Raw genomic sequence first — 72,089 nt, forward strand, 5'->3', positions numbered from 1 at the left:
GATAAGAAATAACAAGTGTTGGTGAGAATATGGAGAAAAAGGAACCCTTATGCACTCTTGGTGGAATTGTAAATTGGTGCACCCACTTTAGAAAACAGTATGGCAGTTCCTCAAACATTTAAAAATAGAATTACTATATGATCCAGGGTGCCTGGGTGTCAGACTCTTGATTTCAGCTCAGGTCATGATCTCAGGGTCTTGAGTTTGAGCCCCATATCAGGCTCCATGCTCAGTGGGGAGTCTGCTTGAGGATTCTCTTTCTCCCTCTCCCTAGGCCCCTCCCCCAACTTGTGCTCTCTCTTTCTCTCAAATAAATAAATATTAAAAAAAAAAGAATTACTATATGATCCAGTAACTCCACTAATAGATATTCACCCAAAGAAAATAATAATGTTTATAGCAACATTATTCACAACCCAAGTGTCCATTCATAGATGAATGGATAAAGAAGATGTGGTGCATATATGTGCACACACACAATGGAATGTTACTCAGCCATAACAAAGAATAAGATCTTTCCATTTGCAATGACACGGATGGACCTAGAGAGTATAATGCTAAGTGAAAATAGTCAAACAGAGAGAGACATATACCATATGATTTCAATCATATGTGGAATTTAAGAAACAAAAACAAATAAGCAAAAAAGAGAAAAACAAAAATACAGACTCAAATATAGAGAACAAACTGGTGGTTGCCAAAAGGAAGATTGGTGGGAGGATAGGTGAAATAAATAAAGTAAATCAAGAGTACATTTATAGTGTTGAGACTGAGTAATGTATAGAATTGTTGAATCATTATATTGTCCACCTGAAACTAATATAACACTGTATGTTAACTATACTTTTATATAAAAATTAAAAAATTAAAAAAATAATAAAGTAGATTTCTTTAGGTAACATATAGTTTATTGTTTATTGTCTCTGTCTTTTAATTGAAATATTTTGACCATTCACATTTAAAGTAATTATTGATATCATTGTATTAATATCTATTAACATAAGTATTTTTATTGTATTTGTATTTTTTCTTTGTAATTTACTCTTTTTCTACCTTCTTTGGTTTTAATTGATTGTTTTATATTATTCCATTTTCCCTCCCTCTTAGAACATCAAATACATATCTTTTATAAATATTTTTGGTGGTTGCCTTAGAGTTTGCAATATAATTCAAAATAATCCAACTTCACTTTCATATAGTATTAAGTCACTTCACAGATAGGGCAGGTATCTTATAAAACTTTTCCCAATTTCTCACTCCATCTCTTATAACAATACTATCATTCATTTCACTAATCTATAAGCTATAATCACCAAATACTTTGTTTCTACTATTTCTTTGAATGAACAGTTACTTAATAGATTGGTTATGATTAAGAAAAATAAAAGATTTTATTTTACCTTCATTTATTCCTTCTCTGATGCTCTTTCTTTTTTATGTATGCCTAATCTTCTGACCTATAATATTTTCTTTCTCTTAAAATGATTTAACATTTCTTGCAAAGAAGGTCTTCTGGAGAAAAATTCTCTCAGTTTTCATTTGTCTGAAAAAGTCATTAATTCTTCACTTTCAAAAGATAACTTCATTAAAAAATAATTCTAGGTTGTTTTTTTGTTTCCTTCAACATTTTACAAACTTCGCTTCCTTCTTGCTTGCATGATTTCCGAAGAAAAGTCCAATGTAATTCTTATCCTTGTTCTATAATGTAGGCTCTGTTTGTTCCCTACCTTCTATCACCAGGTTCTTTCAAAATTTTCTCTTTGGCTCTGGGTTTCTGTAGTTTGAATATAATATGCATAGATGGAAACATCTTGTTATTCATCTTACTTGATGTTCTCTGAGCGTCCTGGATCTGTGTCCTTCATTTTGGAAAATTCTCTGTCATTATTACTTTGAATTTTTCTTCTGTCCCTTTTTCTTTTTATTCTATTACTCCTATTATGCATAACTTGCACCTTTCATTACTTTCCCACAGTTCTTGTATATTATCTTCCATTTCTTCATGTTTTTGTTTTTTCCTTTGCTTTTCAGTTTGGGAAGTTACAACTGGCATAGTTTCAGGATCGCTGATTCTTCCCTCAATCATGTCTAATTAACTGATGATCTCAATATATATATATTATTTTTGTTATGGTGTTTTTCATTTTTAGCATTCCTTTTTATTTATTATTTATGTTTTAGATTTTTCCATCTGTCTGCTTACTATATCCATCTCTTCTCACCTGTTGTTTACTTTTCCCATTAGAGTGCTTAACATATTAGTCATTTTTATTTTATATTCCCTACCTGATAATATAAAGATCTATGTCATATCTGCATTGGTCTGATGCATGTTTTGTTTTTCCACAGTATGTTTATTCTTGTGTTTTAGCATGCCTAGCAATTTTTGTTGTTGTTGAGCATTGGACATAATGTATCTGGTAATAAGAATTGAAGTAGTCAGGGTTTTGGCATGAGGTTTATGTCACTCTGGCTAGGGTTGGACTGAGTTTGCTGAAGCTATTACTGCCAAAGACTTCGATTTCCTATTGTTCCTTTGTTTATTTATTCTCTTTTTTGGGTTTCCCAAAAAGCTCCTTAAATAGAGTCTGAGTATTACAGCTCTCTTGATTATGATCAACCTTTTGAAGTCCTGTTGATGTGGTGTTAAGGTATTGGGAAGAGGCATTCTATGATGTTATGATAAAATTTCAGGGGGTTTTTTTGGTGAGTTTGAGTCCCTGGACTGTGATATTCAGCAATGATTCTTAGTTCCCCACCCGTCTCCCCAAGTATGACTAGCAGGCTAGAAGAGCTGAAATTATCTACATGCCCTTTTCCCAGGCCAGGTAAAGCTCTAGTAGATTCTCCTGAGGATAGGCGTTTGTTATGGAGAATATTCTGAGCATAATTTTAAATGATTACTTTTCTGTTCATACTTGAAAAACAAAGTGTTTTACATCTAATCTCAACCAGGAGAAACTTGTGAGTTTCCTGGAAGTAAAACCCATGAAACTGTTGGGACGTCCAAAGACTGGGCCTTCAGACATAATTAATTCACAAAATAGTCCACACTCATCCTTCATCAGTTTGTCAATACAGATTTAAGTATTTTTATCAATTACTGGCTCCATTGGTCCCTGCTCCAGATAGGTTGATCTCATTTGTGATTCTCTGCATTTGTCTGTCTCTCTATTATCCAGGGTGGTGGTTTGCCCTGTGACCTCAATTCTCTGATAAATCTATGAAAAGTCCATAATTTTTAGTTTGTTTAGCCTGTTTTTCCTTTTTTAATTTTGAGGACAGAAGTGATGACTTTTAAGCTCTCTACAGAAACTGTAAGCCCCAACAATTTTTTAAAACTTGTTTTCTCTTTACTATAGAAGTTAAGCAGGTGATAAAATCTTTGATAGTCACTTACCTCTTTCACTTTCTTCATTCTAAAGTTCACCTGCAAAAGTCCGTGCTCACTTACTTATATATCTTAAATTTATACATTTGCTATCAAGTAAAGTTGACATGTATTTGTGATATTTACTAAATAATGTTAAATCATTGTGTTACTATTTTTCACGGTGTTCTCTTTTATTATTTTCATTTATATCAATATGAAGTTCCTCAGTGTTAATTTTATGTAAATGTGTTGCTAGTTAGCAAATAGAAATTCACAATATGAATTATATGTCTCAGTTCTATTATGTCAAACCATTTTGAAAGGATATATATTAGTTTTCCCTGGAAATATATTTTAAGAAGACCTTAATATATGCTTAGTTTTATATTCATCTTTGGCAAATCATAAATCAAATAATTTTATACACTTCAATATAATCAATAATCAGCATGAATTTTATTTTTTTTTAAAGATTTTATTTATTTGACAGAGAGAGACACAGCGAGAGCAGGGACACAAGCAGGGGGAGTGCGAGAGGGAGAAGCAGGCTTCCCCCGGAGCAGGGAGCCTGATGCGGGGCTCGATTCCAGGACCCTTGGATCATGACCTGAGCCGAAGGCAGACGCTTAACAACTGAGCCACCCAGGTGGCCCAACATGAATTTTTTAAAAAATAATACTTTTGACTAAGTTGACTTTACTTTGTTTTGTAAGTACTACAATCCATAAGGGAGAATCAAATATCTGTCATTTTGAGTACACTCCAAATCAAGCTAAAGTTGTATTTTTACAATGTCTAGGTTTATGCATACTAATAAAGGCACTTAATACATTATACTTTAGGGGATATTGTTCTCATGCATAGCTTCCTACATCTGTTATTTTTCTGTGGTTACTAATCAATTTCACACCTTGAGCTGAGGGACTTCTACCTATTGTAGGGGAGAGTTTTGACAAATAGGCGCATTAAAGTGAAATAATTCAAAACTGCCAGTTTATTTATAAACAACTCTATAACTTCTAGGATAGTGAGAATGCTATAATTCTAAAAGCTAATGCCATTAATTTAATAGAAAATGTCATAGTATTTCAATGACAACAGATCAGTCATATTCTTCAACCTTGAAGATTATCAAAAATTTTTCATATCTTCAGCAAGGTGAAAAAAAGAAAAAGTACATTAAAAGTGTCATTAAAAGTGTGTGTACTCTCACTTCACCGCTATTACCTTTTTTTAAACTGCAATTATGCTCTGCTGGTATTACTACAATATTGCCCTTTACTCTTTGTTCTGATTTTGACATCTCTATTGCAAGTGAATCTCCACACAGCTGTCAGGTTTTACCACATCCCAATTTAAGACTTTTCAAAGTCTTCTCATTCAACTTTGTATGAAGCTTAACTTTTTACAAAGGGCCTATTAGGAATGATGTCACCTGGATTTTGCTTAAGTCTCAAACTTTATCGTTCTTTGTTATTAATGTGCATGGAAAATTTTTCATATAGTTTTAAAAAGTTTCCAGTTTCATTTAGATATAATTGACAAATAAAAGTTGTATATATTTAAGATGTACATCACAACATTTTGTTACATGTATACATTGTGAAATGAGTCTCACAATCAAGCTGATTAACATATCCAACACCTTTTGTTGTTGTTGTGAGAACACTTAGGGTGTATTCTTTTATAAAATGTCAAGTATGCAGCGCATTATCATTAACTATAATCACCATGCTGATCCCCAGAACTATAATTTATCTAATCACCATTAGATCCCCAGAACTATAATTTACTATAGCTTACTATCACTATAACTTACTATAACTAACTATAATCTTATAACTGAGTTTGTATCCTTGACCAACCACTCCCTATTTCCCCCACTTCTCAGCCCCTGACTACTGTTTTATTCTCTTCTTCTATGAGTTGAATTTTTAGATTTCACATGTAAGTGACGTCATACAGTATTTGTCATTCTGCGTTTGGCTTAGTATAGAGTACTCCAGGTTCAATCATATTGTAATGTCAGGATTTCCTTCTATTTTAAGGGTGAATGTATAATGGAAAATAACATATAATTTGGATTATGCATATATAATGTATACACATACGTAAAATACATATATAATGTCATATGTATGTAATTTTCCATATATGTGTGTGTGTTATGAACACACTATGAAGGCGCACACACGAGTTGTGTCTTTCCACAATGTCAGCTTTATTCATTCGTAAAGCAAAGTTAAATCACAATTCTAAAGCAGGTTCAGGATTCCAAACTCAATGACATTTCACCATGTGATTAAACTTGGCTTCTTACACAGCACGCAGAGCAGGACATAAGACAAACCCACAACAAACCAGATAACAGAAGGGTGTAGGAAGTTACGGAACTATACATGCAGTTGAGATAAGGCCTCAGTCTGGTCCAGGTCAGCTCTCTGCAGGGCACTTATTGCTTCTTCTGTTCAAGCTGTGAAGGGTCTCAGTTCTGTTCGGAGATCAACTGGGCAGAGCCTTTGCAGTCAGCTGCCTTTTTTCAGTGGTCAGACATAGAGAAGTCAGGTCTGAAGAGTCTGACTGTGTGCTGCCCAAATCCTCCCCTTTTTAAGGGATTTAATCAGTCTTGGGCCCCTGCAGACCTCCTCTGGTTCTGCTTATTATCAGTTCTGGGGTGTCAGCTGGTGTTGGTCCTGGAGATATCTCCTGCCTGCAGTACCTTAACTGCTTGCATCATTGCTTGACACAGGCTCTGGCTTGACATGAGAGACTCCATTTTGCTCTCTACAGTATCTCTCTCTCTCTCTCTCTCTCTCTCTCTATGTACACATTTTCTTTATCCATTTATCTGTCGATCGATACTTAGCTTGTTTCCATATCCTGGGTTCTCATGAATAATGCTGCAATGAACACGGGAGTAAAGATGTCTTTGAGATACTGATTTTATTTTCTTTGAATATATATCCAGAAGTGGAATTGCTGGATCCATATGGTAGTTCTGTTTTTTATTTTTTGAGGAATCTCCATACTGTTTTCCATAGTGGCTGAGAACATACTCAATTCTAGACTTGCCATGTTTTGGTAAGCCCAAAACACTCCAGCACTAGCTTGTTTTGCTTACCTCCATACAACTATATCGTTAGCTGTTACTATTTAAATTGCCCAAACGTAATTGTGTAAATGCAAGAACAGTTTCTGTCTGCTACAGTTTTATGGGACTCATGAACACAGCCGTGCTGGCCAGTGGAACCAGGTGAGAAAGAGGCATTTCCAAGCTGGCAGCCACAAAACCCAGTACACTAGACATGCACACAAACCCCCTTTTAGGAGGTAAGTGCAACCTGGAGGGAGTCACAGGGAGGATGGCTCTCACTGGTCACCCTCTGGAAAATGTTGCACTAGGTTTCTATATCTTTTGTTAAATTATAAGCCTGCCCCCTCAAGCCTCAGCTGTTAAGATAAACAAATAAGTCTCTTTCAGGAAAAGACAGGGTACATCTTAACCCACTACTTCTGTGCTAGACCCTGGGGGTTTGCCACAGGTTAGCCATGGGTTAGCCACGGTGAGTCTGCATGAGCTCTTTAAGAACTGTCTCTTAAGTGCTCGCTTTGGCAGCACATATACTAAAATTAGGACTGTCTCTTAGTTTCCTGATAGCTTTGTGTATCTCACAGACACAAGCCCTGTTGGCTTGGGAGGCTAGATGTTTTGGAGGCCCATCTCCTAAGTGGAAATCTTAAAAAGCATGCCATATGTGGCATCCAAACCTTTTACTCTTCAGGGAGAATCTCAGGATTCTGAGTGCCCTCCTGATTGTGAGTCCCCTCCGAGCTGTGAATGCCTACATCTGGGGACTGGGCTTACAGTGCAATTGTGTCTTAGCCTCTACCCATTTGGATGTGGGTCTTTCTCATTTGCCTAGTGTAGGAGTAGCTCATATAGTTTCTAGATTTCTTTCAGGGGAAATTGTCCTTATGTAAATTTGCTGTGTCAATGAGAGAAGGTGAGTTCAGGAGCCTCCTATATGGCCATCTTGGACTGGAACCCCCAGAAAATTCCGTGTTGTAAGTTTAGGCACTACTCACACCCATTTCCTCTGAGCTCTGAGCTCAGGTTAAAGCCACATATATTTATTATTTCTCATAATGTTGTGGGTTGGCTGAGAGGTCCTTTGGCCTGTCTTCGCTGGGGCTGAATGAGCCTCATAGACTCATTCACATATCTGGGTTCTCAGGTAAGATGAGCACCTCACCTGTGACCTCTATCCTCATGATCTCTGATCCTTCTTGAGCGAGCCTAGATTTGTCCACATAATGAATAAAAGTTCCCAGCATCAAGAGAAGACAAGCCCTTAAGCATAAACCCTTCCAAACCTCTGTTTGTGATCATTCTTGTTATTGTCCAACTGGCAAAATTAAGTCCATAAGGCCAAACCCAGACTCAGGAGATACAGAAGTAAATTTTATTCTTCATAGAGGTAGTTGCAAAGTCACATCACAAAGAGATGCACATGACGATTTAGCATTATTACACCCAGTTTTGCAAGCAACCTACCACGTCAACCTTAAAACCTGACTCCAATTTTACCTTGCTAGAAGAGATCCATTCTGATCCAAATTCCTCCATCTACACTTTTTGTGTAATTTTCCACCCTCAGAGAATCCTTGTTATAATTTGTAGTAACGTATTTTAACACACAATTTTCTACTTGTATTAATTACTCAATGGCTGTATTTCTCAGTATATTTTATCAGAACCTGTGCTTGCTTTGCTGTTCATCCCAGTATACTCAACGGCTGCTTTAATGCCAACTGAACTGATAATTTTCAATATTGTTTAAAAAGGGATAGATGATTGAATGCTGCCATAATGAGATATAAACTTTCAGTGAAAGAAGAACGGTCTTAAAATCATAATGAATTGTAATAATTAATCGCAGATTTGTGTTTGTGTATGTGTGGGTGATAGACACATTTTTTTGTTTTGTTTTTAAAGATTTTATTTATTTATTTGACAGAGAGATAAAGAGAGAGAGAGAGAGAGCACAAACGGGGGTGGAGAGAGGCAGAGGGAGAAGCAGGCAGGGAGCCTAACAGGGGGGCTCGATCCCAGGACCCTGAGATCAGGACCTGAGCTGAAGGCAGATGCTTAACCCACCCAGGTGCCCTTTTTGTTTTGTTTTGTTTTGTTTGTTTTTAAAGATTTTGATAGACACATTTTTACTTTATACAAGGCTTTGATTATAAGATTTTATTCTAGTGAGGTAAAATTAATGCTTTAACTTTGGAAAAGACAATATTTAGAGATGAGGATTAAATAAAATTAAACAATTTGAGGCAGGTCATAGAGTGTCTTTGAGTTCTCACTTTATATATTGTGTATGCCAATGCTTACTCTTTTAACACAAAGGACAGGCCTGTTAGAATATATTTTGTTTTGTTTTCTCTTTTTATGCTGTACTCTAACCTGTGTACAGAAATAGCTCTTATGTGAGCCCTTTCAAATAATATCATAAAACAAAATGCTTAGTGAGGAATTTAGATTCAATATTTTCATCAGAATAACACATAACAAAGACAAGGAGGGTTTTTTTGTTGTTGGTTTTGTTTTTGTTTTTTAACAAATCCCACTTCACAGCAGAGAAACACCAAAATTAGTATCAGATATTATCTTCTAACATCCCTTCATGGTCATCCATTCCATAGAACAGGTTTCCTTCTGTTACGCCTGAAAAATCATATTAGTTCTGCTTCCATTTATACTAAAACTGCATATACCCAGACCCATATTGTTGGTCAGCAAAAGCAAATTACCTTGTAAATAACAGTGTCTCCTTGTTTTAAAAGGCACACTCCCAATCAGATTTGATTATGCATGATTTGTGTATTCCCCTTTCCAAGCTACTCAGCTGGAGTATCTGTTCTAACACAAAATTAAGTTTACCATAGTGGTGTTGTGATGGATAATTGATACCCCTTTTTTTGGATAGAACTAATGTAGTAAAATGTGTGGTAGAGGAAACAGAGCAGTGTGACAGGGACAACACATGGGGTTCAGTGGGAGGAAAGACTACCCACTTCTGGAAAAAAAGATTAGAGAGAGTTGAAAACAGGGTGAAACCATGATTTCAAGTATAAGTGGCGGAGTCTTATTGAAACCGTAAAAAGCCAATACTATGAAAGAAATGAACTTTGAGTAATTCAATCCTGAACATAAGGAGGAAACAAAGATTAACTATATGATTTCAGCAAAACTGTGAAATGGATAGGTAAGATATCAAATGAAAACTTGCAAAATATGGTGAGGCAAAGTTATGAAAAACTAGAAATACATTCCAGTGTTTGTTTACATATTTAAATATATATATATATAACTTATTGAAGAGAATGTATATATAACATATATAATGAAATAATATACAGCTCATTTTGTACCACCAAAATAGAAATTTCATTACCAAGATTTGTGTAGACTATCTATCTTTTGAGATGTAATTACATAAGACTTTATAATCAATGGTATTTATGTGTATTTTTATTTTATGTAAAAGGAACATTATTCAGGAATGCAAAGCACAACTTTATGTATCTAACAAGAGACTCAATCTAGTTATTTCATAGTTTTTATTACACTTTTTGAATCACACAATTAGCTCTCATGTTTGTAAACTTCCTCACGGGGAAATTAAACATTTAAATATATTTATAGTACGCTGAAGTTTAGATCAGAAGGACACTGACATTATAACACTGAATAGATTTCTACTCTCCATGCTACATTGTTTATTTACTTATCTTCCAGCAGATGGTGTGTTTGCAATAGATACTATTTTTCCTCTTTGTCTAGTTGGGCTAAAATATGCACCACTACTTTTTTTGGGGGGATAGCATAATCAGCATAGATATATTTTATGAAAACATTCAGTTCTTTCTTCCATGTTTTCTAAGTGTTAGTTTTTCAGAAACAATTCGAAAGTCATTGCCTTAGAATATAAATCATGATTGCAATCAGAATTTACATGCATTCTACCCCCTCTCCCTCCCAACCTTCAGTCAATTGTTCTTTTCACTCTCAAAAAAGTAAACTGTTTGTATTCTATAATCAATTATTGCCTTTTACTGGAATTCCAGAGATAGTCCATGGCCTTAAGTAACATTTAAACAAACAACCCTGTATCAAAGTCCTGTTCTATAGAAGATACATCCATTGCCTTAGATCCCCATTTGACCCTGATAAATTACCTGTTGTATTCCACCATGCAATGTTGCAGAGATTGTGTTTTTCAGCTGGCTATGTGTTATTTTTGAAATCCTTAACTAATTTGGATATGTTGTCTTAAAATATTTTAGGCAAATTCATGGAATATATATTACCTTTTGCGCCCAGTAAGGTTTAATAAATTAAACATATTTGTAACGGTTTAAAATCTTCTGCCACTGGTGTCCAGATGCTAACTTTCACTTTTACCTGAATTTGTGGGTTTATTCTCCTTCACAATGCACTTTCTATAGTTAAGACCATATCTTTATGGCTTTTAGAATATGCCTGCTCCTTCCTATCAGTATTCTAAACTGACTTTATTCTTGATGCATTCCCTTCCTAATCTCATTCATTTAGAGAACAATCAATCAATTAATTCAATTAATTAATGCTTTCAACCAGCATATACCCCATGATACCATATTGGTTTGGGGGAACTTCACAATCTAGTGAGGGTCTACAAATGTTGGATAACAAAAATGAATAACTTGTTTTCTGATGTTTAAAAAGTCTAGCTAGGAAGTCAGACATGAAAACAAATAGTGATCAGTGGCATTATACAAATGCCACCAATAAATCACTGGGGAAGGAAGTTAAATGTCTTGAGGTCTTGGCTACCTGGACTCCTAAATTTTAGCCAAGTAAATTGGTTTAATACCGGTACTATATGTTGATAATACAGATTAAAACCAAAAATTTGGAGTAAGGGGATTTGACAGACCTTAATTGATCCAAAAGATTATCAAAGGCAAGAGAAAAGAGAAGAAGAATTGAAAGGGCCTACAGCACTCCAGTTATTTGTATATATTTTAAACTAACAAGAATGATGAAATATGTGTTTTTCTTAAAAAAATGTGTCTAATTTGTATCTTAACCTCACTATACAAATAATTTTAAAATGTCTCAAAGACTATATTTAAGAAAGAATAGCTTTAAATTTCTTCTGTAAAACTGTTCTTTTAACTAGAAATGATTTCTCATTTGGAAAGTGGATCTGACTTTTATATGAATTTAAAATCAAATCTCTTGTAAATGGAATTTATTTAAAAAAGAAAGAAAAGGGATGCTTGGGTGCCTCAGTCGGTTAAGTGTCTGCCTTCAGCTCAGGTCATCATCTCAGGGTCCCCTGCTCAGTGAGGAGTCTGCTTCTCCCTCCCCCTTTGCCCCTCCCCCTTGCTTGTACTCTCTCTCTCTCTCTCTCTCTCAAATAAATAAATAAAATCTTAAAAAAAATAAAAAGAAAGGAAAAAGCTTCTTTAGAGTTTACTTTAAAAAATATGAGCACTAGTGTTTCTTAATTGGTAAAGCTGTTGATTTTATTTTATTTTATTATTTTTTTTAAAGATTTTATTTATTTATTTGAGACAGAATGAGAGAGAGAGCACATGAGAGGGGGGAGGGTCAGAGGGAAAAGCAGGCTTCCTGCCGAGCAGGGAGCCCGATGCGGGACTCGATCCCGGGACTCCAGGATCATGACCTGAGCCGAAGGCAGTCGCTTAACCAACTGAGCCACCCAGGCGCCCCAAGCTGTTGATTTTATAGATACAACATGTACATCATGGAATGGACAATACCTAGATGGAGATAATCTTTCAAAATTAAGTTTGCCAGAGGCCAACAAATTTCCAGGGGCAGCTCCCATTGCTTCATTTAGGGGCAGGGGTATGTGACTTGAACACTAAAAATCTGATTTACTGATAGGAGTGATATGCTAACACTATAAAGACTAATTGCCTGAGAGCCATAAGTCTTTCAACCCTGCCTCTGGACAAAAATTCATCAAGCAAGAGTTAAAGAAAATTTCCCAGTATATTGGATTCCAGATCAAATATGACTCAATTTATGTAAGGTCTTTCAATATATGAAACAGCATTGCTTATTTTAAAAATACAGTATCATCTCCAACTTTGTTTCTAGAGCATGGTTCATTTATACAATGCAATATACTCTAATATCAGATCATTATGTTCATGAATTGACCAAATACTTCAAAAGAGGTAGCAGCGACATAGTAACAGCTATGGTTACTTTAATTGACCACAGCTATACATTTACAATGTATGACATTTGATATTGCTTTCCATAATATAGAGTAAATTTTAATCTTGCTAATTTCTTATTTCACAACTCATAGAATCTTATGAGTCATTGATTCCTTTAAAAAATCAAGGGCATTTTTAACATATAACGTATTATTTGTTTCAGAGGTACAGGTCTGTGATTCAACAGTCTTACACAATTCACAGTGCTCACCATAGCACATACCCTCCCCAATGTCTGTCACCCAGCCACCCCATCCGACTACCCCCCACCACCCCAGCAACCCTCAGTTTGTTTCCTGAGATTAAGAATTCCTCATATCAGTGAGGTCATATGATACATGTCTTTCTCTGATTGACTTATTTCGCTCAGCATGATACCCTCCAGTTCCACCCACGTCATTGCAAATGGCAAGATTTCAGTCCTTTTGATGGCTGCATAATATTCCATTGTATAGCAGGAAGGGAGAAATGAAAGGGGGCAATCAGTGGGGGAGACGAACCATGAGAGACTATGGACACTGAGAAACAAACTGAAGGTTCTAGAGGGGAGAGGAGTGGGGAGATGGGTTTGCCTGGTGATGGGTATTAAAGAGGGCACATACTGAATGGAGCACTGGGTATTATATGCAAACAATGAATCATGGAACACTACATCAAAAACTAACAATGTAATGTATCGTGATTAACATAATAAAATAAAAATCAAGGGCATTATTTTATTTATTTGTTTTTTGTTTATTTGTTTTGTTTTTTAGATTCTACATATGAGTGAAATCATATGGCATTTGTCATTCTCAGTCTGATTTATTTCCCTTAGCATAATAGACTCTACGTCCATCCATGTTGTTGTAAATGACAAGACCTCAACCTTTCTTATGGCTATGTAATATTTCATTGTGTATGTGTGTGTATGTGTGTGTGTGTATATATATATACACACATATATATGTGTATATATATATATACACACCACATCTTCCTTAACCATTTGTCTATTAATGGACACTTAGGTTACTTCCATATCTTGGCTATTGAAAACAATGCTGTGATAAACATAATGGTGTACATATTTTTTCAAATTAGTTTTTTTTCTTTTTTAACTGGGTAAATACCCAATTATTGGATCATATGTTATTTCTATTTTTAATTTTTTGAGGAAACTTCACAGTGGCTATAGCAGATTTCCTGGTATAGTCATATGAATAATATACATAAATTTAATATTAGAAGTGTTTTCTTCATTACCCACATCTTCCTAACAGCCTTAATGCTTTGTGTGTTTAACCAGTGGGTGGAACCAATTTATTATCTTTTCCTTCACAACTGGAATGGTACCTCTTTCTTCTTACCACTTGATGCCTAAAAGTTACTACCATTTTGGATGTTTTGGGGCAGTTTTGTTTGCTTTTTTAGCAGCCTCTATCTTTTTGGTTTCAAGGGTGCAGTAGCTTTGTGAATTGCTTATTTTCCTTTTTCTATATTTTTCTCTGATATTAGGCTTATTAAAAATAAATTTTGTGTAAATAATTAATTTCCAGTTTTTCTGAAAAATGGAGATCTATAAAATGTGTAAGGAGAAAAAAGAAGAACTGAAAGGGTGTGACCCAAGACAGATAAGAAAAAGATATAGACAATTGTAAAGTCTAATTGTATTTTCTTTTTCAGGAAGGAAATGGCTTTTGATTTTTTTTTTTTTTATTTCACAAAAAGAGATATTTAGTTAGAATGCGTGAACATGTCACAGGAGATTCACCCTAGAAATCAACAAAATGTATTCCTCAGTTTACAATTTCATGAGGTGCATCTCTTAGACAATGCAGTTTAATTGGTTCCAGCATGTGTGTTTACCTAGGTCCGTGAGAATTTCTTAGCTCTCAGTCACACCTAAATTACTTTAAAAATTATTTTTATTTTTCTAAGAGGGGGGAGGAGTAGTAGAGGGAGAGAGAGAGAGTCTTAAGCATACTCTGGCACTAAGTGCAGAGCCTGACATGGGACTTCATCTCAAGACCCTCTGATCATGACCAGTACCAAAACCAAGAGTCAGGCACTCAACCAACTGCATCACCCAGGCTGCCCACACCAAAATCATTTTTATTTTATCCCAAAGAATTTGTTAGAACCCATAAGGAATTTTTCTTATTAAAATATTTTTCTTGCTAAAATTTTTATACTAATTAAAAGTCAACATTTTTCTTTGTGAATTTCCTCAAACATCTTCAGGTGTTCAAGAACTTGAGGTAGGGGGCGCCTGGGTGGCTCAGCTGGTTAAACATCTGCCTTCAGCTCAGGTCATGATCTCCGGGTCCTGGAGTCGAGTCCCACATCGGGCTCCCAGTGCTTCTCCCTCTCCCTCAGGCCCTCCCCACCATTTGCGCTCTCTCTAATGCTCTCTCTCTCTCAAATAAATAAATAAAATCTTTAAGAAAAAAACCAAGAACTTGAGATAGGTCAAGATCTCTAGTACACATTCCATTAAAGATATTTTTAAATGCTAAAGGAGGAAATCTAGAGAATTTTTAAAAATTTGCTCTATTATTGCATAACTCTTTTCTAAGTTTTGGTTAAGCATATTTATTAATGTATAGAAATTCTGATCTAGTATAGCTCTTAGTTTCTGAAATTCAAATGTGATAATTACTGTTGTTGTTTTAGGATTATAAACAAGCATCAGCCGATCATAATGTTCACCTTTTTATCCTTTGAGCAGTGATTATGGAAGGATGAACAAATGGAAATGTGGATTCTTTTCCTCAGAGCTGGGCTATTTTATCTTGAATTTCTATTTTATTCTTTGATAAGACATCATTATGTTATACCCAAGTTATCTATTTTGGTTTTGTTTCTTTCTATTGAAAATAGAGGGGCACCTGGGTGGCTCAGTCATTAAGCGTCTGCCTTCGGCTCAGGTCACGATCCCAGAGTCCTGGGATCCAGCCCCGCATCGGGCTCCCTGCTCGGCGGGAAGCCTGCTTCTCCCTCTCCCACTGCCCCTGCTTGTGTTCCCTCTCTCACTGTGTCTCTCTCTGTCAAATAAAAACAAAAACAAAAACAAAAACAAAAAAAAACCAAAAACAAACTTAAGAAAATAGATTTGGGGGGTTTATTACTCAGATTTGAGCATTTGCCATTTGACTTTTTTTTCTATTCTGTATTTCTTTCTCTCTACACTGGTCACAATTTCCAAAAATATAAAAGGTTTTTCATTTGACTTTAGGTTTATTCCCTTAGATTCTAAGACTTACTTTGGGAAGGTTATCAGATCTAATTTGAGGTTTGATCTGGATTTTTAGAGTCTTTAAATCTGAACTGTGAGCCAGTTGTTTAATAGTTTCTCTGTATTGGATTTACCTATTTTCAATATTGCTTTGATTTCAGAGAATATTTCTAAGGTGATGAACTAGTACTCCTACAAATTTAATTGGGATGCCTATATACTTCTAGTTCTTCATTATGACCAAATGCAATATGAGAAATTGATTCACATACACTGCTAATAAAGTCTCTCAGAGGTCACAGAACAGAAAGACTCACTGACAAAATTAATAAGTGAATCTCATTTTTTGTTCAATGTATTTCAAACACAGAAAGCAGCAAAGGGGAAAGATAAGAAGGATAGTTACACACTTAGCAGGCAAGCAGGGTTGAAAGACCAGACTAATTGAATCTTGTTCTATTCAATGCACATATATTCTCTCTTTCCCTCTGCTTCATCAGGATTTCCTACCAGTGGTAGGGATATATGAACCAGACTTAAGGTTTAAACAAGATAAGTCAGCAGACAGAAGGTGCCTGGAACTAAAATATTCTAGTTGTTTTGAAGACTTGAAAACTAGTATGCCTGAAGCTGAAGCTCACCAATTAGCCAGATGAGCAGTTATGGGCTTTATATAGAAAAAGATAAGTGGGGGGATAGTTGGTGTCATTGATACATGATGATTAAAAACTTCATGAATATTGACTGATTCATGTAACTCTTGCATATTCAATGTATCATGTATAGTTGGTACTTCATGTACCTAATTTATTGTGTCAGAATTCTTCAAGTACTTCATGATTATTGATTCTTTCATTATTTCTTCCTATGTTGATTACTGAAATTCCGTTCTTACTTTATGTGTGACTTAATGTACAAGTTACTTTTCTCTATATTTAGATTCATGCAACTTCCTTATATTTTGTTTCATTTTTTGTTTCAGTTATTTTTATGACAGAATTAAATAATATAATGGATGCAAATTTCATTACAACTTGCAACTCTGTTGTCCCACTGCGGGGGGAGGGGGGGTGTTTACCCAAAGGCAAAGACTATGTCATGCACCAAGAGTAATAATATAAATATTATTTACATTAATAACATGTTGGGATAGAACAACAAAGGTCTGACAACAATACACTTGGTAAATTGCAGTGAAAATTAATACATTATAGTGATCTACAGCAAACAATGAATTTCACAAACAATGTTGAATGAAAGCGAACAAGAACAGAATATGTGATTCAGTTTATGTAAATTTCAGAAATGAGGGAATCTAATTTATGATATTAGAAATTGGCTACTGGTTATATTTTTAGCAGATTAGTGCTTGGAAGGGAGAATACACAAGAGTGTAATTTCTGGAGTTCTGGTAATGTTCTTCTTAATCTGGGTACTAGTCATAAATGTCTCTTTTACTTGTAAGGGAATAAAAGACCACGCAATTCTCAGACTTTATGAGACCTTGTAATAAAATATAAAATAAATTCCGTATAAACAAAATATGAAATTTAATATTTTGTATGATTTTATTCATAGACAATACTAAAAAAGGATTAAAGAAAACTAGAAAAACATGTTTATTTCTGGTCAAAGGTTTTTTAGAGCTAGCTCTTTCATTCTCTATAATTTTTAAATTTTCTGAATATTTCTTATTGGATATATTATTAAAAAAATTTCCAAATTAAATTTCTACCAAAAGCCTAATTAATGAATTTGCAACCTAAAAATAACAACAAATATTAAAAAAGGAGAGATGTGAGTTAAAATATTCTAAAAATCTCACTTTCCATATACAAGAATAAAGATTTGTCATATTACTAATTTTGGCCCCAAAATATCTGTGGATATAAACATGCATTTGAAAAAATTCAAAGTAGCCAATACTAAAAGTACCATCAGTTTCCTTACTCTCAACCATAATGAGGGAAATAACAAGCTAACAGTGACTGAGGATAACATGAACAACAATAATAAAAAGAAGGGGAAAATAGCACTTGTTAGTTCTTTTGTTTTGTTTCAGTTTTATAATTTCTCCTCAATTCCTCTCCCCCAGTTATACTGAGATATAATTGATATATAACACTGTATTGGCTTTAGGTATAAAACATGATGATTTGATGTATGCATATATTGTGAAATGATCAGTGCAATGTTTCATTAATATCCATCCCTCACATAGGTACAATTTTTTTTTTCTTGTGATGAGAACTTTTAAGATCTACTCTCTTACTGACAATTTTCTCAAAATATGCTTTCTTTAGGTACTTGTTCCATCAGGTACTTTAGAAATTTCCTTAAATACCATTTTTTCAGTGATACTTTCCCTGAATCCTAATTTTAAATTGCAATACCTCCCACACCTACCTCTCATATCCTTTTACATCCCTCTATTTTTCCTGTTGCACTTACTACAATTTGACAAATATTTTGCCTATTATTTTTTTGTCTCAATCACCTTTCCCAATAACTATCTCCAGAACACAAGTTTAAAGGTGGAATTGTTATTGTCTGTTTTTTTTTTTTTTCCACTACATTGTCTATTCATTATTGAGAAATGTACCTTAGGAGATATTTATTATGTATGTGATGAATGAAAGTGTGCTAAGAAACATATTAAGATGTACTAAGAAAAGAAAGAGAGAGAGAGAAAATAAATTAAAAAAAAAAGACAAATGGAAGTATTTGTATTTTAAGGACAACTGCCAATCTATATCAGACAAAAACAGATATGAAGCCAGATGATATAAGTAAAATTAATTAATATTTTGGATTAATCAAATATTTTAAATTTTCACCTGAATGAACTAGTTCCAAATATTTCTCTTAAGTTGAACGAACCATAAAGAAACATTTCAAGTTAAAAAGAAAATATTATCATTGAAATTCAGAAAAACACTCTCATAAATCATTGTAAACATTCCCAATGTGTTGAATATTTTACAATACTAATAAATAACTATAATATTAGATATAAAAGTATGGAATTAAACTTACAAAAATACCTCAGATGAACAAAAGAATTATGCATACTGTTGTCTTTTAAAACATTATTTTAAATTAGTAATTGTTTAATATGCTTGTTGTAAGCTACTCAGGAAAACATAAATATCAATTTTAACCACTTACTAGACTTTCACTAGCAATAGATAGGAAATAGAATATACCCACGATCATGGGAAATTTAAACTTAGAAGTATAGCTTTAGAAGCTGTGAAACTAAAGAAAATATCAAAGGATTTTTTTTTTTTCTAGTAGAGAATAGTTCCTGGGGGACAATGTGCTATCTCTTCCTCACCAAGTGTAGAACAGTGTTCTACAGAATGTTCATTTATACACTGCAAGAACAAAAGTGTTATGTAACCAAAATACCTTAAATATTAGTTTATTGAAAAGTAAAAAGCTTTATTAATTATAAAAATTTCCATCCTGTGTAATATGCTAACATAATTTCCAAAAGGTAATTGAGATATACCAAGTGCCACACTGATTTCCCTAAAAATATTTTATTGGTGAGAGGTGATTCATTTATTTAGTTACCAGAATTTGTATTTTCTAAAATCAATAGGTGAGCATCCTTTTGTAATTAAGGAAGATCAGAAATCTCTAGTAATTGGAGATCACTCTCTCTTTCTCTCTTTTTTTCCTGGAAGCTTGTGTATCCTGCTCCTCTTCACTAATTTTTCCCTTTCCTCCAGGCCATCTCCCCTCTGACAACCACCAGTTTGTTCACTGTATTTGTAGATCTGATTCTGCTTTTTGTTTGTTTATTCATTTTTTTGTTTGGTTTTTAGGTCCCACATATGGGTGAAATCATATGGTATTTGTCTTTCTTAGGCTGACTTATTTCATTTAGCATAATACCCTCTAGGTCCATCCATGTTGTTGCAAATGACAAGATCTCATCCTTTTTTTATGGCTGAGTAATACTGCATTGTGCGTGTGTGTGTGTGTGTACAAATACACACATCCTCCTTATCCATTTGCCTATTAACAAAGACAAAGGTTGCTTCCATATCTTAACTATTTTAAAAAATAATAAACATGGGGTCCCTATATCATTTTAGCTGTGTAAAAAAGTGATAAAACGAGCTATGTAGAACACAAATAACATGAGATCAGAGCTGTACAGTAGTAAAGAACTAGAGGCAATGACACATTATTCCTATAAATTTCTGACAGTATGTTTGTAACTCTACTACCCTTTTTGAATGCCATAGATGACATTTTGTCACAGGATAAATTTGAGGAGAAAGTCTGAAAAATCAGGGTCTTTTGTAACCGATAGTAGATCTAATGCCTTCTTGTGGTGTCTTCAAGTTTGGATCCTTTTTATCCAAATGCTTACAGCATTAGAAAGGAAAATGTAAGAGGATACCTCAAAAATTTTTGTTAGTTCTTATTTAATATGCTCTCTGATATTAGTCACAGTATTATGAACTCATCACTGCCTGAGATTTTTCACATAATATATTCAATTTAAAGCATCTGAGAAAATATGATTGGTCTGATAGTCTTTGATTCAGAATTATATACTAGAATCATTGTAGGTCCATAGCTAATAACTAATTTTCATATTTTTCTCAAAAATGACTAGGTTAAATAAGTGAAAGCATTGTTCCTCATAATTCTCGGCAAAAGGATCATTATAGTTAAAGCCTAATGTAATTTAATAATTGGTTGAATAGAGTTTAGTTTGCTCATTATTACAATAGTTCAATATGCTATTACATTTGTTTATTGACATGCTCATATTTTTACAATTATTGTAGAAGATTAATTCATATCTGTTGAATTATAAATAAATGCTTTTGGGAAATTCAGATTTTGAGGGGTTATTCACTGTAAAGAATAAAATCAAGATAATTTGTGACACTGGTAGAAATACATTTTGCATTACAGAGTAGTGTTTAATTAACATAATTTCAATTATTACGTTGTTGTAAACATTTACACATGAGGTTTTATCTCACCTGTATTCTATATATTTACACAGTTGTGTTCATCTAATTAAGCCAAAAAATATTCAAATACTGACGATATGGGATTTGAAGATGGGCAGACAATCTTTTTTTGCCATAACTAACAATGAAATGGAGGAATAGGTACAGACACATTAATGCATATAAATAAAATATTAAAAAATCACAGAATATAAATAATATTATAAAATATTAAAATAAAATAATATTTTTTTAAAATAAAAAATAATATAAAATAAAAAAGTATATTATAAAATATGCTATAATATAAGGGATGTGGCAATGCAGATGAGTGATTCAAATCCAGGTACTGTCCTTTACTAGCTGTAGAAAATTAATGTACAACGTTTATGTTATCCTAATTTAACTTCATAATCATGGGAAATGATTAGAAGATTCCTAGTACATAGGAAGCTCTTAAAAAATAAATATTAACCATTTTGGGGGTTAAGTCAGTCAGTTAAGTGTCTGACTCTTGATTTAGGTTCAGGTCATGATCTCAGGGTCTTGCGATTGACACTCAGCAGGGATTCTGCTTGAGATTCTCTCTCTGCCTCTCCCCTCCTTCCCCCCACTCACTTGCTCTTTCTTTTTCTTAAGCTTAAGGTAATTAAACTTGTCCAATGAGCCTTTGTAAATAGAAGGTTTTGAGGCATTATATATATAGAAGAATTCCGAGAATGAGTTAACATGTGGGCATCTAAATCTTGGTAGGCACAGAATCATCTCTTGATAATGTCAACTAGTTCCATTTAAATTACATGTTCTATTCAAAATGTGTATTTTGTTGCCAGATATCTGTTCTGTACCATATATTCTTACAAATGTCTACCTAACAACTTTTGGATATTATAAACATATCAAAATATGTCAAAAATTAAACCATTTATTCTCTCATCTTCATTGGTGTTTTCCAGTGTGTTTTGAACTTGTTAACAGCACTCATTTTCTCAGGCCAAAATATTAAACTAACTTTTGACTCTTTCTTTCACATTCAGCACCTAGTTCATACATACAATTGATTCCACCTTCAAAATACACCTTACGTCCATTTATTTTGCATCAGCTTCAACACTAATACCCTACTCCATCATCTTTAACCTAGATAAGTTCAAGAGTCCTTTAGTTCTCCTTTTTGTACTCTTATTTCCTATAGTTTATCTCACACAAAGGAACAAATGTTTCTTTTAATATTGAATTCAGAACATGTCAGTCCCTTGTTAAAACTCTCTAGTGGCTTCCCATAATAACTATAATGTGGAAGTATTTGATAAGAAAGACTTTGTTTTCATAGGATCTAACTTTATAATTTCCCCAACTAAGATTCTTCTGGACATATTATAGAATATAGACAATGATAGGACAACTGGTACACATAGCCCCTGAAGATGGGTGTACAGTGGTATCTGATGAAAAGCTTCATTAAGAATTTTAAAACTAAAAGCTATATGACATAAAGACAAACTTTTAGTATGATAATTTAGAAATCTTATATTAAATGATTCAAAAAGGATATGAATGTTCCACAAGAAGGGTAGTATATAAATACATATTCTGTAATAGAAAATTATACATATAACTTTGCCTGCTGCCAAGCAAATAAAATAACTTAATGTCTAGATCTGTATACATTTCCTGCGGGGTGATGTGTGTGTGTGGCATTTTGTATTTGAAGCAGCATAGTTGAAAATGAGAGAATCCTGAGTTATGTGGATAAGAATTTCATTTATACACTTCAGAGAAAGTTAATTATTAAACTTTCAGAGAACAAAATGTCATGTTTATCAAGAACTATGATACGTCTGAGATTTTACCTACTCAGAAACTAACAAGTTAGTTTCTACAGTTTCATGGATGCTGGTAGAAGACACGAGACTCCTAGGTCAGAAACAAAAGAATTTATTACTCATTGTACAGCAAGCAGCATGATCTTTAAGTTCACATAGGTTTCCTGATCCATAGTCTAAGACTCCTGAGAAAGCGATCTCAATTTTTGTGTTGTGATCTTATCCTGTTCTATGCCTTTAACCATCAACCTGATGACTCCCAAATTTAAATCTCCCGATTTTAATTTAAATAGAGCTTTTTTAAAAAATGTTTTTGAAGATTTTATTTATTTATTTGACAGAGAGAGACACAGCGAGAGAGGGAACACAAGCAGGGGCAGTGGGAGAGGGAGAAGCAGGCTTCTTGCGGAGCAGGGAGCCCGATGTGGGGCTCGATCCCAGGACACTGGGATCATGACCTGAGCTGAAGGCAGACACTTAACCAACTGAGTCACCCAGGTGCACCTAAGAGCTTAGATTTTTATCCTGAATTCTTGTGCATCCTACGTAGGTTTTCAGAGTTTCTGTGTATATTATATGACAATTTTAGTTGCCTGAATTCTGTTTATTTTTAAGTACTTCAAAATTTAATATAAATTTTATTACACAGCTCAAAGAATCCATTCCTACTAACCATTGGGTCTTTGCACCAAATCTCTTGTATAATCTGTTCTATTAAAACATTAGGAATTATGTTAGTCATCTAAATTTATAAAGATTTTAATATATGGTATTGCAAAACATTATATTTACATATATGTTACATATGCATTATACATAAACTTGGCCTTTTCAAATTAAGAAAAATAAACTTTACATCTTCTTAGAGAAGAAAATTACTATGTAATAGAACCCACTCTCATTGAAGCTAATCTACCTATTTCATAAGGATTTATCTGTATAATACAGATATAAGCAATGCTTATTGAGAATAGCTGGCTGAATAGAGAGCCAAATCTGTACATGGAAGCAGCTTGTAGCTACTTTCATTTCATACAGTTTTATATTATGTACCACCTGTAAGCAAAATATCTTAATAGTGATATCCATTTGCATACAGATTATGAAATACGCATTGAGTGTGGGAATATTATGACATATCATATGTTAATCCTCTACTCTAAGGAATTTGACTAGTTTAGATTTAACCTTCAAGAATAGGTATGATATTTTCCATCTAATATTATTCTAATTAAACTCATTAAATATCAAACAGATACATTTTGTTTCAGAAAACTTACATCTTAATTCCAAATTGATCATTTGCTTTCTTCCCTTACATATTCTTCTCTGCATAGTCAAAGATTACCTTTTGTTCCTTAATTATACTGCTTTTATACTGTAATTATACTGTTCTAATTACATATTTTTTTATACCAGGGACAGCAGCAGTTATTTTTAAAAATGATAAAAGTGGGAGTCTGAGTGGCTCAGTGGGTTAAGTGTCCGACTTGATTTTTGCTCAGATGATGATATCAGGGGTGTTGAGATGGAGTCCTGCTTTGGGCTCCATGTTGCGCTTGAGCCTGCTTAAGATTCTCTCTCTCCCTCTCCCTCCTCCTGCCTCCCCTCCCTCTCTAATTAATTAAAATTAAAAATGATATAAGGACTGGGCCATCATTGGCTCAGCTTGTTTCTTCCCCTAGCATCTATCTTCACATGAGTTATCTAGTTTTGGCTCTTTTCATTCCTTAATAGTAAAGATACATATGGATTTCTGGAATGGTGTATGAAACAAGGGCAAAATTACAAAACAGGGTTCAAAAGTGTCCTTGGCTATATGCTCAGACCCTCTGTTTACACCTATATTCACATATCTTACTTACTTATTTATCTTCTCTAACAATCTATAAATTTCTTAATCAGGATGCAGACATGTCTCACTCACAGTTGTATTGCCATGGCTTACCACAGTACTTTATGTGTTATACAAGAGCTCAGTATATGTTTATTGAATAAATAAATAATCAGAATTAATTAATAAGAGAAAACAGATGCTGAGAGCAGTAGTTTTAAATTTGTTTCTAGCTTTATGGAGGCATAATTGATAAAAATTGTATATTATTTAAGGTCTACAATTCAATGTTTTGAAACACGTATGCATTGTGAAATAATTACCAAAGCTAGATAATAAACATAGTCATCACCTCACGTAGTTACCATGTGTGTGTGCATTCTTTTAAGACTTCAACTATTTCACTCTCTTTCTTGCTTACTGTTCCAGTGGCTGCCCATCACAAAGCCACCTCATCTCCCAACATCCCCTGCTTATGAAGCTTGAGTCACAGGGGCTTCATTCTGAAGTGGGAATAAGACAAGCTTACTTTCTGCTCCAGAGCCTTTACAACGTTCTGCTTTCTCTATTTCAGGAATGCTCGTTCTCCTTGTTTTTCTCTGGCCAGCTCCTTTTCACCCTTCAGCCTTCTGCTCAAATACCAATTCCTCTTTCTACATAGAACTTATTCTAGGAAGGGGTTGGTGGTGTGTGGGTGGACATATGTAAGGAGGCAGCTTGTTTGTCTACCTTCTCAACTATCATTATATGGTATTTTATTCTTTTTGGCCTGGCCATTTCTCATTTCACCTGCTATTTTTGAATTTTTTATAACTTCAATCTCTAAAGGTAGCTTCAGAATTTAAAAGAACTGTTACCTTCATGTGCTGATCATCATAATTCTTCCACTTTGATAATGAAGCTGAAGTTAAAAGAAATGAAGTGAACTGGCCAATCATGAATGGTAGGGCTGGATTTGAGCTCATCTTTATTCAGTGCTTTTCCCATGGATGTGGACACCTTTTTCACAATGTCCACTATTGTCCCTAGCAGTGTATTAAGAGATGATGTATATGCTAACTTCAAGCTCAAACTTACTCGTTTTACATGTATAGAGCACCATTCAAAAATAATCTTTAAAGCAATTTTATATCTATTTTCTCAAAACTGTCTATGAGGGTAAGAGGTAAAATTATTTCCTTTTTATAGATGAATGGGGCCCAAAGAGCTGACTCACTGAATGATAATAGTGGTCTTGAGTTCCAGTTATAATAGTTTTCCATTAAACCTCTCTGTCTGGTTAATCAAATAAGAATATTTATTGATCCATAAAAGGCCTATGATAAAATTAGAAGTTAAAATTGTAACTATATTATCCAATGAGTTGGAATTTGTTTATTTAATTATGGGGCTAATATAAAGAGATATTGGAGCACCTGGGTGATGCAATTGGTTGGATGTCTGACTCCTGGTTTCTGCTGGGGTCATGGTCTCAGGGTTGTGGGATCAAGCCCCTCATTGGGCTCTGTGCTCAGTGGGGACTTTTCTTGGAATTCCTTCTCTCTTCCTCTCCCTTTGCTCCCCCTGCCATTTGCATGCTCTCTCTCTCTCTCAAATAAATAAATAAATTTTTAAAAAAGAGAGAGAGATCATGTATGTTGGCACTCCCCTGTCTAAAATGGGCAAGGTCAAAAAGGAATATAGCAGAATTAGAAAATTATGAAAGTCACAGGTAAAAGAAAACTTGGACCAATGAAGTACTCTTTAAAAATTTGAACATCTTGCCTTGTTGATTTTTGCCATTCTAACTGGTGTAAGATGGTATCTCACTGTGGTTTTGATTTGAATTTCCCTGATGGCTAGGGATGTTGAACATTTTTTTATGATGTGTCTGTTAGCCATTTGTATGTCTTTGGAGAAGTGTTTGTTCATGTCTTCTGCCTATTTTTTGACTGGATTATTTTTTGGGTGTTGAGTTTGAGAAGTTCTCTGTAGATCTTGGATATCCGTAATGTCATTTGTAAATATCTTCTCCCATTCCGTGGGTTGCCTCTTAGTTTTGTTAACTGTTTCCTTTGATATGCAGAAACTTTTTATCTTGATGAAGTCCCAAAAGTTCATTTTTGCTTTTGTTTCCCTTGCCTTTGGAGACATGTCTTGAAAGAAATTGCTGTGGCCAATGTTGAAGAAGTTACTGCTTATGTTATCCTCTAGGATTTTGATGGATTCCTGCCTCACATTGAGGTCTTTGGAGAACAGTATGGAGGTTCCTCAAGATGTTAAAAATAGAGCTATTCTATGACCCAGCAATCACATTACTAGGTATTTACACCAAAGATACAGATGTAGTGAAAAGAAGGGGCACATGAACCCCAATGTTCATAGCAGCAATGTCCACAATAGCCAAACTGTGGAAGGAGCCAAGATGCCCTTCAACAGGTGAATGGATAAAGATGTGGTACATGTATACAATGGAATATTACTCAGCCATCAGAAAGCATGAATACCCACAGTTTGCATAGACATGGATAGAACCGGAGGGGATTATGCTAAGTGAAATAAGTCAAGCAGAGAAAGACAATTATCATATGGTTTAGGGGAAGGGGGGGAAAACTGAAGGAGGGGAAATCAGAGAGGGAGACAAACCATGAGAGACTTAGGACTCCCGGAAACAAACTGAGGGTTTCAGAGGGGAGAGGGTGGGGGGATGGGGTAGCTGGGTGATGGGTATTAGGGAGGGCACGTATTGTGATGAGCACTGGGTGTTATACACAACTAATGAACCATTGAACACTGCATCAAAAACTAATGATGTACTATATGGTGGCTAACTGAACATAATAAAAAAAATCTGAACATCATAGTATTTCATATAGTATATAAAAATTTGAAGAACTTAGGAAACCATGATGGTAATATAGATATAGGTGTTTATAAAAAGTAGCAGAGATCATTTTTGAATTAGATAAATATTAGCTATTAATAAAGTTAGAATATGTCTAATCTTTAAAATGAATGTTAGGGAGGCCAACGTGATGTCCCATTGTGAAGGAATCCTAGAACTGATGGAATATATTTTTGATCATTAATTCCACGTCCCTAAAATCAAGGCAAAAAATTCAATATTTATCCAACAATTAAGTATAAATCAATTCCTAATCTTTTTATATCCTGAGAGCAGAGCTTTCAGCTTTGAAAGCATGAGCTTCATGAATGATTACACATAGAAAATTGCATCTGCCTTAATAATCTGTTTAACACTTTACTTAAGGTTGATTTTACCTTACAGAACACAAACATTCAAGTTTCTTTCCTCTGCCAAAATTTTTTTTTTTAAGATTTTATTTATTTATTTGCGAGAGAGAGTAAGAGAGAGAAAGAGCACAAGAGGGGGGAGCAGGAGAGGGAGAAGCAGACTCCCTGCTGAGCAGGGAGCCTGATGTGGGACTCGATCCCAGGACTCCAGGATCATGACCTGAGCCGAAGGCAGTTGCTTAACCAACTGAGCCACCCACGCGCCCCCTCTACCAAAATTTTAAAAATTGTGAAAACTTATGCTGAAATACAGAAAGGCCTACACCAACGAATAAATGAACAACAGGACTCAAAATTATGTATGCATACATACACTAAGTATGTATACTTGATGATGTGGTGTACTCCACATCAAATAATACTAGAGCGTTGACAAATAGTTGGTAATGTACAACAGTAGTTTTCAAGGAATTTACTTAATCAGTGAGTAAGCCTAGAAAGTCCTAGAAATCTGCTTTTTTTGGAAAGAGCACCAGATGATTATAGGTTTTGATTAAAAGCTTGGTTTGGGGAAGCAATTTTAACTTTCACTTTACATTGCATATGAATCATAATATGTGATACATATGTATTGCATATGAAATAGAATTGTAAGTTATTTACTTGAACGAAAATAATTTCTTAACATAAAATGTGAATAGATAAGTAAACTATGGTTATAAAAATGAAATGAAATAAGATTATGTGAATGTAATTTTATTTATAAAGGAAAACATACTAATCAAAGGCTGCACAACAATGAGAAACATTAATGACAAATTTAAACATAAATTAAGATATTCCTCTGAATTCTAAATATTTCATTGTGCATCAGAAACCAACAAAATTTTAGTATTTTTTGTGTATATTATTCTGTATTCACAGTTTCTGCATTTGATTGGATACTTGGATTTTATTTCATTTTCTTTATGACATTTTCCACAGATTAATATGACTGGCTGCTGCTTTTGGGATTGAACATCCTTCTCAGTGTCCATTGTTAGTCCCTATGCAGCAATGAGAAACTTCTTACTCCAGAGAATATTACTTACTTTCCCTTTGAAAGAAAAGTAGAGCATAAAAAATTTATGCAGAATCACAACTAGACTAGGATTTTATGCCCATTTTGCAATAAAAGACTCCCGTAACTTATAGGCATGATGCCATTACAACTTTTGATGTTCAGATCAAAGAGTAGAGTAGAATCATTTGTTTTCATAGTTGAAACAAAAAAAAAAAAAATAAGGGAAGAAAGTATATTAAGGGAAGAAAGTTATTTTGTCTTCCGTTCTCCTTGAGTGTGAATATCTTGGGGTAAGTAACTATATACTAGTCTTTTCTGTATTTTTAAATACCTCTAATATTTTTGCCCCAAAAAACAAACAAAAAACCCAATATCACTGGTGACCACCAATGTTAGATGTCTTTGATTACTACAACAATATCAGATAAAATGACAAGTGAATTCTACAAAATAGAAGAGGCATTTTAGTAATTTTAAAAATGCATATTTATATATGCAGTGATAGACCTATTGGAGACAGGAAACCAGGAAACACATTTTTCTGTGAAAATAAAACATTCAGTTAGAAAAGTTTATTAAAGCATTTAGTTGACAGATTACTTCTATAACCTTTGTTCTGTTTGTGAGAAATATTTATACGGCTGTTTCTAAAATCTATAAACCGATATTCTTATACCCAATTAAAATGAGCAACACAGACTGGTTTTCATACACAATAGCATTTTTATGAACTCTCATTTCTTCATAGACCACTTAGCTGTAAATAATCCATGCAAATAGCAATTAGACCTTTCCTGGTTTATGCATATAAACATAATGGTTATTCAAGGAACATGGAAATGCTTCAAGCAAATTTCTATATAAAATATGCATATTTAAAACCATATGTTTGACAGTTTCAGTAAATGATTTTAAAATGAACTGCGAGAGAATTCAGAATGGTGATGTTCTGTATGTATCTTTGTTGTGCAGAATCAGGTCAACCTCCACTTACCACAGCAAACAAGTTAAAAACCTGTTGAATTTTCTATTACTATCTTAACGTATTTTTAGTCTATTATAAAATTTTTAAAATTTTCTTTCTTAGTTACAGATAAGAGATGAAAAAAATAAAGATGTTCTGTTAACCATAGTGCAATTATATAAATTAAAAAAAATTAGCATTGATATAATACTAATATCTAATGCAATGACCTTACTCAAATTTTGGCCTTTGTCCCATTGATGTCACTTACAGCAAAAGAAAAAAAAAAAATCTGGTCCTGGACTTAATCCAGGATTTTACCTTTTCTTTAATTATTTTTCTTTAATCTCTCTTAATCTGATGTTTCCTTAGCCTTTTTTTATGCAATTGATAGTTTATAAGACATTTTTCAATTTATATTTGTCTGATGTTTTATCAGGATTAGTTTCAGATTAGGTATTTTTGGCAGAAATACCAAGGATGTAATGTTTTGTCCTTTTCTGAGCATGATTTCAGGGTGAGCATGATTTTTATTTATCCCATTACTGGTGATAACTTTTTTCATTTGTGTGTGACTTCTGCTCTGTTAATATTTTTCTATTGCTAATTAGTAACTCTTTGGGAAATACTGTGCTGAAAGTTAACCAAGATTGGTTCTTTATTTTGGCCTTGCAAAGGGCATCAATATAAGTGTCTGAGAGGATGTTATGCCCATTATGCAGTTATTCACAAAGGCTTTAAGACTTGTGTTGGGTAGAGATGAAGAATAATGTAGAGAGGGAGGGATCTTCTGTAACAGGAGTGTGGGCAGAATGTAAGGACAGAGGCAGGTGAGTTGGACTATTTTTTGAAAGAAAATGAGTTTGCTTTCTTCTGTTGGTCTCTTTATTTTCTGGGAAATAGATGGCAGTTTGACAAAAAGGGGGAGGAGTTGTTAGAGACTGGATGAGAGAAAGTGGCCATCCTGGGATTTTGGAGAGTTTATCCACTGGGGAAAGAATAGGTCTGCCTAACAGAAATAATACACCATTTGAGATGTATGAGGATCTCAGTTCACTTAGAATGAAAACAGTGAACATGCCTGTTTAGCTTTTTCTACAATCAGGTTCTTCTCCTTGGATGCTGTCAATGAACATGAAATGATCTGGTTTCAGTCAGAGTTAGAAATTTGACAATCAAGTAAAAGAAATGTGGAAAGGGGCAAGAGAATGATGAACAACTGTCTTTATGTTGCATAAAGAGAAAAGGAAGAAATGATAGGTGTACTAACATTTATTTTATTTTTATTTTTTAAAGATTTTATTTATTTATTTGACAGAGAGAGACACAGCGAGAGAGAGAACACAAGCAGGGGGAGTGGGAGAGGGAGAAGCAGGCCTCCCGCTGAGCAGGGAGCCCGATGTAGGACTGATCCCAGCACCCTGGGATCATGACCTGAGCTGAAGGCAGACGCTTAATGACTGAGCCACCCAGGCACCCCAAGTGTACTAACATTTAATAGATGGTAGTGTCATTGACCCAAAGTAGTGGTAGAATAATTCTGGAGAGAGAATACAGAATACTGGAATAAATAATTTTGGTAAGTGGAAGGAGATAGTATTTACCTGTTTTAAATCGTGATACAGTAGTTGAAAATATATACACACACGCACACACACACACACACGTGTCAGTAGGATAGTGCAAATGAATTAGGATGTGGCTAGTCTTATGACATTTTGATCTTTAGTAGAGGAAAAGTAATAAATAAATATCCTGGCAGTCTCTGGGGTGGGAGGGGGGAGGAGGAAGGAGGAAACCAACCTCACCAAAAAAGCCTGCAGGTCTTGCAGTCAATAAAATGAAGAAGAATACATATCCAACATTTGATAGGACTTCAGGAGAAGCACTATCATAAGGATAGAACCAAAACTATCATGCAGTTTTAATCTCATTTAATCACAGCTCTTACTCCATCTTTATAGAATATTTGTTAAAAGTTTTCAGGAAGTATTCTTTGACTGGTGTCATTATTCTGAAAAACCAAAAGACAGTCCCCCTTGTGAAAGCTAGGGCAGCCTGTTCCCTAACCACTGCTCCTTCTCCCATTCCAGATCAATTTAATATTAACCTACACTATTGCCACTACAATAAATACAAATATAAAAAAGAGATACTTAAAATAATACTAATAGTTAAGAAAACATATACGTAAATAAAATGCTATTTTAATGACTTTTACTATGATGTCTGTTAAAGATTCAACTGTACTATTTAAAATATTTGAAGAGGGAATGGGAGAAGAAGAAATAATGCTTTTGTACTAATGCATCTTGGTTAAGATTATAACAGTTCATAAAAAGCAGAATGGAGCAGTAAATTATGGAATACTAGGCAGCAATGCAAAGGATAAACTACAGCTATACTCACAATATGGATAAATGTCACAAACATTTGTAAGCAAGAGTAGACAAGTCATAAATATGCAGCCTGGTGAATTATTACAGAGTGATGTGGAAAGTTACTTCACCGATCAAAAAGTAATAAGTAGAAAGGATAATAAAATTAATCACAAATTAAATCTATAATGAATAACACATCTTCCCAGTGAGATTGGCAAAGATATGGAAAGTTGAAGAGAAAGTTGGGGAAAGTAGGTAATTCAACACACTTTATTTGGGGATATATTTTGTTTTAATTGTGATAATGAGGATACTAGTCACTAGCTACCAATTCTTTAAATGCTCATTTAAGGGCGCCTGGGTGGCTCAGTTGGTTAAGCGACTGCCTTCGGCTCAGGTCATGATCCTGGAGTCCCAGGATCGAGTCCCACATCGGGCTCCCTGCTCGGTGGGGAGTCTGCTTCTCCCTCTGACCCTCCTCCCTCTCCTGCTCTCTGTCTGTCATTCTCTCTCTCTCAAATAAATAAATAAAATCTTTAAAAAAAAATAAATGCTCATTTAAGACTCAGCAATCACACTTCTGGAAATGTATTATATAGAAGTATTCTACACGTAAATTTTGTAATAACGAAGCATAAAAATAACTTATGACCATTAGTAGTGTGATAAATTAGCACATATGCATGAAAAATTAATTATCTTAAGAAGATAGAAAAATTAATTATCTTAAGAAGATAGACATAAAATATATTGCACTTTATTGAATACATATGGCATATTTAGAGTGAATTTTGTGTTTACTCTTTGAACTTGTATTTGATGAATTACATATTTTGTTCTGTTGTTCAGTAGTTGATGGACAATTTAACTAGCCTTTCCTTTATGCCCAAAGAGAATGACATTGCATTTATTTTAAAAGCATTCATTTTTATCTGTCCTACTTTATTAACATATTTACATAGGTAATGCCTTTCTTTTGTAAGTTAAAAATTCATTGATTTCTCTAACAACTTTGTCCAAATTTCTGAGTTATACGTCTATTTCATTCATTTGCTTTTTTCATGTCAAATATTTATGTGAATTTTTTCTAACCCAGTTTAATTATATTGCATAAATTTAAATATACATAATCATATATTAAAAATTGAATATTTTGAGTAAAACTAAGCAATTTGTTATAATTTCAAGGAGTTAAAATTACCCATTTACTTTAAAACCTATGCAATATTGTTCTAATTATTTTTCTTCTTTTTAACTTTTTAATTTATTTTTTTCCATTTAATCCCTATCCTCTATTTCCGCCATCGCTCCCCCCTCCTCTCTGGTAACCATCAATTTTCTCTCTGTAATTGACTGTTTCTTGTTTTGTCTCTCTCTCTTTTTTTTCTTTGCTTTTATTTGTTGTTGTTTTTCCTCTTTTCCTTTGTCTCTCTCCTTTTTTTTCTTTGCTCATTAAAACATTAAAAATATTAAATTTCTTAAATTCCACAGATGAGTGAGATCATATATTTATCTTTCTCTAATTTATTTCCCTTAGCATACTCTCTAGCTTTATCCATGTTGTTGCAAATGGCAAGATTTCATTCATTTTTATGGCTGAATAATATTCCATTTTAGATATTTATATATGTGTGTGAATATATATATATATATATATCACTTCATCTTTATCCATTCGTCTACCAATGGACACTTGACTGGCCTCCATAGCTTGGCTATTATAAATAATGCAGCAATAACCATAGAGGTGCGTATACCCCTTTGAATTAGTGTTTTTGTATTTTGGAGGTAAATACCCAGTAGTGTGCTTACTGGACCTTACGGTAGTTCTATTTTTAATTTTTTGAGGAAGCTCCATATCATTTTCCAGAGTGGCTGCAACGGTTTGCATTCCCACCAACAGTGCAAAAAAGTCTCTTTTTCTCCACATCCTTGCCAACATTTGTTTCTTGTGTTTTTGATTTTAGCAGTTCTGACAGATGTGAAGTAATATCTCACTGTGGTTTTGATTTGTATTTCCCTGATGATGAGTGATGTTTAGCATCTTTTCATGTGTTTGTTGGCCATCTGTATGTCTTCTTTGGAGAAATGTCTGTTCATGTCTTCTTCCCATTTTTAACTGGATTATTTGGATAATAACCCTTTATTGAATAGGTCATTTGCAAGTATGTTGAGGTATGTTCCCTCTAGACCTTTTAGTTTTGTTAATTGTTTCCTTCATTGTGCAGAAACTTTTTATTTTGATGTAGCCCCAATAGTTTATTTTTGCTTTTATTTCCCTTACCGCAGGAAACACATCTAGAAAAATGTTGCTACAGTCAATGTCAAGGAGATTATTGACTTGCTCTTCTAGAATTTTTATGGTTTCAGTTATCACATTTAGGTCTTTAATCCTTTTTGAATTTATTTTTTGTGAATGGTCAAAAAAGTGGTCCAGGTTAATTCTTTTGCATGTAGCTGACCAGTTTTGCCAACACAATTTGTTGAAGAGACTTTTTCCCATTGGGTATTCTTTCCTCCTTTGTCAAAGATTAATTGAGCATATAATTGTGTGTTTATTTCTGGGTTTTTTGTTTTTAAGATTTATCTATTTATTTGAGGAGGGAGGCATGAATGGAGGAGAGACAGAGGGAGAGAGAATCCTCAAACAGACTCCCCACTGAGTGTGGGAGTCAAACACAGGGCTCAATCCCAGGACCCTGAGATCATGAACTGAGCCAAAATCAAGAGTCAGATGCTCAACGGACTCAGTCACTCAGGTACCCAACTGGGTTTTCTGTTCTAATCCATTGATCTACCTATCTATTTTTATGCCAGTACCATACTATTTTAATTACTACTGCTTTGAGTATAACTTGAAATCTGGAATTGTGATACTTCCAGTTTTGTTTTTCTTTTTCAAGACTGCTTTGGCTACTCCAGGTCTTTTGTGGTTCCATACAAATCTTAGGGTTGCTTGTTCTAGTTTTGTGAAAAATTCTGTTGGCATTTTGATAGGGCTTGCATTAAACATGTAGATTGCTTTTGGTAGTATAGATGTTTTGATATTTGTTCTTTAAACCCATGACCATGGAATGTCTTTCCATGTCTTTGCACCATCTTGTATTTCTTTCATCAGTGTTTTATAATTTTCAAAGTATGGGTCTTTCACTTCTTTGGTTAAATTTATTTCTAGATATTTTATTGTTTGGGGTGCAATTGTAAATGGGATTGTCTTTTTAATTTCACTTTCTGCTACTTCATTGTTAGTATAGAGGAATACAACAGATTTTTTTAATGGATTTTTGTACATTAATTTTGTATCTTGTGACTTTACTGAATTCATTTATCAGTCCTAGTATTTTTCTGGAGGTTTTCTATATATATGTGTCATCTACAAATAGAGACACTTTTACTTCTTTTACTTTTTCCTTACTCATTTGGATGCCTTTTATTTCTTTTTGTCATCTAATTGCTGTGGGTAGGATTTCCAGTACTATGTTGAATAAAAATGGTGGGAGTGGAAATTCTTATCTTGTTCCTGATCTTAGGGGAAACGCTCTCAGTTTTTCACCATTGAGTTGATGTTGGCTGTGGGTTTTCATAAAAGGCCTTTATTATGTTGAGGTATGTTCCCTCTAGACCTACTTTGCAGAGGGTTTTTATGATGAATGGATGTTGCACTTTGTCAAATGCTTTTTCTGCATCTATTGAATGGTGGTATGGTTTTTATTCTTTCTTATTGATGTGATGTATATGTTGGTTGTTTTGTGAATATTGAACTACCACCCTTGCATCCTAGGAATAAATCCCACTTGATCATGGTGTATGATTTTTTCAGTATATTGTTTGATTCTCTTTGTTAATGTTCTGTTGAGAACTGTTTCATGCATATTCATGAGCGATACTGGCCTGTAGTTCTCTTTTTTTTTTTTTTTTTTTTTTTTTTTTTGTGGTATCTTTATCTGGTTTTGACCTCAGGGTGATACTGGCTTAATAGAATGAAATCAGAAGTCTTCCTTCCTGCTGTATTTTTTGGAACAGTTCGAGAAGAGTAAGTATGAACTCTTCTCTTAATGTTTGGTAGAATTTACCTGGTCCTGGACTTCTGTTTTTTGGGAGTTTTTTGATTACTGATTCAATTTCATTGCTGGTAATTGTTTTGTTCAAATTTTCTATTTTTTTCCTGCTTTAGTTTTGGTAGGTTATATGTTTCTAGGAATTCATCCATTTCTTCTAAGTTGTCCAATTTGTTGGCATACAGGTTGTCATAATATTCTGTTACAATCATTTGTATTTCTGTGGTGTTGTTTGTTATTTCTCCTCTTTCATCAGTGATTTTGTTTATTTGGGTCCTCTCTCTCTTTATCTCTCTGTCTCTCTTTTTTTTTTTTTTAAGATTTATTTATTTGACAGAGAGAGACACAGTGAGAGAGGGAACACAAGCAGGGGGAATGGGAGAGGGAGAAGCAGGCTTCCTGCTGAGCAGGGAGCCCGATGCGGGGCTCGATCCCAGGACCCCGGGATCATGACCTGAGCCAAAGGCAGATGCTTAACGACTGAGCCACCCAGGCGCCCCTCTCTGTCTCTCTTTTTTTATGAGTTTTGCTAGAAGTTTGTCCATTTTGTTAATCTTTTCAAAGAACAAGCTCCCGGTTTTATTGATCTGTTCTACTGTTTTTTGTTTTGTTTTAGTTTGTATATCATTTATTTCTTCTATAATCTTTATTATTTCCTTCCTTTTGCTGGGTTTGAGTTTTATTTGTTCTTTTTCTAGCTCCTTTAGGTGTAAAGTTAGGTTGTTTACTTGAGATTTTACTTGCTTCTTGAGGTAGACCTGTATTGCTATGAACTTCCCTCTTAGAACCACTTTTGCTGCATCCCAAAGATTCTGGACTGTTGTGTTTTCATTTTTGTTTCCATGTAATTTTTTTATTTCTTTTTTATTTTTTTGGTTGACCCATTCATTGTTTAGATGTTATTTAGCCTCCATGTATTTGTGCTCTTTCCAGAATTCATCTGTGTGGTTGATTTCTAGTTTCATAATGCTGTAGTCAGGAAAGATATGGTATGACTTCAATATTTTAAAATTTGTTGAGATTTGTTTTGTGGCCTAATATGTGATCTCTTCTGGAGAATGTTTTATGTGCATTTGAAAACAATGTGTATTCTGCTGTTTTAGGATGGAATGTTGTGAATATGTCAAATCCATCTAGTCCAGTGTGTCATTCAAAGCCACTGTTTCCTTGTTGATTTTCTGTTTTGATAATCTGTCCATTGATATGAGTGTGGTGTTAACGTCCCCTGCAATTACTGTATTACTGTTGATTATTTCCTTTATGCTTGTTATTAACTGTTTTATGTATTTGGGTACTTTCATACTGGTTGCATAAATATTTACAACTCTTATATCCTCTTGTCAGATTGTCTTCTTTAGTGTTATATAGTGTCCTTCTATGTCTCTTGTTAGTCTCTGTTTTAAAGTCTGTTTTGTCTGATATAAGTATTGCTACACTGGTTTTCTTTGACCTCCATTAGTGTGATAGATGTTTCCCCATCCTCTCACTTTCAATCTGCAGATGTCTTTAGGTCTGAAATGAGTCTCTATAGGCAGAAGGTAGATGGGTTTTGTTAGGTCTCATTTTTAAAATAACATTATTGTAAGCTTGGTCTATGTGAGATTTTATTATTTTACTTATTATTTATTTATTCATTCATTCAAAAGAGAGAGCATGAGCAGGGGAAGAGGGAGAGAGAGAGAGAGAATCTCAAGCAAGCTTCATGCTAAGTTTCTCTAAGCTTTAGCAAGCATTTGGACAATTAATAATAGGCATTTGAAATAAGATGATTTTTAGCTGGCAATAAAAAGATACATTTCAAAAACAAAGGAACTAAATATATAAAACTTTATAATTAATTATGTGGCATAAACAAGGAAGAAGGTAAATGATAACTTGAAATTTTCTGACTGTATCTAGTGTAGAAAATAATACCAGAACATTAATCAGGGAATGAAGTAGAAGAGAAGATTTAATGAGAAATTTGAGATTTGAATTTATATAAGTTTGGCATCATGACAGAAACCTAATTTTAATATGGGCATTTACCACAGAAACTCATACTGAGTATATTCCTATTATACTTATTCTGAGGACACCTGGGTGGCTTGTTCTGGAGATGCCTGCACGACTCAGTCGGTTAAGTGTCTGCCTTTAGCTCAGGTCATGATCCCAGGGTCCGGGGACTGAGTCCCTCATTGGGCTCCTTGCTCAGCAGGGAGCCTGCTTCTCCCTCTTCCTGCCACTCCCCCTGCTTGACTCTGTCTGTCTCTCTCTCTCTCACAAAAAAATAAATAAAATCTTGAAGAAAGATACTTGTTCTGACTTTTAATGTCCTTGTAGTGATGCAATATACATTAGTGCAAGAGTAAAACACAAACCTTGGGATTCAAATAGTTATGAGGGTCTACTGGAATGAATAAGGATACCAAATTTGTAATAAATTATATTTCCCTTATTAATCAGTATTCACATGTTTAATACAATGAAATGAACGTTAAAAGAAACATTAGATGATATATCATAATGCACTGTCTACTTACATGTCTGATAATATAATGTGACTGTATAGGAATAATAAAGAATATTCTCTTACTCTGGATTTTTATTTCCTACCACTCTTCACTTGTATTTATAATTGCTTCTTCTTCAATCCTTCTATAGAATCAAACTGATTTCATTATGGCTCAAGATATGAATTTGCCTTAATGTTTATTAACAGTAGGGGACCCCTATATCTGGTAGCTACTGTCTCAAATTCTAAGTGATTTCAGGTTTCCACTGATCCAAGAAAAACATTAATACATAATAAGGGTTGCAGTTCATGATGACTCTAGAATATTGTCTTGGTAAAATTAGATTCCTATATTTTCAAAATCATCATCTGGACATGTTTAAAGAGTTGAAGAGGTTAAACTTTATCTATGCCATGCATTTAACAGAAACAAATTTGTTTGGGAGAATTATCTGAAAACTTAAGAATGCTACTATTGGAAAGCCTTTGACTGTTTCCTGATAAAAAGGTTAATTAAAACATTCAGCTAGCATATTTGGCTTTCTCTGATGTTCTTATAATCATGATATTGGTATATAAATAAAATCTGTGAAAAAACAAAGGTAGACAAAGTTGAGAGTTAAAAACAGCTTAAACAACATGATTTTTTTTATGACTTAGAATTTTTATAGGGTAATTACCATGCTAAGTAAAATTTTCAGCGATTCTCACATAAAAATTATTTGAAACTTTCTAAGAGATTTGAGTGAATAGTTTTTTCTTTTTTTTTTTTTCTTGATAGGACATATATTTGTAAAAGTGAACAAGAAGAGGGGCATGTGTCTCAGTCAGTTAAGCATCTGCCTTCAGCTCAGGTCATGATCTCAGGGTCCTGGGATTGAGTCCCATGTCAGGCTCCCTGCTCAGTGGGGAGTCTGCATATCCCTCTCGCTCTGCCACCCCCCACTCCTGCTTTCTCTCTCTCAAAAAATAGATAAAATCTTAAAAAAAATAAAAAAATAAAAAGAAGAAGAGTGGCCTTGGCTATACATCTGACTTCAAGAAGCCAATTTTGTAATCTTGAAAAACTGTCAAAGAAAACACCAGCAAAAAGAAAAATAATCCTGGATTAATTAGGAGCAGAGAAAAAAGTGAGCAAATAACTCTTGTAGCTATTGCTTATCAAGTCACTACATCTATTTCAAGCACTATGTCACATGCATATGTCTACGGCTTCAATTATTAGTCCTTAAGGAAGACTGATATAGAGGAAGAATAAAAACAAAAAAATTGAATGTACACATGATAATATTCAACCTAGAGGAGAACATTATTGCATAATAATACAAAAATTCTCTATATTTTTGAATGAATTTAATTTACTGATTTGTAAACATTATACAAATCAGCATTTATCAAAGAAAAGTATTAAGCATAATACATTGCATTTCTCTTTAGAATAAGCACAAGATGTGTGCATTTTTTCAATGTTTACAGCATGAAATTCTATCATTTACTCAAGATTTCTTCTCTCCATAAAGTATAATATTTAAATAGATAACCAAGCTGGTACACTGATTCTGCATTTTGAAGCTGTTTCAAATAGAAATTACTTTTTCCAACTTAATTGTTAGGAACATATGCTAGTGAAGCAAAATAAGTTCTGAATAAGATTTTACACTTTATGCAAAAGGAGAATACATTTAGAGAGTAATCTCTCGAAGTCATTTTTAAAATCCCACTATACACTCCTGTGATTTTGCCTTTGGGAAGACATAAGATAGAATGTATCTTCTTGGCAAAAATACAGATATTAACATGTTGTTTTAAGCAGATGTTGTCCCAGATGTAGAGGAAGATTTAAGATATGCTCTGGCCAAGCAGCAGAAATTACTCTCACAGATGAGTAAGCATCCACACCAAACACACTGTTACCAGCCGGTATTTCTGTGTAAAAGATAATGAAAAACCATCTGTCCATTGCAGTAATTTGCCAAAAGGACAACCCAATATGCTACTTGATTTCTCTATATTTAAAAATGAAATAACAAACAGTATCTCTTATCCACAATTCATTTTTTTTCCTGCAATATTTGAAATAAAGGGCTCTCCAAATACCTGGAAAAAAATGAGTTAGAGAAAGATTCATTTTGTGGTTCATAATGAAAACAAAACTTCTAATTTTCACCCGAAAGAAAACAAGGTTTGTTCTTAGTAAATTCTTTTACCTTTTTTTTTTTTTTTTTTTAAGTAACAGTTTTATTTTTCAGGGCACTTTCAGATTTACAGAAAAATTGAGCAGAAAGTACAGGGAGTTCCCATATACTCTCTCTCCCTGCCCTTAGTTTTTCCTATTATGAATAACTTGCATTCATGTAGTACATTTGTTAGACATGAACTAATATTGACCCATTATTATTAACATTTACAGCTTACATTATATTTCACTGTGTTGTATACATCTATGGGATTTGCCAAATGCATAATGTCACATGGTCACCATTACATGACAGTCATACAGAATAGTGTCACTGCTCTGAAAATCCCCTGCACTCAGCCTATTCATCACCTTCTCTTAGCCCCCTCAGTCTCTTGAAAACCACTGATATTTCTACTGTCTTTATAGCTTTTCCTTTCCCAGAATATCCTATAGTATGTAGCCTTGAAATCATACAATAAGAAGCCTTTTCAGATTGGAGTCTTCCACTTTTCAATATGCATTTAATTTTCCTCCACGTCTTTTCATGGCTTGATAGCTCATTTATTTTTATCACTGGATTTAGACATACTTATATACCCATGATGCTCTCACCACCATCAAGATAGGTAGTATATCTGTCATTCCCTCAAGCTTCCTTGCTCCATTATTTTTAAATCAATAGACTAAGACTATTTTTTGAGAAGTTTTAGATTTACGGAAGTGTTGTGTGAAAGTACCCAGAATTCCCATAAACTTCCCTTGTGCAGCCCCAATTTCTCCTATTATTAATATCTCACATTAGTGTAGGACATTTCTACAATTGTTGAGTCAATATTGATACATTTTTATTAGCTAAAGACCATAGTTTACATTAGAGTTAACTCAGTGTTGTACATTCTATGGGTTTTGAAATTTTTTTAATGACCTGTATCCACCATCACAGTATCATACAGGATAATTTCACTATCCTGAATATGCCTTATGTTCCACCTATTCTTTCTCCCCACCCTCTTTAAACTTCTGGAAAACACTGATCTTTTTACTGTCTTTATAGTTTGCTCTTTTTCAGAAGGTCATGCCATGGGGATAATACAGTGCATGACCTTTTGAGAACTGACTCCTTTCACTTGACAATATTCATTTAAGGTTACTTTGTATCTTTTGGTGGATTGATAGTTCATTTCTTTTTATTGCCGAGTTACACTCCATTGTAGGGATGTACCACAGGATGCTATTCCATTTCCTTATTGAAGGACATCTAGGTTGTTTCTAATTTTTGGCAATAATGAATAAAGCTGCTATACACACTGAAGTGCAGGTTTTGCTATGGACATAAGTTTTCAACTTGTTTAGGTAAATACTGAATAACACATGATTGCTGGATCATATGATGAAACCATGTTTACCTTTGTAAGAAACTGCCAAACTGTCTTCCATTTGCTTTTGCAAGAACAATGAATAAAAGTTTCTGTTGCTCCACATCCTTGCCAACATTTAGTGTTGTCAGCGTTTTGGATTTTGTACATTCAAATAGTTGTATATCATTGCTTTAATTTGAAATTCCCCGGTAACATTTGATGTTGAGCTTTTTTTTCATAGGCTTATTCACATTTGAATATTTTCTTAGATGAGGTGTCCCTTCATATCTTTTGCTCATTTTTTCATTGAGTTGTTTGTTTTCTTAATGTCACTTTAAGAGTTCTTTGCATATTTCAGATACAAATCCTTTAACAGATATGTGTTCTGCAAATATTTTCTCCCAATCTGTAGCTTGTCTTTTCATTCTCTTAACAGTGTCTTTCACAGAGCAGAAGGTTTTAATTTTAATTAAGTCCTATGTCATTTTTTTTTCTTTAATGGATCATGCTTTATGTGTTGTATCTAAAATCTCATTGCCAAATCCAAGGTCAGCTTGGATATTTTCTAAAAGTTATTTTCTATATGTTATTTTCTAAAAGTTTTAACATTTTATATTTGGGCCTATTGTTCATTTCAAGTTAATTTTAGTGAATCTATAAGGTCATTATGTAGACTTTTATTATTATTATTATTATTTGCTTAGGAATGTCCATTTGTTCCAGGACCCTTTGTTGAAAAAACTGTCCTTTCTCCACTGTGTTGTCTTTGCTCTTTTGTCAAAAATCAGCTGGACTATACTTCTCTGGGTCTATTTTTGGATTCTCTATTCTGTTCTGTTGATATATTTGTGTATTCTTTTACTATTACCATATTGTCTTGGTTACTATAGCTTTATAGTAAGCCTAAATTACAATAGAGTTAATCCTCTGATTTTGTTCTTCAGTATTGTGTCAGTTAACTTGGGTCTTATGCCTTTCCATATAAACTTTCGAAGCAGTTTGTCACTATCAAGAGAATAACTTGCTGGGATTTCAATTGCAATTGCATAGAATCCACCATTCAAATTGGGAAAAAGTGACATATAAACAATGTGAATCTCCCTATTCATGTACATGGAATAACTTTCCATTTATTCAGGTATATTTTGATTATTTTATCAGAGTGTTGTTGTTTTCCATATAGAGATTAGGTACATATTTCGTTAGATTTATAACTATTATTTCATTATTTTTGTGCTAATGTAAACAGTGTTGTGTTTTAATTTCAAATCTCATTTGTTCATTGCTGGCATGCAAGAAAGCTATTATGTATTTTAACCTTGTATCCTGCAAACATGTAATAATTGCTTATTAGCTTTAGGAATTTTTTGATCAATTCTTTGGGCTTTTTACATAGAAAATCATGTCATCTGCCAAACAAATATTTTTTTCTTGCCCAGTCTGTATATCTTTCCCCCGCTTATTGCAGTACAGTGTTGAATAGGAAAGGAGGGAATGTACATCTTTGCATTGCTTCTGATCTTAGTAGGAAAGCTTCTAGTTCCTTATTATTAAGTATGATAATGTTAGCTATAGGTTTTTCTGGAGTTGTTTTTATCAGATTGAGGAAGTTCTCTAGTCCTACTTTGATAAGAGCATTTATCGTGAACGTGTGAGATGCTTTTTCTGTATCTACTGATATGATCATATGATTTTTCTTCTGTAGCTTGTTAATGTGATGAATTACATTAGTCAATTTTCAAAATTTAAACAATTCTTGCATAACTAGAATCAATCTCGCTTGGTCTTAGTATATAACCTTTTTATACATTGGTGGATTTGATTTGCTAATATTTTGTTGAAGACATTTGCATTTGTGTTCATGAGAAATATTGATTGTAGCTTTCCCCTCTTGTAATGCCTTTTTCTGGTTTTAGTATTACAGTAATGCTGACTTCATAGAATCAGGCAGTGTTTCGTCTGCTTCTATTTTCTGGAACAGATTACAGAAAATTGGTATAATTTCTTCCATGAGCATTTGGTAGAATTTACAAGTGAAAAACTCTGGATCTGGCACTTTCTGTTTGGGAAGATTATCATTATTTAAATTTCTTTAATAGATATAGGACTATTCAGATTATCTCTGTATCACTGTGTGAGTTTTGGTACATTGTGTTTTTTAATAAATAGGTCCATTTTATTTATCAAATTTTTAAGCATAGAGTAGTTCATAGTATACCTTTATTATCCTTTTAATATCCATGGAAGTGGTACTGTAGGCCTTTCCTCCAATTCTGATATTTGTAAATTTATGTTTTTTTCTTTTTTTCTTAGTTATTATGGCTAGAGTTTTAGAAGTTGTATTGATCCACAAGTATTCTTTGTGTACTTTGGATCACTTACAGTTTTCAGTGTTGGAAAGAATATGATCAGGTATGACATTTTATAAAGATTTTTAAAAATTTTATATTATACTTGCAACTGAGAGAATAATATGTACCCTCTAGAGTACAATAAGATATTGTAGAGATTTGTGCAAGAGAATTCCAAGTTGTGGAGTTCCGTTGTGTAGGAACTAGAGAGCAAATCATAGGGTAACTGCAGTTTAACTGGAACATAGTATGTATGACAAGATTAGTAGTGCACATTGTTAGAAAGATAGATGAGAGAGAATTTGTGAAAAGCTGTGAGTGACTAGCCAAAAATGTGGAAGAATAAAATTATTTAGTGAATTTAAAAGTGAACCAATTAGTTGAGTTTATTTACTCCTTAGAAATTCTAGAACTTATAGAAATAGAAATGATTTGAAATAATTTTCTTAACAAGGGTAGTACAGATTTTATATATTGGTTGGTTAATTATAATCAAATTATAGTTTTAATAAACACATGGTTAACAAGTTAACTATCACAAGATTAGTACAACCTTTAAAATGAAATCGTTTAGCATTTAAATAAATTCAAGTAGTTTTAAAAAAATACACTAAACATAGGGCGCCTGGGTGGCTCAGATGGTTAAGCGTCTGCCTTCGGCTCAGGTCATGATCCCAGGGTCCTGGGATCGAGTCCCACATCGGGCTCCCGGCTCAGCGGGGAGCCTGCTTCTCCCTCTGACCCTCTCCCCTCTCATGCTGTTTCCCTCTCGCTTACTCTCTAAAAAATAAATAAAATCTTAAAAAAAAAATACACTAAACATAAAATTAATTTTAAAAAAATTAAATAGTTTCAAGGATACAAGTTAGCAATACTGGGAATAAATCATAACATTTGAATTTATATGAAATTATTTTTTCCTTCCTAAAAAACTGACTCATGCAGAAATTCAACTTTATATTTACCTCTTATAATAATTATATGTTCTTTTTGTTTAAATTTAGGTAACATATACTGTATTATTAGTTTCAGGGGTAGAATTTAGTGATTCATCAGTTGCATGTAATACTCAGTGCTCATTACATCAAGTGTTCTCCTTAATGACCATTACCCAATTCCCCCTTCCTGCCCCCCATCTCCTCTCCAGCAACCCTCAGTGTGTTTCCTAGAGTTGAGTCTCTTATGGTTTGTCTCCCTCTCTGTTTTTATTTTATTTTTCCTTCCCTTCCCCTATGTTCATCTGTTTTGTTTCTTAAATTCCACATATTAGTGAAATCATATGGTATTTGTCTTTCTCTGACTTATTTTGCTTAGCATAATACCTTCTAATTCCATCCACATCATTGCAAATGGCAAGATTTCATTCTTTTTGATGACTAATATTCCTGTGTGTGTGGGGGGGGAGAGACTTCTTCTTTATCCATTCATCTGTTAATGGACGTCTGCGCTCTTTCCATATTTTGGCTCTTGTGGACATTCTGCTATAAATATTAGGGTGAATGTGCCACTTCAAATCACTATGGTTGTATCCTTTGGATAAATACCTAGTAGTGCAACTGCTGGGTTGTAAGGCAGTTCTATTTTTAACTTTTTGAGGAACCTCCATACTGTTTTCCACAGTTGCTGCGCCAGTTTGCATTCCCACCAACAGTATAAGAGGGTTCCCCTTTCTCCACATCCTTGCCAACATCTGTTGTTTCCTGACTTGTTAATTTTAGCCATTCTGACCAGTGTGAGGTGGTATCTCATTGTGGTTTCTATTTGTATTTCCCTGATAGTGAGTGATGTTGAGTATCTTTTCATGTGTCTGTTGGCCATTTGTATGTCTTCTTTAAAGAAATCTCTGTTCATGTCTTCTGCACATTTCTTGACTGGATTTGTTTGTTTGTTTGTTTTGGGGGTGTTGAGTTTGATAAGTTCTTTATAGATCTTGGATACTATCCCTTTAACTGATTTCTGTCTCACATTTAGGTCTTTCATCCATTTTGAATTTATTTTTGTGTATGGTCTAAGAAAGTGGTCTAGTTTCATTTTCTGCATGTGGCTGTCCAATTTTCCCAACACCATTTGTTGAAGAGACTGTCTTTTTTCCATTGGACATTCTTTCCTGCTTTGTAGAAGATGAGTTGCCCATAGCATTGGAGGTCCACTTCTGGTGGTATAGATGAGACACTAATGGTGTCTATTACAAACCAGTCCTTGAACCACTAAGATATATTTGTGATGAATTAAGTTAACTTTACTCTGAGGACATATAGCTACTCAAGATGGAGTCTGGTTGCAATTTCTATAATAAAAGCTTCTAAGAAGAAGGGCAGAAAAAAATTAGATAAGTTACTGTCCTCACTACTACAGCTTGTCCCCAAACCACACCTGGCATTTATCATCTTCTTCCTCAATACTCATTCTAGACTTGCCTCACACTTGGCCAGCATTTCTGTTCATCTCATTGCTTGCTTGGTGTCTCAAGCTAGACATAAATAGTTCTGGTGTCTAAGAAGCTGATTGCTCTGTCCTTCTTACAGGGTCTTTTTCAATTTGTTTAGTGTGTTTTTTGTTTTTGTTTTTGTTTTTTTTTTTTTTTTTTTTCTGCTATAGATGCTGCCTGGTAAGCCGTGATGTAAAAAACAAAGATCTGAATACTGGATGCCCTCAGAGATTCATCCACCTGCCCTTTCTCTGGATTTGTCTCTGCTCCTCCAGGCCTGCATTTTCTAGGCCCCTTATAGTCCATCCAAGCGAGCTATGTGCTACTATAAAACATCCTGTTTATATAATCTCCCCTACCTTTTTCTTATCCTGTTTATATTACTTCTTCTTATAGCTAGGTTGATTACCCAGATGTTCTAAGTTCAGTTCAGTGGCAATATTTGTCTTCACAAGTGCCTTTTAGGCCTGCTCTGATATGGACTGCAATATATATGTATATATATATGTATACATACATACACATATTTATATATTAAAATTAAATAATGTACATTATAATTAAATATAAATTATTTTATATTTATGTATTATATATTTATATATTTAAATAAATATATATATATATTTTTTTTGAGAGAAAGAAAAAACTGGCTCACATAATTGTGGAGACTTGATAAGTTCAATATCTACATAGTAGACAGGCAGGCTGGAGACCCAAGGAAGAGTTGTAGCTTGAGTCCTAAAACCGTCTGTTAGCAGAATTCCTTCTTGCTTAGAGAGGTCAGTCTTTGTTTTATCAAGACCTTTCACTGATTAAATGAGGTCCAGCCACATTATGGATAGCGATCTGCTTTATTGAAAGTCCATGAATTTAAATGTTAATCTCTTCCAAAACCACCTTCACAGAAATATCTAGAATAATATTTGTCCAAATATCTGGGAAATGTGTCCTGACAATTTGACAAATAAAGTAAATCATCACAGGCACTAATTATCAAGTGCATCCTTCACTATCAGCTCATGGGGAATCATTCACAGGCTACAGGTATTAGGTGAAGGAAAAGAATTAGAGCAAGACAGATATATGTATTGGGGGAGGAAGGAAGGATTCTATCATTTTCAAATCTAATCATTCCAGCTGACACTAGTGAGTCCAATTCCATACCAGCATGTCATATAATTTTTTTGCCTTGGGTCCTCTGGATCTCTTCGGTCCCAATCCTGAATATGCCATTTCCATCATGTGAAGGAATTATGCTGTACCCACACTTCTAGCTTAGTGGTCGTGTGAACACTCAACACATGTCACACAGCTTCTAGAAGAAATTACATTACAGAGTCAGGCATTTGGTCTCTATTAGTATTAATAGCATGCTGGAAGCTGCTTTTTAAATTATAAATGATTTTCTATTGAATATGGCATAGCTTAAAATCTTATGCTATGACTTCCATATTGGGGACAGCCAGAGATTCTATAAAACATTCTTATGACACAGGTAGTACCATATGGCCTCTACCAGGTCACATAGTCCACCTGTCAGAGATAATTGAAGTATAGACTGAACCTGGAGCAGAATCCTGTCTTGTGGAGGGCTCCATTTAAAACTACCCATCTTCCAAATACAAGCTATTTCACAAGTATAATATTTGCCATTTTCACATTCCAAAGAAATCTATCAAGTAGTGTGGCTCTTTCTTATTTAATACATTTTTTAAAATATTTTATTTATTTATTTGACAGAGAGAGATACAGTGAGAGAGGGAACACAAGCAGGGGGAGTGGGAGAGGGAGAAGCAGGCTTCCCGCTGAGCAGGGAGCCCGATGCGGGGCTCGATCCCAGGACCCTGGGATCATGGCCTGAGCCTAAGGCAGATGCTTAACGACTGAGCCACCCAGGCGCCCCTCTTTCTTATTGATAAGAAATGCAGCATGGGGCACCTGGGTGGCTCAGTCGTTAAGCGTCTGCCTTTGGCTCAGGTCATGATCCCAGGGTCCTGGGATCGAGCCCCATGTCTGGCTCCTGGCTCAGCGGCGAGCCTGCTTCTCCCTCTCCCTCTGCCTCTCCCCCCGTTCATGCTCTCTCTCTGTATCTCTGTGTCTCAAATGAATAAATAAAATCTTTAAAAAAAAGTAGATTTAAAAAAGAAGAAGAAATGCAGCATACATTAACTTTATTTCACTTTGGAGGGCAGACAGAGATGCCTCAGTGTATGCCAGAAATCTGGGTCTCCTAAAACTTTGTGTTGTGGCATACCCATTAAAACTTCTGAATACTCTCCCTCATTGTCTTTTTACACCTTACTAGGGCATCCCAAATATTTACCTCTTTGTACTCTCAAGTTCAATTGTAAAATGCCATCATTAGAATGAACCAATGTCTTGTTCAGCATTGAGTCAAGATGGCCAAATTTTATTTAATTTATATTTTGATACAGATAAAGAAGGCTTACTTTGCCCTGGAGAAAGATCTTTGGTTAGTGCAAACTACTTCATATTCCATTTTGAAAAAAAAAATTAGAAGGAACATATTCACTAGATCAAAAGACATGGCATCAGAACATGTGTTGTAGTAAAGATTCTACACTTACAGAGCAGCTGCTGTTAAGACTACGCCATCATCTCTCATGATCCCCTGGTTTGGATGGATACAACCAGTAAATTACATGTGTACCTCTGGATTGTCTAAGTCTTTAAGGGTGGCATTAATGTCTGACATTTTATTTGTGGCATTGTTTCTGATTTACCATGTTGGCTTTAGGAGTTTTAAAAGCTTCCACTTGACTTCTTTTGATATAAATTTTTATTACTCCACATGAGAGGTAACCAATGTGATATTCTTCCATTTGTTAAATAAATCCATGCTAATTATTCACATAGGGACAAAAGAAATAACTATAACAGGGATTTATAAACTCTATACACCCATTGCAAATTAGACCTGGGGCATGACTATAGTCATCATGTCGTGTTCATATACTCCCATTCTAATGAGGGATATGGGATTTCATTTGTTCTCCTGGTGTTAGTTTTAGCTGAGATACTCATAGAAGTTTCTAGTTAATCCACTGTCCTCAATATATATTACTTTTTCGTGGAATAGCTCCCAAATATACTCCCTGAGCATTTTAGTGTCTTTGTTAAAAAGAATTTGTCCTTTTCTTCAACCAACTGGCTCTGGATTTGAGAATTGACTCAGATCTGGAGATTGAGTTAGGAATCATGGTTTTCTATTACAGCAGTAACCATTAGCCATTGGCTCACCCACTCTTAATATTTTATGGTTTTATAAGTAAAACAAACAAAAAAACCCACATTTCGTTGTGTACCTTTTTCATCTCTAGGAATACCATGCTCTATTAGCCATTACAACAGATCCCTGTAAGTCAAGGATCTCTACTTGCTATTTCAGTCTTGCTGGTCAATCTAGTAAGTTTTGTCTGCCTTCTCATGATGCCACCAGTTCTCTTGCCATTTCTTTTCTTATATGACATCATTGCTCTCAAACTTCAAGCAGCAATTCTAACAGAATATAAAACTCAAGACATTTACTTGAATTAATAATGTCCTGGTATCAATAAAATCTCACTTATCTGGCTTTACAGTCCACATCCTGTGATCCAGCACTTTCAAAATCAATTCCCAAGCATGTCCTTATGGTTCTTTATGGAATGTATTAACTATATCTTATAGATTTTCTGGTAAATAATCATGCTTCTCCTTCTGGTAGGGTTATAGTCACTTAGGCCATGCTGAAGCTGTTTTAGGAACAATAAGTGGGAAATGGGGAAAACATCAGATAGACATCATCTTGTAAGGTAGTTTTTTCAAGTGAAACCAACTGAATGTTCTGCAGATATTGAGAAAATGATCTCTTCTAGAAATTGTGAGGGGACTGCTCCTTACAACCCAAAGGTTCAAGGAATCTTGGGAATAATTTTTTTTAAATACATACCAAAAAAATTAATCCTTGCTTCAGGTCTTCTCCCTTCCTTTTAATGTCTTCACTTCATTTTAGAAGACTTACAGAAAATGTGTACTTGGTTTCCATTGTAACTCTTTCATACTTCAATCACTTCTCAGCCCTAATTTACAATAGAGTCAGCCCTTTCACTGCAGGACAAAAGAATTATTTTAAATACCACTTTGAAATCCTCTGGCATTCAAGTTATTTTCTAAATGTTTAGTTTGCTGAATTTAGTCTGATGTTTTCATACCAATAGGCTTCTGTGGTAATTAGTAACAGCCAACCCATTTTATAATCATAAAAATAACCATTGTCTCCATCTTTCAAACATATAAGCTAGTACTTAGTTCAGTATAGCCCCTTCTACTCATATTCAGTGCCAACCCACCACAGGTGAAAGTCTTAATAATTTTCATTGTAAAAATGCCAAAGAGCATCATACTTCACTTACCCTCAACAAAGTTGTTGGCATGTGGTCAGCACTTTCACTATCCCATCCTGAGGGTCTACTGGTAGGAGTATTTCAAATACCAAGAGCCTGAGTCTGGGTTTACCCCAACACAGACTTTAAGACAGAACTCAAAAGCATTCTTTCTGATAGTTAGATACAGGAGTCACCAGTAGGTGAGTGGAGAAATGAAAAAGGGAAATGAAGAAAATAAATTTAAGATACATTAATGAGCATGATAAGTATATGGGAAACTAGGACTTTGTTTTGTTAGGGAACTCTGGCACACAGTATAGAACAAGATTCAGTGTTGTCTCAAGGGGCAGATTTATGTTCATTATCAGGTAAAGGTACCTTAACTGCCCTATATCATCAGCTAAGTTTACAGATGATTTATTAGGAAGTCATCAGTGTATATGAGAATAGTAAGGACACCACAGCTTTTGCTATACCTATAATGCAAATACATTTCTTCTAATAATATTTTCATTTTGAAAAAATATGAAGTATATTTGATTGGGGCTAATTTCACATTAACTGAATAAATATCATTTGGAAATTATCTGGATTTTAGAAAATGTAAAGACTGATGATTAATTCAAACTTTGTTTTCATCTTTTAAAAATGTATTTCATATATCAATGGCTCCTGGGTGGCACAATCAGTTAAGCATCTGACTCTTGGTTTTGGCTCAGGTCATGATCTCAGGTTCTTGGGATTGAGCCCCTCGTCAGGCTCCACACTCAGTGCAGAGTCTCCTTAAGATTTTATCCCTCTCCCTCCCCTCCCCATGCTCTCTCACTCTCTCTCTCAAATAAATAAATAAATCTTTTTAAAAAAATTGTCATATCAACACTTTGCTTCTAGAAATATACTCTCAAAGTTTTATTAAAAGAACTGTAAAATTATTATTAAATAAAATTTTACAAATTATTTTCATGTTAAAAACACAAAATAGTAACTTTAATGTGATAAATTCTAGAAGAGAAGATGATAAATTAGTTCTATGAAGTTTCTCTATAACAAAGTCAAAACACAGATTTTGGGATGGTTAAAGTAAGTTATTGTTTAAATTCTCTCAGAAGATCATGAAATCAAGAAAGTGTAGGTTCATGAATTTTTTAAAAGTGATTGATGTATAAAACTTTAAAAATTAATTTTAATCTTTATATATTTTATTTCAAATTAATACATTTCAGTGTAAAATATTTTTTATAAAGCAAAATACATTGATTCACTTCACTTATTCATTCAACAAATAATTACTAAGTTTCTTTGTATTAAATTGTAGGGAAAAAAAGCCATAGTCCTTTATGGAAAGATAATAAAGGATAAGCTTTGTTTTAGTTTTGAGTAATGATAGTTGAAGATAATGAAAAAGGAGAAACACAGAGACAGAAATCTTTTTTTTATTCAAGGAATTGTACAGAGAGTAAAACATCAAATTTATGTAGTTAGCTTTTTAAACTTTTGTTGTGAAGAGCAATAGACAAATGGATTGCAAATAGAGTAGGAGTAGACAAATGAAGATTGAAGCCTAGAGCAAGTTTATAAGCTCTAAGGATTTATTCCATAGAGTGTGAGAGATAGCTGGTGGAAGAGATAGAGTGTATTTAAAGAAGTCAATCCTATAAAAAGGCAAAAGAAAGTATTATTGGGGAAATTGTAACCACAGGTAACCACAGGTCTAATTTGGGAAGAGTAGCTCCCCAGTCATAAAACTATAATCTACAAGCACTGGGAGGAGAATATAACACTGTGAATGTTAAATGAGTGATTTCAAATCACAGGAAGTCTGAAAACTCCCTAATTCTGTGAATTCTTGAAGATTTTGTATCTTTAAATTCTCCTCAGAGTCTGGCTATCTGCTTCCATTAGTCTGGTCACTGCCTTGATTTTTGTTAATCCAGATATCAAAACTCCTTTTCCAATCTACCCCAAATCCAACCACATATACAACTTCGTATTTTTATATTGAATGTAAGAATGTTTACTAAAATTCAGGGGAACTAGACAGCAAAATAAGGAAGACAATGGATTTCTTTGGAAACATGTGGCTAATAAAGACTTTTGGTCTCTACCATAGAATATCCCTCATTGACCCTTCATTTGAGTACATTTCTTCTTGTTCTGCTCCTTCCTTCCTTCTCTATTTTTCTTTCTTTCCTTACTCTCCTTCAAAAGAAGCATAAAATATTATTTCCCTCATTTCCTTGATCATCAGCTTAGCTATTCTTCTCTATTCTGTCAACTGTTACACTTATTTATTTATTTATTTATTTATTTACTTACTTACTTATTTGAGAGAGAGAGAGCATAAGCAGGAGGGGCAGAGAGAGAAGGGGAGTCTCAAGCAGACTCCATTCTGAGTGTGGAGCCTGAAGTGGGTCTAGATTTCACAACCCTGAGATCATGACCTGAGCTGAAACCAAGAGTCAGACACCTGACTGCACCACCCAGGTGTCCCTTTGTACTTATTTTTTAAAGATTTATTTATTTATTTGGGGGGAGGGAGAGGGAGAGTGAAAATCTCATTCAGACTCCCCAGTGACCACAGATCCCAACACAGGGCTCAATTCCACAACTGAGATTAAGACCTGAGCTGAAATCAAGAGTGAGATGCTTAACTGACTGAGCCACCCAGGTTCCCCTGTTATATCTATTTAAACCCTCATATCTTTCCTCCTGTATTAGTTTCCAAGGGCTGTCATAACGAATTACCATAACCTGATGGCTTAAGATGATGTAATTTATTTTCTCACAGTTTGGAGACTAGAAATCCAAAATTGAGGTGTTTGCAGGCTCTAAGAGGTATTTCTTCCTTGTCTCTTGAAGCTTTTGGTGGCTTCTGGAATTCATTACTTGTGGCTACATAACTCTAATAGTTTCTTCTCTCTGCACGTGACCTTCTCTTCTTCTGTGTCTTGTGTCTTCTCTCTTTTGTCTCTTGTAAAAACATTCATTATTGTATTTAGGACTGTAAAATCATTTGATTTAGGGTACTTGAGTAATCCAGGGTGATCTTAAGATTTTTAACTTAGACTCTCAAAGATTCTTTGTCCAAATAAAGTCCTATTCACAGGTTCAAAGGATTAGGAAATAGACCTATCTTTTGAGGACCACTATTCAACCCACTATGATGCCTTTCCAAAATGCATATTCAAGGGACTGCTTGCAAGATTTTTTCTTCCCTAGGAAGTGTCTATGTCAGCTGAAGATTCATACCATATAAAATTTTCACTCCTTTACAATAATTCAGGTGAGTGAAGTCAGGAAAATGTGGACTTCTTTAAGACTAGTCTGTGATTAGGGCAAATGTGTGAAAATAGAAGCAGCCATGTGAGCTTTTACAGGAATTTGATTGTTATACAATTATTGCCAAAAAGTTGTTTGCATTCTGACTTTCATAATCACTCTAAATTTTAATACTGAATACTGTTTAATCGTGTATTTTTTTTTTTTAATCACTTACGTGCTTTTAAAATATCTGATTCAGTCTTTGGCTTTGCTCTTTCACTGTAGGAAGGGAATCAAATTAACCTACCTGTGAATGTACAGAAGTTAGGTTAATATTGAGAAGCTGAGCAGCAAAAAGGGGATCCAAGTAATCTACTCAGGTGGTATCTTTTTTGTTGCTCACTCTTCTCCAGGTAGGCAGAGAAGGGATGTTACGACAACAGGGCAGCAAGTCTGTGATCTGTGATCTCTGCTAAAGGTCCTATAACTGTGGCTAAGGAATTCAGAAAGTCCAAATAAACAGTGTCAGCCGGGAGGACCTTCCTATTGGATATACCACTTTGAGTGAATAAAAAACAACAGAATTTCATTTGGTCAGCTGCTCAGGAAGTGAATTCATCTGGCCTATCATCTCAGAATGACCTGCAGGTGTGTACCTGATAGCGGCCACAGCTCCACTTCGCAGGAAATGGGAATGTAGTGTGAGGCACCGGAGTGGCTGAGGCACCAAGACTGTAGGACAAATGTGGTGGCATACATGGGAAGAAAGAAAGGTGTCCTTAGCCCCAGGCGATTACTGGGAGGCATCTACCTCTTCATTTGGCTGGTAGTTATATGAGTGTGTTCAGTCTGTGACAATTCATCAAGTTGTGCACTTACTTGTGAACTTATCTTTATGAATATAAGTAAAATGTTAAAAAGAAATACCCAAATTCAAGTGTTTTATAGTAAATGTTATTCCTGCCTAGGGCTTTTATTGCCTTCTAAATAGGGTTCTTTGTAAGTTTCATGACAAACCATTTTGATATTTTTAAAATTGAAGACAACTTCCCTGTCAATGACAAAGTATCACTTACATAACTTTTCTTGTAAAATTACTGTTTTTTTTAAAAGTTAGGATGTCAACCTAGTAGCAACAGTATCTACTTAGACTCAGATAATAGTTTCTAATACCATTATCCAATAAAAGGAACCAGAGCTCATTGTAAAATGACTGATCTTAGGACTGGGGAAAAAGGGGCACCTGGGTGGCTCAGTCATGACCTGCCTTTGGCTCAGGTCATGATCCCAGAGTCCTGGGATTGAGCCCCCCATTTTGGGCTCCCTGCTCAGCAGGGGAGCCTGCTTTTCCCTCTGCCTGCTGCTTCCCCTACTTGTGCTCTCTCTCTTTCTGTCAAATAAATAAATAATTTTTTTAAAAAAAGGACTGGGGCAAGAAATATACAGGATGAGCCTAAAGAATCTTTTAGTACCAGAAAGTAAGGAAGCACACACACACACACCCATGATGAGGGTATATCAAAGGGACATGGAAGCCAATTTAAAGAGGTCCCCATGGCCAAAACTGGAACCATTTGAACAACAAAATAACTTAAGTAATATTCTAATGCAAAGAATAAAATAGATATATATGAATACATACAAATATAAATCGATTATTGAATAAATAAATGAGGGAGAATAGACAAATATTCTGAACAGAAGAATTGCAAATCATTTATGTAAACTGTGCCCTCGGAGGAGTGGAATACAAACCCATACCCTTTAGTGTGGGTTTCCCATAGTGACTTCCTTCCCAAGAGTGCAGTAAAGAGATGAGAAAAAATCATAACTTCACAGTGTAGAAACCTAGCAAACATTACCTCAGCTGGGTGATAAAAGTTTATATCATCAGTGCTAAGTTGATATGTGGTAAGATGACACTTTACCTCTATGATCTTCCTTCCCAAAACCTACAGGCCCAGTCTAATCATGAGGAAATTATCAGACAAATTCAGTTAAGAGACAATTGAGAAATTTTTTTATTTGTTACTGTGAAATCAGAAGCAATTGTTCCTTTTGTAATTTATAAATAATTATGAAAAAGCTAGACAAATTTAGACAATGTTAATGAGTGGTATGTTGCCTTAATATCACTTTCATGGGGTGTGGTTCTAAAATAGATAAAATGTAGGGGTGCCTGGGTGGCTCAGTTGGTGGAGTGTCCAACACTTGATTTGGCTCAGGTCATAATCTCAGAGTCATAAAATCAGTCTCCGTGCGGAGAGTCTGCTTGAGATTCTCTCTCCCTCCCTCTCTGCCTTTCCCCCAACTCACACTCTCTCTCTAAATAAATAAATCTTTAAAACAGATGAAATGCAAAGAAGCAAGTTTATAACAAGTCTTAATTTTTGAGAATTTCAGGTGAAGGAGAGATATTCAATGCTTGAACATACTAGGGTCCAACTAATTCCTCTAATTTGTTGGACAAAATATTTGTTGAAATATTTTCATAAAATATAAGCATGGGACTAAAAAATAAATTGCTATTATATATATATATATATATATATATAACCTTTTAATCCTGTATAATTTTATTTTTTTCAATTTTTTATCACAGTAAAATATATAGAACATCAAATTTACCATCTTAACCAATTTTAAGTGTACAATTTAATGGTATTAAATACATTTATAATGTGCAGCCATTACCACCCATCTCCGTAACTCTTTTTGTCTTGTAAAATAGAAATTTTATACCCATTAAACAATAACTTCCCATTTCCCTCCTTTCTCTAGTCCCGGTCTAGTCATCATTCTACTTTCTGTCTCTATGGTTTTGAGTACACTGAGTAGTTCATATAAGTGGAATCATAGTATTTACCTTTTTTGTGAGTGGATTATTTCACTTAGCATAATGTCCTCAAGGTTCATTCATGTTGCACCATATCCCTTTTTAAGGCTGAATAACATTCCATCATATGTATATACCCCATTTTGCTTATCTTTTAATGTGCCAATGGACACTTGAGTTGCTTCTTCCTTTTAGCTATTATAAATAATGTGGTCATGAACATGGGTGTACTTTGAGACAGCTTTCAATTGTTTAGGATATATACCCAGAAATAGAATTGATGGCTTGTATGGTAATTCTATGTTTAAAGTTTTGAGGAAGAGTCATACTAGTTTACATAGTGGCTATACTACTTTATCTTCCCACCAGCAATGCATAAGTGTTCCAATTTCTTCATATCTTAGCAACATTTGGTGTTTTCTGTTTTTTTTTTTTTGGGTACTAGTCATCTTAGTGGGTGTGAAGAGGTATCTCATTATAGTTTTGATTTACTTTTCCCTAATGATTAGTGATGACCATCTTTTCATGTGCTTATGGCCATTTGTATATCTTTTTTAGAGAAATGTCTATCCAAGCCTTTGCCCATTTTTAATTTTTTTTTTTTTTATATTTTTGTTGCTGTTGAATTTTAGGATTTTTCTATACATTCTAGAATCAAATATATTTTGCAAATATTTTTACCTTTTGTGTGGGTTGCCTTTTTACTGTGTTGATAGAATCTTTTGATGTACTTTTTTTTGTTATTCATGAAGTCTGCTTTGTCTATTTTCTCTCCTGTTCTCTATGTTTGTGGTGTCATATCTAAGAAATTATTGTCAAATCCAATGTCATGCAGTCTTATCCTGCTTTCTTCTAAGATTTTATTGTTTTAGATCTTACATTTAAGTCATAGATTCATTTTGAGTTAATATTTGAATATGGTGTTAGGTAAGGGTCCAACTTCATTTTTTTATAGCTAAAAGAACAATAGGTTTCCCTTAAAAGGTCACAAAATTTTTCAAGGGGTGCCTGGGTGGCTCAGTCGGTTAAGTGTTGGCCTTCAGCTCAGGTCATAATCTCAGTGTCCTGGGATTGAAGGGCACGTTGGGCTCCCCGCTTAGAGGGAAGTCTGCTTCTTCCTCTCCTTCTGCTCTTCTGCCAAACTCTTGCTGTCTCTCTTATGCTCTCTCTCACTCTCTCTATCAAATAAATAAATAAATAAAAGCTTTAAAAAAATTTAAAAAGTCACAAAATTTTTCAAATTGAGAAGTTATTTTTACATTTTGTAAAAAGATTTTATTTATTTATTTGACAGAGAGAAACAGCGAGAGAGGGAACCCAAGCAGGGGCAGTGGGAGAGGGAGAAGCAGACTCCCCGCTGAGCAGGGAGCCTAATGTGGGGCTCGATCCCAGGACCCTGGGACCATGACCTGAGCTGAAGGCAGAAGCCTAACCGACTGAGCCACCCAGGCACTCCTACATTTTTATTACTATATAAAATGCTATCTTCTGATATATAATAGTTCGGTTCTAAATGAAAAATTATGTACTATATGTTGGCTAATTGTATTTAAATTTAAAAAAAGGAAAATCAGCTGGTCGCATTTATAAATATTTTGTTTAATAAGGTAACAACTGCAAGTCATGGCATTTATTTTGAGCTTATTTGAACTATATACGTAACTTCAGATCTCCAAATAAAACCTTTAAGAAAGGGGCACCTGGGTGGCTCAGTCGTTAAGCGTCTGCCTTCAGCTCAGGTCATGATCCCAGGGTCCTGGCATCGAGCCCCACATCGGGCTTCTTGCTCCGCGGGAAGCCTGCTTCTCCCTCTGCCTGCCACTCCCCCTGCTTGTGTTCCCTCTCTCGCTGTGTCTCTCTGTCAAATAAACAAATAAAATCAACAGTTTCTTACACTCTATAATGCTGATTTTGTTATAATTTTATTTAACTTCAGGTTATTGGATACTTCACATGATATTCATGTTTAGTAGACTAAAATGATATAACTTAAAATTACTTTTTTCTTTATTTCTATAGGTTAATTAAAATAATAGAAAAACAAAGAAGTGAGTGAAACAAAATTTATTATTAGGTGGTATGAACTATATTTTTTTAAAAAAAAGAACATTGATTTAAAAGTCAGAAGACTTGGAACAATCCAGATTTTTCAGAATAAACTTTTGTGCTTATAGAAAAGCCACTGGAGTTCCTGGGCTTCATGTGCTTTGGTTTAATCATTTGCAAAATCAGAGATTTGCATCAGGACAATGCCTATAATTTTCTCTAAAATCCATTCTATTGATAGCCATTTTTATTAAAAGAATATACTAGATGTTATAATTTATAATCTTAAAGGACTCTCTTCATCCATCATGCAAGACACCTCCAGCTAGTGATTAGAGTCAAGGTTGTAAATGGTATATAATTCACCACATCCTTATATTCAAATAGCCAAAGACTAAATCAGCATTAAAGCACTAAATATGGGTGATTGTAAAGTTGTGAATAAAATATGTTTCATTAGAAAAAAATGGTAGAGTGTTTGTGAAATAAATAAAAATGCTTATGAGAATACGTGTTAGGAAGGAATCTAAAGTGATTAGAAGAAAATGATCAGATTTTTTGCAAATATAGTTGTTTTGAGAAAAATATCTTCATTTACTCCATGATATCAGATATACTTTTAATATTTGAGCCATGGCAATTATTATAGAGGGACAGAATAGCTAAAGATATTCTAGCCATCAATATATTATTTTTATGTATGTATATATACACATGCATTTAAACATAAAGTAATTAGACAAACAAAATGTATTAATGTATTTGGATTCACACATTATGATTAAAAGGGTATTTAGTTATTCCAGCTCTCTGTAGTCTCTTGTTAAAACAGTATATATATATTACTTATATATATATGCTGTATATAACATATCTATAACATGTCTGAGAAGTGCATTGCTCTGTGTCAATTTGCTACAAATAGACCCCCTTTGGGTTCATGTCTCCAGGTAATTTTATAAAGGATATTTTTTGTTGAACTATATGTTTAATTTGAACATATTAGAGTCACATTTCATTCATACTAAGGAAAGGAAAGTAGGGTTACTTATACAGAACTTGCACTACAAGGATGAACAAGTACTAGTTCTTTTTTTTTGTGATATAGTTTCTCATGTGTGAATTGTGATTATAAATTTGTAAACACTACATATCATTCTTCTCTGAACATAAATTTAATAATTATGTTGGATCCCTACTAAACAGGAGGGGGCTTTATTACATTTTTATCATTATGGGGGGTGGGGGAAGGATGGATTGACTGATTCAACACTGGTATGAAGATCTTGCATTTAAAAAAAAGGTCATAGTAGTGGACCTGAGTGAAAATTCTATATACATGGGATCCAAAAGATGGAATAAAATATAAGCAAGTGGGATGGGAATGGTTCAAGTGAAAACCTGAGGAAAACTGAAGTGTTCTATCTATGTGAAGACCTTTATATGAACTTTAAACTGATGAGAACAAAAGACTGTGTAAGCGCTCTCTTGGAACCTCCTACCATTTACTGGGTCACTACATTGCCTTATATTAATTTCAAGACAACTTAGTAATTAAATAAAGAAGGATGAGTATGTTGGAATCACAATTAATCACAATTAATTTTTTTGATGGATAATACTGTGTATCAACTTGGCTGGGCCATGGTGCCCAGGTGTGTGGTCAAACATTTTGGATTTTTCTGTGCAGTCTTTTGGCTGAGATTAATATTTAAATCTGTTGGGCACTGTGGGGGAGGCTGGAGAAAGCATTGAGTCGGGGCCAAGACCAGGGCTTTCCTGGCTCCAGTGAAACCACTGTGGGCCCCATCTTTCGGCGGTCCCAGGAGTTTGTGATGACTGTTGCTACTGCCCCCACCGCCACCACTCAGGCTGCTATCTCCTGCCTCCTTCTCTTCCTCCTCCTCCTCGCTCTGGACCAATCTCCTCCATGCTGCAGCCTGCTCCAGGCTGGGCCCTCGATGTTTTGTCCCCTTGCCAAACTGCTGCTGCTGCTGTTGCCTCCCCGTTCATTCTCATACATCGTTCATCATAGATAGGTGGCAGAGGCACCAAGTTGTTCAACACAATGGTCTGATGGCAAGCCAGTCACTCTGCACACTGGTGCACAGCCTCAGAACCACGGGGGAATGCAGAGCTAGAAGGTTGGCTTTCATAAGTGCAGTCTACAAAAAGACTTGCTAAAGCCATTATTGCACCTCATGCAGGATATACTGTGGGTCTTGTGCTATTCATGCTTACAAGCAAGTGGATCCATCTATTACCCAGAGAATTTTCTGCCTGTGGCCTTCTCATCATATGCCCCTCTTTCAGTGTGCACTTTCCAGGGTGGGTATCTATATTTATATCTATCTATATCTATCTATTTATCTATCTAATCTATGACCTTCGTATTGACCAAAAGATTTACAGAGAACTATGGAAGATAGGGATATTTGAATGAATGTCTCTGCAGACAGATGAAGATGAACACAGTACTGAAATGCATTTGCCTTATATTATAAAGCCATGGAAAGCCACGGGGATGATTTTATCATTAATCCTGTGTTGGAGCTCTGAGTGAGTCAAAAGAACAGGAATTTGGAAAACTCTTCAGTAAATACCTAGCAGATCCTAGTAATCTCTTTGTGGTTTCTTCTATTTCTGCCAGTGGGGTCAAAACTTCCCTTACAGTTACTATGATGAATCCCATGGAGAGATTTATAGATTCTTTGAACATCTAGATAAAATGGGCATGAGTATTATAGGACAATTAGATCCTGTATCTTTTAGCAATTACTTGAAGAAATACCAGAATACTGTATGTGGAAGACATCCCATTGGGGTCTTATTAAATGCTATCACAGAGCTCCAAAAGAATGCCCAGTCAAGCCAGTGTAGAAACTGGTGAGACAATTCAGTGAGTTATGCAGTAGGAGCACTCAAGGTCCACTGAAACTGAATCCTCAGGGATGCCACCTGCACATACTTATTCTCTGCCCTTACCAGATACTTGTCCTGGTTTAGGGGGATTCTGACACCTCAAACCAATAGAAGTTTCTTCTCCTCTTTCCCTTTCTTTACTTTTTTTTAAAGATTTTATTTATTTTAGAGATAGAGAGGGAGACAGCATAAGAAGGGGCAGGAACAGAGAGAGAGGGACAAGGAGACTCCACACTGAGTGCAAAGCCCAATGCGGGACTCAATCCCTCAACTACCAAGATCAGGACCTGAGACAAAATCAAGAGTGGGATGCTTAACCTGAGCCACCCAGGAGCACCACTTCTCTTCTTTTCTAGTAGTTGTTGACCTTCCTTAATTTCAACTCATTAAAAAATGTTTTATAGTAGAAGGAAGGATGACATCAAAATATTTTGATCAAAAAAGATGGCAGGGGCACCTGGGTGGCTCTCTCAGTTAAGCGTGGACTCTTGATTTCACCTCAGGTCATGATCTCAGGGTCGTGAGATCAAGCCCCAGATTGGGTTCTGCTTGAGAGTCTCTCTTTCCCTCTGCTCCTTGCCCTCCACTCTCTCTAAATAAATAAATAAATTAATTAATTAATTAAAAAAAATAAGATGGCAATGTAAAGGCCCAGTTGTGGGAAACACTTTTTTGAAAATGACTTGTAAAGTATTTACCATATCCTAAATTTCCACTCTTTCCAGACTTGTACACATATATTCCACTTTGAGGATAGTTTTGTAAATTGTGCACAAACAAAAAGATGGAAGCTTTTTAATAAAGAAATTGCTTTTATAAATGATCTGTATTAGAATATAATAAATCTCTAGTTATAGTCAATTATTATCCATGTTGTACAACAGACACCTTCTATTTTAGTTGCTAATAAAGGGCTACACAACTTAAAAAAAAATAAATCTGTGGACTTTGGATAAAAGAGATTTCCCTCCATAATGTAGGTGGCCCTCATTGAATTAGCTGAAGTCCCACAAAGAACAAAAGAGTTACCTCTCCTGAGCGAGAGGGAATTCTGCTAATGGATGGCCTTCAGACTTTAACTGCAACAAGGTGCTTTCTTGAATCTCTATGGCCTTCAGACCTAAATTGCACATTTTGGTCTTGCCAGCCTCCATAATCATGTGAGACAATTCCTTAAAATAAATCTTTATTTGTATCCACATCCTGTTCTGTTTCTCGGGAGAATGATGACAAATAAAATTTTTTAAGTTAAGTTCATAAGCCATTCATTATTTTATATATCACTGTTCTTTCTAAATATTAGTAATTGTTGATGGACACATGGTAGTAATATTGGTGTAAGGGTCATTTTTGTAGCTTCTATTGAAAAACTCCAAGCACTTTTTCATATGCATTGATATATCACTTTTAAAACTTCTAGGTATTTAAAATATAAAATATATTCCTCATATATTACAATATGGGCAGACGAAGAAGTTAAGCAATGAAAGATTAGGAATCTTGGAACAAGGTCGTAAACTTAGATTTTGATATTTTAGAATTTGAGTTCACATTTCTGACTTCCAGATCAGTGGTGGTTTATCTGCCTTATTGTATTTTCTCTCAGTTTAACTTTAGTAGAGAAGTTGCATGCAAATTATTCTCTGTGGAAAAAATAAAAAATCTGTGCTATTTAATCTTGATGGCTATTTTAACTATTTTTAGAGAATTGCCTAAAGTTACTATATTTTCTCATATATTTCCTTAAAATGAAATGTATCTTTCAGAAATGTTCAATAATCTCTTTAATGCTATACTATTTAGTGCATTAATGAGCACTTTAATCATGCAATTTTAATTCTTTTCATCTCTGGTAATGATCTTATTATCTATATACATATTAATGAATTTCTTTCTAGTAATGATCTACTTTATGGACTATTTAAATTTAAGGATATATAATATATTTTAAATATGTCATTAATACAAAGCTTCTAATTTTTTTTGTAGTAAATTAATTTATTCAACTATACTAGTTAATCTTTGAATTGGTTTTCAAAGATTTTCTACAGGAATAACTACATAATAATCAGTTTGGGATGAAAATGCATATATTTCCTTGGAACCAGCAAAGTGCTAGTTTATTTACATAGTTACAGAGGTAATTCTTTTCCTCAAAGAATGCACAGAATGATCAGATTGTCAACATGAATTTACTAGTAGAGTCCAAACAGTGATCTATAATAAGGGAGCTAAATTAGAAGTATTGATGTTCTTCCAAAATTTCTATAATTTAATTTAATATTTTCTATTTTGTTAAATTATATTTAAATGAAAGGAATAAAACAAGATAAATAATAAAGGGCAAAGGAAAACATTGCTATTTTAAGTATGAAATTATTACAGAATATATGAGATTTTTAGATATCCAATTACTTATATTGTATGAATAGATAGACTTTGAGCTTTATTTGTGATTGGTTTATCATTGGTAATGTAAACATTTATACGTCTCATGACTAAATAATATGTATCTTTCCCTCAATTCTGATTCAAATATGTTGGTTTGGGTATAACACAAATTTTAAGGAAATCAGTGACATTTTTGCCACTCTTGGTCATAGTGTCTCTTTTGGACAGAGATACTAAAGTTTAAGTGTAATCTCTTCCTCATAGAAAAGTCAGACTTGTGCCATAATGTCCAGTCCCAAGAAGTAAAAAATATTTTTACCTGTAGTTCAGGCTGATTCTAATATACCTTTTATCAAAAGAAGACATTTTATGTACCTCACGTTAAAGTTCTATTTTTTTCTATGATGAATTTATTTACTTGACTCCCCACCTTTTTTTTTGTTAAAGTCAGTTTAAACTTACTGTTATGGACCCAAGTTAACTTAATTCACTTGATGCTAGTGCAACTGATTTTAAATCTATTCAGTCTTGATAGCATCTAGACTTATAACTTGCTAGGGTTTACTTGTGACAATTCATATTATCTTCTACCCCACTTCTGTGGTGTTTGTTCCATGGTAAAGGGGCTCAAGCTAAATAAATTTTCTCTCTGACCCAAGCGCTTTTGCTAATGTGATGTTCTAGAAGACACTTCTGTAATTTTGTGTGGCAATTACAATAGTGAGTGTCCTGACTCTTTTTCTAATCAAATTCAATTAATACAGATATGAAGATAGTATCAGTTTAATACATATTTGTAGATTTACTTTAAAAAGAGTCACTGAATTCAAACAAATCTAAAGATAAATATTAGTGGAATGTTGATGAATAGTGGTGTTAATTATTCTCACTTAATTTCCTTTGCCCAAGTACTCTCCTGGTTGGGTCTCACTCTCTCTCTCTCTTTTTTTTTTCTCACTTGCGTATTAATCTGTCCTGAACTAATTCTGATTGACCTCCAAAATAGTAAAACTGAATGATGCCTTAATTAGGTGTCACAGATTCTTTTTTTTAAGATATATTTATTTATTTGAAAGAGAGTGCACATGAGCAGGAGGGGCAGAGGGAGGTGCAGAGAGAACCTCAAGCAGACTACAAGATCAGCTCAGAGCCCAACGTGGGGCTGGATCTTCAAGACCCTGAGATCATGACTTGAGCCCGACGCTTAAGGAACTGCACCACCCAGGCGCCTATAGGTGTTACTGATTCTAACCCCAGTTTGTAACTACTGTGCTATTACCCAATGGTGACCACTAAAATCTTTAATCATTCATATAATGGTTAATTCTATGTGTCAACTTGATTGAATCACTGAGTTCCCAGATACTTGACGAGACATTACTTCTGGGTATGTTTGTGAGCGTGTTTCTGCATGCAATTAGCATTTGAATTGGTGAGCTGAGTAGAGCAGATTGCTTTACCTACTGTGAGTAGTTACTATTCAATTCACTGAAAACCTGAATAACACTAGTCAGGGTAAGAGAGAATTTGCTCTCTCATCCTGATTGTGTGAGCTGGAAGTTAGTCTTTCCCTGCCTTCAGACTGCTATTTACCCCATCAGTGCCCTGTTTCTCAGAACTATAATACCAGCTTTCTTGGGTCTCCAGTTTGCAGATGTTTAATGACAGAGCCACCCAGGCGCCCCTATTACTTTTATTACTTATTCTCCAGTAACAAGTGTAGAACAAGCTGTATGAATCAGGTTAGCCTTAGTTCCATTACAGGACTTAGCTCTCAAAGAACTTATTTTCTCCCCTGCATATTAGAGAACATAAAAAGGAACAGTTTTTTTTTTTTTTTTCTAGAGTTTTAATCTCACCTTCTTTTCTATTTTTCTTTTCTTCACCCAGAACAACCTTCTTGTAGTCTTATTTTATTTGTTAATGTTTTTTGCTTTCCTCTGTCATACATTTTATCTGATTATAGACTAATGAAGGCAATACGATTAAATGGACACTTTATTGTTCTGCAAACTGGGTATATAATATTTCAATGTTATTTACTTAATAATTGCCAAATACTTTTCTGATATCTGGGTCATATCAGGAAACAACAATAAAAAATATACAGACTCTTCTGAAGATGACATTCAAATGGGAGAGATATAAACCATGAACAAAAACATAACAAATAAAGAAATGATAAGGTGTAGTGGAAGATAAGAACTATGGGAAAAATATATTAAAATATGTTAAGGGAGTTAAGGAGTATAGGTTTACCATTTTAAATAAGGTAATGAGGGTAGGCTTCAAGGTAAAGGTAATATTTGAACAAAGACTTGATGGAGTTGAGGGGATTGGTTTTGTAGATCTGAAGGAAAAATTCTTTAGCAGAGATGAATAGCCAGAGCAAAGCCCTAATGAGGAAGAATATCATGTGTGTTATAAGAACAAAAAGTCTCATGCAAAGTAGGCCAGGACAATAGTAGTAGGGGATAGGATGTCAAAATAGGACATTTCTGAAGAACTAATTTATCAATAACTGCACAGGACATCAGATGTAAACTTTGACTCTCCAGGACAAATTAGGACATAAGGTCACCCTAATTGTAGGCTATCATAACAACTTTATCTTTTATAATGAGGAAAAGAAAAGTCATTGCAGAGTTTTGAGTTTGTAGATTACATAATCTGACTTGAGCTTCTTAAATAGCTGCTACACAATAAATATTATTTGAATGAATGACAGATTACTCTGGATGCTGAGTTGTTAGTAAACTCTAAGGGAATGGTGATGGTGGTGTGGATATGAAAGCAGGAGACCAGTTAGGATATGTTATAGTATAATCCAGGTAAAAGACTATGCTTGAACAATGGTTATAGCTATGGAAATAGTGAAACATGGTTAAATTTTGGAGGTAGGACCTGAAATATTTCTTGATGGATTGGATAAAACACAGGAAAGAAGAGCCATAAATATGTCCAAGTTCTTAGGTTTAAGGAGACCATTAAGTGGTATATGAGAGATTGTAGATCTAATAGGTAGGTGGAACAAACATCAGAAGTTTCATCTTAAATTTTTATTAGCCAAGTGGAAATGTTGAGTAGGTAGTTAGATAACTTCTGTCTCTGGTTAGGTAGATATATACTGAAATTAAAAGATAATAATAACTTAGAAGTGGTATGGGATGGTTTATAAAAGCCATAAGACTAAATGAGATTACTAAGACTGTAAGTAGAGAAGAGAAGAGGATTGAGTATCAAGATCTTTCCATAATTTTTTATTCAATAATTATTTGTTATGCCAAAAAAAAGGAAGAATGAGAAAAAAGGGGAACCTGGGTGGCTCAGTTTGTTGAGCAGCTGCCTTCATCTCAGGTCATGATCCCAGGGTCCTGGGATCAAGCGTTGGGCTCCCTGCTCCACAAGGAGCCTGCCTCTCTGCTCCACAGGGAGCCTGCCTCTCCCTCTGCCTGCTGTTCTCCCTGCTTGTGCTCTCTCTCTCTCTCTGTCAAATAAATAAATAAAATCTTAAAAAAAAAAAAAAAGAATGAGAAAAAAAAGTATCTGTTAAGAGACCACATAGGTGATCACAAAATTAATAGTGTGATGTGCTGCAAGATAAATGAAAAAAAAATCCATTTTTTCTGAGAGCACATTTGATGATCTCTTTCTTGGCAAGATATTTTTCCTCATGGTATAAATTCTGTTTAGTATGTATAAGCTATTTTAGTTTAAAAATTTATTTGTAAGATTAAATGTGCCTAGTCTTGTGCTACAAGCATTCCTTCTCATAATTATTCTTTATACTGAGAAATATAGAAAGGCATACAACTAAAAGGATATGAACAACTATAAGAAAAAAACATAAATATCTAAAATATTGTTAGACCTCATATATAATGGGCAATTGAGAGTTAAATATATAATTAGCTTCTAAAAATCTTACTGGAAGTAAGTAGTAAACTTGAATTCTAACTCCTTCCTCTCCTATATCAATAATCCCTGCCTTAGTTCAGAAATTCTGCATTTCTCACATATATTTTGCAAACTGTTACTTGATTTTTCTCCAATTTTCCATATTGTCATCTCTCCTATTCCTTCATCTAAATTGTACCCAGAGAAATGTATTTGTAATGTGTTACAGACTTACCATCCTCCTATTTAAAATTTCCCTTTACAGGGGCACCTGGTGGCTCAATCGTTAAGCATCTGCCTTCAGCTCAGTTCATGATCCCAGAGTCCTGGGATTGAGCCCCACATTGGGCTCCCTGCTCAGCAGGAAGCCTGCTTCTCCCTCTTCCACTCCCCCTGCTTGTGTTCCTTCTCTCACTGTGTCTCTCTCTGTCAAATAAATAAATAAAATCTTAAAATAAATAAATAAATAAAATTTCCCTTTCCTGCAGAATAAAGTACAACTATTTTTTTTATGGTGTAAAGATTCTTTGGTTGCAGCTAAATTTTAATCTCATTTTTTCTATTCTGTAACCCATTTTTTATTGTGATACATTATGTTAGCTTTAGGTGTAGAACATAATGATTTGAAAATGTATACACTGCAAAATGATTACCACAATAAATTTAACATCCATCAGCACACATAATTACACATTTTTTTCTTGTACTGAGAATTTTAAAAATCTACTCTCTTAGCAACTTTCAAATATACAATACGGTATTGTTTACCATAGTCACCATGCTGTACAGTACATCCCTAAGACTTAATTATCTTATAAATGAAATTTCATGCCTTTTAACCCCCTTCACCTATTTTGTTCATTCCTCACCCCCACTGCCTATGGCAACCAGCAATCTATTCTCTGTACCTATGAATCCAGCTTTTTGTGGATTTTTTAAATTATATTCCACATATATGTGAGATTATATAGTATTTTTCTTTCTCTCTCTGACTTATTTCACTTAGTATAATGTCCTCAAGGTCTGTCCATGCTGTTTCAAATGGCAGGATTTCCTTTTTGTGGTGTGTCTAAATTATATATGTATATATGTTATTACAAATTATATTATTATAAATTATATATATCACTTTTTTAATCCATTCATCCATTGATGGACACTTGGTGTTTCCATGTCTTGGCTATTATAAATAATTCTGTTATGAACATGGGGGCACAGATCTTCAAAATATTGATTTTGTTTTCTTCTAATAAATACTCAGAAGTGGAATTGCTAGATCATATAGTAGTTTCATTTTTATTTTTTTGAGAAACCTCCATACTGCTTTCCATAATGGCTGTACCAATTTACATCCCCATCAACAGTACATAAATGTTCCCTTTTCTCCACATCTTCTCCAACACTCATTATTTCTTGTCATTTTGGATACTAGTCATTCTAACAGATGTGAGGTGATATCTCATTATGCTTAGGATTTTCATTTCCCTGATGATCAGTAATATTGAGAATCTTTCCAGGCTTCTATTGGCCATTTGAATGTCTTCTTTGGAAAAATGTCTATTCAGGTTCTCTGCCCATTTTTTTTTTTTTAAGATTTTATTTATTTATTTGTCAGAGAGAGAGTGAGAGAAAGAGAGCACAGGCAGGGGAAGCAGCAGGTAGAACAGGCAGAGCAGACAGAGGGAGAAGCAGGCTCCCTGCTGAGCAGAGAGCCCAATGCGGGGCTCAATCCCAGGACCCTGGGATCATGACCTGAGCTGAAGGCAGACACTTAGCTGACTGAGCCACCCAGGCATCCCTCTCTGCCCTTTTTTAATCAGATTATCTTTTTTCCCTATTTGTATGAGTTCTTTATATATTTTGGATATTAGCCCCTTATCAGAAGTATGATTTAAAATATTTTTCCCGTTCTGAAGATATCTTTTCATTATTTCCTTTGCTGGGCAGAGCTTTTTAGTTTGATGTAGTCCTACATGTTTATTTTTGCTTTTGTTGCCTTTGCTTTTGATGTAAAATCCCCCCAAAAAATCATCGCCAAGATGGATGGCAAGGAGCCACCCATTATGTTTTCTTCTAGAAGTTTATGATTTAAGGCCTTATGTTTAGGTAATCCATTCTGAGTTGATATTGTGTATGGTGTAAGATAGTGGCCCAATTGTATATCATTGGCCCCTTTGTCATAAATTTTTTTTTAAAGACTTTATTTATTTATTTGACAGAGAGAGAGAGAGAGAGAGCGAGAGAGGGAACACAAGCAGGGGGAGTGGGAGAGGGAGAAGCAAGCTTCCTGCTGAGCAGAGAGCCCGATGCGGGGCTTGATCCAAGGACCCTGGGATCATGACCTGAGCCGAAGGCAGACGCTTAACAACTGAGCCACCCAGGTGTCCCCCTTTGTCATAAAATTTTTTTTCCCCTTTGTCATAAATTAATTTGACCATATATGTGTGGGTTTATTTCTGTGTTCTCTATTATATTTCATTGATCTATGTATCTCTTTTTATGCCAGTACCATATTATTTTGACTGCTATAGCTTTGTAATATAGTTTGAAATCAGAAAGTATGGTATCTTCAGCTTTGTTCTTTCTCAAGATTTCTTTGGCTATCCAGGCTGTTTTGTGCTTCCATCAAAATTTGAGAATTATTTCTTTTATTTCTGTGAAAAAAAATGTCAGGAATTTTGACAGGGATTGTGTTGATTGAATCTGTATATTGTTTTTGGTTGTATGGACATTTGACAATATTAATTCTCCTAATCCATGAGCATGGGATATCTTTCCTTTTATTTGTGTCTTCTACAGTTTCTTCCCTCGATATCTTGTAATTTTAAGTATATGAGTCTTTCACCTTTTTGGTTAAATGTATTCCTAAGTATTTTATTCCTTTTGATGCATTTGTAAAATGAGTTTGCTTTCCTGATATCTCTTTATGATAGTTTGTTATTAGTATATAGAAACAAACAGATTTTTGTGTATTGATTTTGTATTCTGCAAATTTGCTGAATCCATTTATTATTTCTAATAGATTTTTGTGGATTCTTTAGTATTTCCTATATATATCATGTAATCTACACATTTTAATCTCATTTTCTCCACTGAGTTACCTATTTTTAATTTATACTTCACTAAACCATTTGTAGTTTCTTGTATTGGCATTTGTCTTTATAATTTCTCTCCCCTTATATTATGCACTTTTTCTGATATGTTAAATTTTATTCTTCAAGACAAAGCATTCAAAACCCTTTCTAAAATCCATCCATGATGCCACCTCTGCCTCTAATGTACCAATTTAACTAACTCCTA

General features: G+C 34.3%; 1 protein-coding gene and 1 pseudogene across 1 annotated transcript; one reads left to right on the plus strand and one right to left on the minus strand.

The window, feature by feature from the left end:
* Positions 1–28,629: 28,629 nt before the first annotated feature.
* On the minus strand, positions 28,630–28,806 carry LOC123847552 (DNA-directed RNA polymerases I, II, and III subunit RPABC4-like). The gene has a single exon (XM_045879395.1). It carries the CDS (start codon positions 28,804–28,806, stop codon positions 28,630–28,632), a length of 177 nt encoding a protein of 58 aa, XP_045735351.1.
* Positions 28,807–61,797: 32,991 nt separating this feature from the next.
* Positions 61,798–62,514, plus strand: LOC123847551 (protein MEMO1-like; annotated as a pseudogene).
* The last annotated feature ends 9,575 nt before the right edge of the window (positions 62,515–72,089 follow it).

This window comes from Mirounga angustirostris, unplaced genomic scaffold (genome assembly GCF_029215605.1).
Source record: "Mirounga angustirostris isolate CCGP_5_RB_7025 unplaced genomic scaffold, mMirAng1.0.hap1 SCAF_2, whole genome shotgun sequence".
In the NCBI taxonomy this organism is placed as follows: Eukaryota; Metazoa; Chordata; class Mammalia; order Carnivora; family Phocidae; genus Mirounga; species Mirounga angustirostris.

What these genes read in the sequence shown, in the direction of transcription:
- LOC123847552 (XM_045879395.1), bottom strand. Translation starts at nt 28,806, where the DNA reads ATGGACACTGAGAAGGATGTTCAATCCCAAAAGCAGCAGCCAGTCATA.